We start from the raw sequence: 72089 nt of genomic DNA, 5'->3' as shown, positions 1-72089 counted from the left end.
CCCTGCCTTTTTTGTTTTCCATTTGCTTGGTAGATCTTCCTCCATCCTTTTATTTTGAGCCTATGTGTGTCTCTGTATGTGAGATCGGTTTCCTGAATACAGCACACTGATGGGTCTTGAGTCTTTATCCAATTTTCCAGTCTGTGTCTTTTAATTGGAGCATTTAGTCCATTTACATTTAAAGTTAATATTGTTATGTGTAAATTTGATCCTGTCATTATGATGTTAGCTGGTTATTTTGCTCATTAGTTGATGCAGTCTCTTCCTAGTCTCGATGGTCTTTACATTTTGGCATGATTTTGCAGTGGCTGGTACCGGTTGTGCCTTTCCATGTTTAGCACTTCCTTCAGGAGCTCTTTTAGGGCAGGCCTGGTGGTGACAAAATCTCTCAGCATTTGCTTGTCTGTAAAGTATTTTATTTATCCTTCACTTATGAAGCTTAGTTTGGCTGGATATGAAATTCTGGTTTGAAAATTCTTTTCTTTAAGAATGTTGAATATTGGCCCCCACTCTCTTCTGGCTTGTAGGGTTTCTGCCGAGAGATCCGCTGTTAGTCTGATGGGCTTCCCTTTGAGGGTAACCCGACCTTTCTCTCTGGCTGCCTTTAATATTTTTTCCTTCATTTCAACTTTGGTGAATCTGACAATTATGTGTCTTGGAGTTGCTGTTCTCAAGGAGTATCTTTGTGGCGTTCTCTGTATTTCCTGAATCTGAATGTCGGCCTGCCTTGCTAGATTGGGGAAGTTCTCCTGGATAATATCCTGCAGAGTGTTTTCCAACTTGTTTCCATTCTCCCCATCACTTTCAGGTACACCAATCAGACGTAGATTTGGTCTTTTCACATAGTCCCACATTTCTTGGAGGCTTTGCTCGTTTCTTTTTATTCTTTTTTCTCTAAACTTCCCTTCTCGCTTCATTTCATTCATTTCATCTTCCAGGGCTGACACCCTTTCTTCCATTTGATCACATCAGCTCCTGAGGCTTCTGCATTCTTCACGTAGTTCTCGAGCCTTGGTTTTCAGCTCCATCAGCTCCTTTAAGCACTTCTCTGTATTGGTTATTCTAGTTATACATTCTTCTAAATTTTTTTCAAAGTTTTCAACTTCTTTGCCTTTGGTTTGAATATCCTCCCGTAGCTCGGAGTAATTTGATCGTCTGAAGCCTTCTCTCAGCTTGTCAAAGTCATTCTCCGTCCAGCTTTGTTCCATTGCTGGTGAGGAACTGCGTTCCTTTGGAAGAGGAGAGGTACTCTGCTTTTTAGAGTTTCCAGTTTTTCTGCTCTGTTTTTTCCCCATCTTTGTGGTTTTATCTACTTTTGGTCTTTGATGATGGTGATGTACAGATGGGTTTTTGGTGTGGATGTCCTTTCTGTTTGTTAGTTTTCCTTCTAACAGACAGGACCCTCAGCTGCAGGTCTGTTGGAGTACCCGGCCGTGTGAGGTGTCAGTCTGCCCCTGCTGGGGGGTGCCTCCCAGTTAGGCTGCTCGGGGGTCAGGGGTCAGGGAGCCACTTGAGGAGGCAGTCTGCCCATTCTCAGATCTCCAGCTGCGTGCTGGGAGAACCACTGCTCTCCTCAAAGCTGTCAGACAGGGACATTTAAGTCTGCAGAGGTTACTGCTATCTTTTTGTTTGTCTGTGCCCTGCCCCCAGAGGTGGAGCCTACAGAGGCAGGCAGGCCTCCTTGAGCTGTGGTGGGCTCCACCCAGTTCAAGCTTCCGGGCTGCTTTGTTTACCTAAGTGAGCCTGGGCAATGGCGGGCACCCCTCCCCCAGCCTCGCTGCCGAGTTGCTGTTTGATCTCAGACTGTGGGCGTAGGACCCTCTGAGCCAGGTGCAGGCTATAATCTCCTGGGTCACCGTTTCCTAAGCCCGTTGGAAAAGCACAGTATTCGGGTGGGAGTGGCCCGATTTTCCAGGTGCCGTCTGTCACCCCTGGAAAGGGAACTCCCTGACCCCTTGTGCTTCCCGAGTGAGGCAATGCCTCGCCCCTGCTTCAGCTGGCGCACGGTGCACTCACCCACTGACCTGCGCCCACTGTCTGGCACTCCCTAGTGAGATGAACACGGTACCTCAGATGGAAATGCAGAAATCACCGTCTTCTGCGTCGCTCATGCTGAGAGCTGTAGACCGGAGTTGTTCCTATTCGGCCATCTTGGCTCGGGAGTCAGTACTTCTTAATAGGAGCTTGACTAGAACCTGGTCTCAATATCTGATCCTCCAGATTTGGGGCCCCCAAGTGTTCCCAATTCCCTCATCAACCTCTTCTTTCAGGGCTCTCCAGAATCTGACACTCCAATGACAATCCGTCCCTCTCTATGGAGCCTACAACAGCACACGTCTCAGCACACATCTCAGAGGACAGGTTTCAGGCCACCGGAGGAATTTAGGGAGTGAGAACCGCAGGAGAGATCTTATCCCTCGCTGTTTGAACAAGCACTGGGGGCCAATGGCCATGGCCCAGGAGCCGCAGGGCCTTCATGGACTGAGCCAGTGGAGAGTGGGGCTTGGACTCCTCTGATTGGATGTTTCCATCATCCGAATGATGCGTTAGTTCCAAGTCATGAAGGTGGGTATTTCCAGAAATGAAACAATATAACCTGGAAAAGAACAGACAGAATCAGATACATTAGAAGTAGTTGGAGTAATAACTTCAGTTTCTGAGGAGCTTGGAGAGGTATTGATTCTTGAACTTTATGATGTACTTATGTCATCAAAAACAAATAAATTTTGTGGATGGGTGATGCTAAGATATTTATTTATTCTTTTTATATTATATACATGTTACATATATGTATTTTACATTATATATCTTTTTTATTTTTTTTAGTTTTTTCTTATGACTGGGTCTCACTTTGTCATCTGGGCTGCAGTGCAATGACGCCATCTCGGCTCAGTGTAGACTGGACAACCTGGGTTCAAGCGACTCTCCTACCTCAGCCCCATAAGAAGCTGAGACTGCAGGCGTGTGTCACTGCGCCTGGCTAATTTGTCTGTGTGTGTATTTTTTTATTTTGGTAGAGACGGGTTTCTCCATGTTGCCCTGGCTGATCTCGAATTCCTGAACTCAATTGATTCACCCGCCTTGGACTCCTAAAGTGGTAGGATTACAGGCACTGTGCCGGGCCCTAGATATTTAAATGATGTCCATAATATGGGTCCTGTTGTAAGAAACAACCTGGTTGGTTACGTTTGTCATATTAATACATCTGTTTTCTAGGTTGACGGTTATACTTTGTTACAGAAGCAGTAAAACCATTTCCTTTTAGGTTGTCCTTTCCGTAAACCTCACCATCAGATCACGAAGCCTCCCTAGGTGTCCTTTTTCCTCCTGCACCCACTGAAGTGAACAATCAGATGTCCTCAACTCCCCTTGGATCTTCCACATCAAACCCCATTTCCCCCAACTCCTTCCTAAATTTCATTAGTGTCAGTCAGCTTTGAGCTTCCAGGCTTCAAGTCTACAGCCCGCTTCTGATGCATTTTTGAATGCTGTATGGACAAACACTGGCATTTTGAAGCAGTAGCAATGAGCATGATACAAATTAAGTGATTTGTAGAGAAATTATGTTTTTTTTTCCCTCTGATGTGCAGAGTTCTGCTTTGGAAAGTGTGTATATGCCCACAGAGATCCTTTGGTTTCCAAGAGTTTAAGACAAATTCAAGGCACCACCCAGAGGGATTGACTTGCAGTTGAATTGTGGTAGTTTCTCCTGGTCTGCTTAGGAAAAAAAATGTTTTCCAAGTTGTTTCATGATACTTGTTTAATTTCCCAGAATAAAAATAAGTAATGAATCTTCTCAAGTGGATCATTATCCTAAATCTTCACCCTCACGATCCCAAGGAGAGTCCTGAAGGTATCATGTCCCACCAGAATTCTTGTGATTTATGTCTTAAAAATATAGACATTTATTCCCACTCCTCGATGAAGCATTGTGCCCTTCATGTCTGGGCTACTCAGGGATGCTTCCCCTAGTATCCTCCCTTACCCCCATTCATTTACTTGACGTCACAGGAATCTACCAAAGTTAAAGCACCTTTGTGTTTTGTCTCTCCTGGAGGGTGCTAAGATCCTTCTGATGGACTACAGAAAGGCGTTCATTTTTGAAGACTATCCAACGTTAGTCACATGGTTTCGCTGACAGTGAGGTCCCTTAAAGGTTTGTACATGCTACTGAATGGTGGAGTTTACAAGTTATTATAAAAGTGCAAATGAAACACTTAACAAAATTACCCAAATCTAGGACTTTAAAGCAAATAGTCATACATTTCTGAGTATTGAAATCACATAGTATCTTCTCTTCCTTTTGAGCTGGAAAAGGACAAATATATATATATATATATATAGTATATGCATATATATAATATATACAATAAAATTACTCAAAATTCAAGTAGACTTTAAAAAACATGGGTAGGGATCACCTTATTTCCCTTCATCTGTCACCAGTGTTCTCTTAACATACTGGAAGAGGCTGGACATACCCACATCTACAACTCAGGATTCCTGTGTTCTATTTGTATAGTTGTGCCCCCGCTGCCTCTGCCACATCAAATACGTGAATTCGACTCCTAACCTCTCATCTCTATTCTACTTAAAGATGGTTTCTTTACTGGGGTACTCAAGTTAAATTACATTCATTAGGAGATATCACCACTGATTTCACAGAAATACAAACTACCATCAGAGAATACTATAAACACTTCTATGCAGGTAAACTAGAAAATCTAGAAGAAATGGATAAATTCCTGGACACTTACACCCTCCCAAGTCTAAACCAGGAAGAACTCGAATCCTTGAATAAGCCAATAACAAGTTCTGAAATTGAGGCAGTAATTAATAGCCTACCAACCTAAAAAAGTCCAGGACCAGACGGATTCACAGCCGAATTCTACCAGAGGTACAAAGAGGAGCTTGTACCATTCCTTCTGAAACTATTCCAACAATAGAAAAAGAGGGACTCCTCCCTAACTCATTTTATGAGGCCAGCATCATCCTGATACCAAAACCTGGCAGAGACACAACAACAACAACAAAAAGAAAATTTCAGACCAATATCCCTGATTAACATCGATGCGAACATCCTCAATAAAATACTGACGAACTGAATCCAGCAGCACATCAAAAAGCTTATTTATCACAATCAAGTCAGCTTCACACCTGGGATGCAAGGCTGGTGTAACATACACAAATCAATAAACTCAATCCATCACATAAACAGAACCAATGATAAAAAACACATGGTTATCTCAATAGATGCATAAAAGGCCTTCGACAAAATTCAACACCCCATCATGCTAAAAACTCTCAATAAAGTAGGTATTGATGGAACGTATCTGAAAATAATAAGAGCTAGTTATGTCAAACCCACAGCCAATATCATACTGAAGGGACAAAAACTGGAAGCCTTCCCTTTGAAAACTGGCACAAGACAAGGATGCCCTCTCTCACCACTCCTGTTCAACATAGTAATGGAAGTTCTGGCCAGGGCAATCAGGCAAGAGAAAAATAAAGGGCATTCAATTAGGAAGAGAGAAAGTCAAATGTCTCTGTTTGCAGATGACATGATTGTATATTTAGAAAACCCCATCGTCCCAGCCCCAAATCTCCTTAAGCTAATAAGCAACTTCAGCAAAGTCTCAGGATACAAAATCAATGTGCAAAAATCACAAGCATTCCTATACACCAATAACAGACAAACAGAGAGCCAAATCATGAGTGAACTCCCATTCACAATTGCTTCAAAGATAATAAAATATCTAGGAATCCAACTTACAAGGGATGTGGAGGACCTCTTCAAGGAGAACTACAAACCACTGCTCAAGGAAATAAGAGAGGACACAAATGGAAAAACATTCCATGCTCATGGATAGGAAGAACCAATATCGTGAAAATTGCCATACTGCCCAAAGTAATTTATAGATTCAATGCTGTCCACATCAAGCTACCGTTGACTTTCTTCACAGAATTGGAAAAAACTACTTTAATGTTCATATGGAACCAAAAAAGAGCCCATATAGCCAAGACAATTCTAAACAAAAAGAACAAAGCTGGAGGCATCATGCCTATACTACAAGGCTATGGTAACCAAACAGCATGGTAGTGGTACCAAAACAGATACATAGAACAATGAAACAGAACAGGGGCCTCAGAAATAACACCATACATCTACAACCATCTGATATTTGACAAACCTGACACAAACAAACGATGGGGAAAAGATTCCCTATTTAATAAATAGTGTTGGGAAAACTGGCTAGCCATATGCAGAACACTGAAACTGGGCCCCTTACTTACACCTTATACAAAAAGAGCTTCTGCACAGCAAAAGAAACTACCATCAGAGTGAACAGGAAACCTACAGAATGGGGGAAAATGTTTGCAATCTATCCATCTGACAAAGGGCTAATATCCAGAATCTACAAAGAATTTAAACGAATTTACAAGAAAAAAACAAACAACCCCATCAAAAAGTGGGCACAGAATATGAACAGACACTTCTCAAAAGAAGACATTTATGCAGCCAACAAACATGCAAAAATGCTCATCATCACTTGTCATTACAGAAATGCATATCAAATCCACAATGAGATACCATCTCATGCCAGTTAGAATGGCGATCAGTAAAAAGTCAGGAAACCACAGATGCTGGAGAGGATGTTGAGAAATAGGAACGCTTTTACACTGTTGGTGGGAGTTTAAATTAGTACAACCATTGTGGAAGACACTGTGGCAATTCTTCAACGATCTAGAACTAGAAATACCATTTGACCCAACAATCCCGTTACTGGATATATACCCAAAGGATTATAAATCATTCTACTATAAAGACACATGTACACGTATGTGTATAGCAGTACTATTCACAATAGCAAAGACTTGGAACCAACCCAAAGGTCCATCAGTGATAGACTGGATAAAGAAAATGTGGCACATATACTCCATGGAATACTATGCAGCCATAAAAAAGGATGTGTTCATGTCCTTTGTAGGGACATGGAAGAAGCTGGAAACCATCATTCTCCACAAACTAACACAGGAAGAGAAAACGAAACGCTGCAAGTTCTCACTCATAAGTGGGAGCTGAATAATGAGAACACATGGACAAAGAGAGGGGAACGTCACACACCAGGGCCTGTTGGGGGTTGGGGGGCTAGGGGAGGGATAGCACTAGGAGAAATACCTAATGTAGGTGACAGGCTGATGGGTGCAGCAAACCGCCATGGCACGTGTATCCCTGTGTAACAAAACTGCAAGTTCTGCACAAGTACCCCAGAACTTGAAGTGTAAAAAAAAAAAGATACACACAAACACAGAGAGAGAGAGAGAGAGAGAGAGAAAGAGAGAGAGAGAGAGAGACAGAGACAGAGAGACAGTGTTTTAAAGCCTCTGTTCTCTGTAAAAAATTCTCAGCCAATTAAATTCCTCTCTTCTTGCACCCCTGCTAGGCATATGTGTTCCCTTTGTCGATTTCTCCATTTACTCCTGTCTGTCCCTCCTTTCTCTTGCCAATCCTGATGCCACGTGAGAGGACTAAAAACCTTTTTTTTTTTTTTTTTCCTTTGCAACAGCCTGAGATCCCTTAAGGAAAACAGATAAGGCTCCACACACTCCTCCTTTTGGGGGACAAAACTTTGGTGTTTCCTCACAGAACCCCAAAAGCAGCAAGTGGACAGATTCCTCTGAAGTCTAAAGCTCTACTCTCTTTTAGATGATACCCCTTGACCTCTTCGGCTTTTAGATACACACATGTGTGCATGTAAATTTTATATATTATGCCTACATATATGTATATGCCTATGCATATGTCTATATGTTGGCTACCCATGGTACCAAACGAACTTAAACATTAATGAGTACTCATAAATTAAATAACTAGGCCAAATACTTTTCAAATTCACGAGACCTCAATAAACTATGGTAAATTCAAATACTTGTAAAAGTATTGTTAAATCGAATGAAAAATGTCTGTGAAACTTAGACAGTTTGAGTCTGCTGGTCAGATACTGTCTCTATCAGATGTTTTAAGGTCATTAAACAGTTACTTCTGTAATATTTTTGATACCTACTTGTCTGGGAACTTATGTCTTTAAATTTAAACCTTTAGAGGTCCATGGGGAGACCTGAATCCAGGCATTGCCCTTTGTCCTGGGCTCTACATCTGATACATATGTAAAATTACTTACCTCCTGGGTTATTCAATAATAATCAAGGCTACTGAGAGTTAGCATTATAGTAAACATGCACAATTAAAACTTCTGGGTATAAGAGAAACAATATGTACAAGGCATATTTAAAAAGCAACATGAGTTTTTGGAATTTACAAAAGGTCATAAAAAGAAATGGGAATGTAGGTTTTGTGAAGAAATGTACTGTTGCCTAGTTTAAAAGCTATTAAGAGCTGTTTTAAATTTAAAAATCTAATGAAATAACTAAGAAAAAGTGAAAAAGGAATAAAAACTTATAAAGCATTATTAAAAATCTTACCTTGTGGTCAAACGAACTAAAATTGAATGTATTTATTTAAAAGATTTTAGGAAAATTAGCTTTGGTGTTAAGAATACACTAATGTGAAGGTAAAATTTGTGAATAGGTAGTAAAAGATTTTTGTTTACCTTTTGCATAAACACAAGAAAACAGAAGATTGAGGGAGAGAGAGAGACAGATTCAGTTGACCTTGTGCCATCCTTATCAGTTCTGATGATTGTTTGGGAAACTAAGCCTCGTCTCCATCAAAGAGTAAAAGTTTTTGCTTTTTAAAATCTTTAATTCATCACTTTACATAAACAAATGATCGTTATTTTACTGTGACCTGGGCTCCTGTTGTGAGCAAGAGTTTGAAACCTTTGAAATTAGAAAAACTTCCCCAAATCCATTCAAATTTGGAATTCACTCTTTTGACCTCATAGCAACTTGTTGGATATTATGGGCCCTGGAAGTCTGAGAGAGACATATTAGGCTTATCTGGTCTATTAACATCACACAGGTAACATTGAAAAATATGAAATTGTGCCTAAACTTCTTTGGGTTATATCTGTATAACAGTGTTATGAATACATGTCCCAAAATTGTATGAGATTCCTAAAATTCTAACCTGTCTTGAGATATGTTATCCATAATAATTATGATTATTATGTTAAATTGTTGTATGCCACAGAAATAACCAAATCTCCTTGTCAACTGTGCCTTTCACCATGGCTATTCAAACACGTTTGTCATGAACTGACAATTCTTGTTTTACTTTGATTTTTCTCAAAAAGTAGTTTATAAGCAGTGATGGTCCAAAATTTTCTTCTTTAAAAAATTCATGGTAAGGACGCTGGCAGGCACTTTTTTTGTTTTTTGTTTCTTTGTTTGTTTGTTTTTTGAGACAGAGTCTCACTCTGTTGCCCAGGCTGCAGTGCAGTGGTGTGATCTTGGCTCACTGCAACCTCCGCCTCCTGGGTTCAAGCAATTCTCCTGCCTCAGCCTCCTGAGTAGCTGGGATTGCAGGCGGATGCCATCATGCCCAGCTAATTTTTGTATTTTTAGTGGAGACGGGATTTCACCATGATGGTCAGACTGGTCTCGAACTCCTGACCTCGTGATACACCTGCCTTGGCCTCCCAAAGTGCTGGGTTTACAAGCGTGAGCCAGCATGCCCAGCCACAAGTACTCTTAAATAAAGGTTTTTCATAATTTTAGCGATCATACTATTAGAGTAGGAAAAACCATTTCAGGACTTCAATTGAAAAACAAATGTGGGCATGAGGGTTGCTAACCCAACATCAAGCAGAACAACAAACAGTTAATTACGTGGGACTGAACTGACAGCAAACTAAAGATTTTTTCAAGACCTTTTTGTTTTGTTTTGAAACACTACTGATTCCTTTTATGTTTTCCAGAGTCAAGAAACATTTATTTGTTTTGTTTTGAGCTATATATAGCTAACAAAACATTGGATAAAGTATACTTCTGTGAGCCAAATCTGAAGCATTTCTATTTCTCTCTGCCTCATTCCTCCAAAATTGAGAAACTATTTGTGGGTATTCTTAACTCATGGCAATACAGTTATTTGCATAAGTTGGGTAAGAATTTGTTCTCTTTTGTAATAGGACATAATTTGAAACACTTCTGATTTTACCAAGGCTTTGCTAGAAAGGCATATTTTCAGATATGACCAGACTGCTTTGCAAAATTTAGGTTGACTTTATAGAGCTGATAAAAAAGTACCTTAAAAAGACTGGACTGGTACTTTGGCTAGCAGTTCCTTTACAACATTCCTTTCCTGTGATAAGTCAAGAATGTCACTCTCTGACAGGCCCAGGAACCTCAGGTAATTTGGGGACTTTGAGAAGAGAGGAATTCTCACAATTCATACAGATATCTGCATATACAGATAAATCCTCAGATTGCCCTTATAAACTTGAGAGGCTTCTAAAAGGCCCATCTAAAATTTCTTATAAAAAATATTTCCACAAAGCCCACTTTGTGGAAAAGAGCCTATACAACCAATCACTATTCTTGCTACAGTTTATGCAAATAATCAGGCAAAGTATAATAAGAGTGAAACTTGTTTTGCAAACAATTTGGCCCTACAGTGATTCATCTTTAATAAAAATGGGAAACTGGAGAGAAGAAATTTATGTTTCAAAAAAAATCTATAAAATACCTTTTACTTACCACTGATAATTTATGGTGTTTCCAATTTTTTCTTTCTCTCTTAAAAATTAATAAAGCGTATATATGTGGGCACACACACACACACAAAAAATACCTGTTACTAGATTCTGACTATGTGCACTGTTTTTCAGTTCAGATTCTTTCCCTACCATTTGGAATGATTCCTGAATTCTTTTCTGGCTACAAGTCTCCAAACTAATGATTCAAACTTTTCCCCCATTTTTACTGACTTAAGCATCCCTAAAACTAAAAGTGCTTTTCTCCAAGGCCCTGCAAGCGGAAACTAGAAAATTTGACATACACTTTGAGAGAAATGACTATAGCAAGTTTGATATGAACAGCTTTCAGGCTTGTTGAGGTACAGACTCGTGAAAAGGTTCACTGGAACACCTGATGCAAACTCCACACCAAGAACAATCTGTCCGATTGTCACTATCTGCTCTCACTTTAGCCAAAGATGCTTCAAGCAGAACATCTAATAATCTCAACTGACTGCCCTCTAAACTTGAAAGCTGAGTTTATACTCTGTTCTAACCATTAACTTGTGTTTGTTGTTGTTCCCATAGAAATGCCTCCTACTAAATATCTGATTACTTGAATCATACATAGGACTAACTCGGGTAGAAGCCCCTCTAAAAATTTACTGCCTAAAATGAGAAAGAACAGTAAACTGTCTGACTGGACCGGCCTATTCTTAGCCCTGGGAGACTGGTTCAAGCCTCGTATAAGACAATCCAACAACCCAGTTTCTGCACTGTGAAACTACTCCTTGGGGAAGATTCATACTGAGGAAGTTTGTTGCAGCTCAGAAAACAGTAGCCCAAAATGAAGGCCTCAGAAGTAGCCTCAGAAGCACAAGTTTCTCTCTGACCTTCTTCTGCCCTCCTTTCTCTCATTCCCATTCTCCCCTGAGGCTGGCCATAGAAAGCAGAATCCCTCATCCCCAAGGCAAGTCTTCGAAACCAGAGCCCCTTTCCCACACAGCCAGTTCATAAAAACCGAAAACATTAATCTGATTCTCCACCTCCCAAATCTTTCTGTGTAAAACCCTGGTGGTAAAGAAATTACCTGACCTAGCTCATTTGACTGTCGGTCATGAGACCCCCATTCCAGAGAGGGTCCTGCCCCATACCCAGGAGGAAGGACTGTGCTCAGAGAGGCCAAGCAGAGTCTAAACAGACAGTCCTTGCCGGTTTTCCCTCACTCAGTCTATTAGCATTTGATCATAGCCTTTTTCCCCTATCATGTTTATACACAGCTGTCCATGCTTTTTGAGCCCAGGCATAAAAATAGATAATTTCCCATGTGTCTTCGGCTATTAACACTACAGGCTCCTGGGGATATACGTTAAATAATTAGGTATGCCTTATGTCCTAATCATCTGCCTTTTGCGAGCTCAGTTTTCAATGAAATTATGAAGGCTACTACACTGGCAAATTGGGAAAAGTACTTAGGATTTAATCTGGTTTTTCCTAGATCCTTATAGTAAAGGGGAGAGAAAAGAGACAAATTAGCCAAGGAAGCACTGAGGAAAAGAAAGCCAGGATTGGATGATTCAGAAGGTACTCAAAGGATGCAGATACCTTGCTCTGGGAACAGGTGCAAGGGTGCGCCTAGAAAACCATTAGCTAAAGAGGTGAGGCATGGGGTTCATGGATCCAATCAACCATCTCTGCAGAAGTTAGGAATTGACATATGGGAGATATGGGTATTCAAGAACAATCAGTAAACAACTTTTTGTCTGATGGCTCGGACCCATGTGAATTCCAGGGCAAGCCAAGAAGTATTTGAGAATTTTATACCAGAAAAAATGTTGCCTGACTGGACTGAACAGGGCAAAGATGGGACGAAATGAAAGGACGCTTTTGTTAGAGTTCCTGAACTGTACAGACAAGAGTGGGACTGACTGAGGTACCCAGCTGTGACCATTTCTTCATTTTTAAGAAAGAGAAGGACTCCAAAGTTCGGTCTGAGGTTGGCATGGCTGTCACTGCCCCCCAAGAACCGGGGGCACGGTACTGGGGGACTGGGCCATCTCTCTCTTGGTCCCAGAAATGGAGGTCACCTCTGAGTTCCAGGCATTTGTCCCACCTCCTCGATTTCAGAGGTATGGGCTGAAGCAGCCCAGGCTGGGGGGAAAGCCCCCACCCCTCTGCCCAGGGCTTAGGGTATGAAGCTGTTACCGCATTGGGCCTGAAAGACAGAGCATTGAGCCCAAGTAGAATCTTTTCCACCCGTAGAATTTAACAGAATTTGCCCCACTAGGTTTCAAAGGTGCTTAGGACCCACGAACTCCAGTAGTTTTTCGGATTTCCTGCTTTTGGTATGATAAACCGTATCCCGTACCAGACCCACAACTGTCTTTCAGAAGCAGATAACTTGTCTAGCTTCACAGGTGCAGTGGTGGAGAGAATTTCTGCCTCAGCAGGAGTCATATCTGGAGACTCACCCATTCCAGATATAGAAGACTTTCAGATGAGATGTTGGAGAGTTGATTTCAGAGTGGGTTAAGACTCTGGGAATGTTGTGACGAAATGAGTGCATTTTTTATGTGAGGACATTAATTTGGGCAGGGGAGTGGATGCCGAAGATGTACTATTATGAATGGAATTGTGTCTCCATACAATGCACATGTAGAAGTCCTGGCCCCCAGTGTTTTAGAATGTGACCTTATTTGGAGAGTCTCTACACAGGTCATCTGGTTAAAGTGAAGTTATGAGGGTTGACCCTACCCAACAGGATTGGTCTCCTTATAAAAAGGTGACAATTAGCAACCAGAACTATGAGATAAAAAATAAGTAGTGTTGAAGTCAGCCAGTCTGTGGAATACTTTTGCAGAGATGCCCTGCCCAGAGAGTAGAAATCTGAAAGTCTGGCCACAGTGGCTTGCTAAGCTGCAGTGGGCTATGCCCAGTTCAAACTTCTTGGTGGCTTTGTTTACACTGTGAGGGTGAAACTGCCTACTCAAGCCTCAGCAATAGTGGACACCCCTCCACCCACCAAGCTTGAGCATCCCAGGTCGATCTCAGGGTGTGGCTGTGCTGGCAGTGAGAATTTCAAGCCAGCGGATCTTAGTTTGCTGGGCTTCGTGGGGGTAGAACCTGCTTAGCCACACCACTTGGCTCCCTGGCTTCAGCACCCCTTTCCAGAGGAGTGAATTGTTCTGTCTCGTTGGCGTTCCAGGCGCCACTGCGGTATGGCAAACAAACAAACAAACCAACAAACAAAAACAACAACAACAAACAAACAAAAACAACTCCTGCAGCTAGTTCGGTGTCTGCCCAAATGACCGCCCAGTTTTGTGTTTGAAACCCAGGGCCCTGGTGGGGTAGGCACCGGGGGAAACTCCTGGTGTGTGGGTTGCAAAAACCATGGGAAAGCACGGTATCTGGGCCAGAGTACATGGTTCTTCAGGCTCAGTCCCTCACAGCTTCCCCTGGGTAGGGGAGAAAATTCCCAAACCCCTTGCACTTCCCGGGTGAGGTGGTGCCCCACCCTGCTTCGGCTTGCCCTCTGTGGGCTGCACCCACTTTCCAACCAGTCCCAATGGCATGAACAGGGTACCTCAGTTGGAAATGCAGAAATCGCCGCCTTCTACGTCGGTCTTCCTGGGAGCTGCAGACTGCAGCTGTTCCTATTCAGTCATCACGCCAGCAAATCAACATGTGGGTGTATCTTAAGTAGTAATATATATTGAGTTGATTTTTCACTATCGAGCTCTTTAAAAATCCTTTGAAATTTCTTCTCATTAGATTTTAACCAGGGCAAACAGCTGATATTTCCGGCTTTTGACCTTTGTTGTTTGCTTTGTTATCTGTAAAATAAAGTTACCTTTTCAGTTAAGTTTATCCAAGATTGTGACTTAAGCAATGATGCAGAAGGTGTCTCCAAAGAGGGGAAAAGTAGTTTCACAAGATCCAGAACTGACCCAAACCCCAGAGACAGCTCAAAGAGAAAAGGAAGTTTTGCTAGGCATTAACAGGATGCAGCCCACATGTTTGTCTCATCAAATTTTCTGGGGTCTTAGATTCTCAGCTATCTATACACAATAACCAAAGGGACTCATGTGCCCTTGTCACAGATGGAAAAAGACAGGAAATAAAAAGCAATCCAACGAAGGGAAAAAGATCAATATGAAATAGGTACTTCCCCAAAGTCACACAAATATTAAACCAAGAGGGGCTGGTTTCCTGTCCAGGAATGCAAACCATGGTATCGAGGTGAAAGCACAGCATTGGAATTAAAAGACCACAGGGTGGAGACGCCTTTGTTGTTATCCTCACAGGGGCAGTTTGAGCAGACACAGGAGTTTAACTTTCTTTAGGTTGGACTTTTTGCTCTCTTTTTGTCAAGCAAAGTTTTAAGGATAGTGGTCATACCATTATGTGTCTTTTTATAGACTTTACGTTTCTATCAATTGGTTAGAATAAGAAAGACTTGGAACCAACCCAAATGTCCAACAATGACAGACTGGATTAAGAAAATGTGGCACATGTACACCATGGAATACTATGCAGCCATAAAAAATGATGAGTTCACGTCCTTTGTAGGGACATGGATGAAATTGGAAATCATCATTCTCAGTAAACTATCGCAAGAACAAAAAACCAAACACCGCATATTCTCACTCATAGGTGGGAATTGAACAATGAGAACACATGGACACAGGAAGGGGAACATCACACTTTGGGGACTGTTGTGGGGTGGGGGGAGGGGGGAGGGATAGCATTGGGTGATATACTTAATGCTAGATGACGAGTTGGTGGGTGCAGTGCACCCGCATGACACATGTATACATATGTAACTTACCTGCACGTTGCACACATGTACCATAGAGCCTAAAGTATAATAATAATAATAATAATAATAATAATAATAAAAAGAAAAAAAATGAAAAAAAAAAGAAATCTCTAAAATCCCGTTAATAAAATTGAGGAGGCTAATTTAAAGGATCGATCTTTTGGCCATTGACAAATAGGATTCTCAACAGTGTACTGAATTTCAATACTGACTGGATACAGTAGCCTCTTCAGAGAAGAAGTAATCCTGAAGATTCCCCATTTTCAGAGATAGCCTATGACAGCAAATGACTCTTGAGACGGCAGTTTGCCAGCACTTGCTAGCTAGACCAGTGGTCCCCAACCTTTCTGGCACCAGGGACCGGTTTCATGGAAGACAATTTTTCCATGGACATTGGGGCATTTGGGGGATGGTTTTGGGATGATTCAAGGCCATTACATTTATTGTGCACTTTATTACTATTATTATTACATTGTAATATATAATGAAATAATTATACAACTCATCATAATGTAGAATCAGTGGGAGGCCTGAGCTTGTTTTACTGCAACTAGATGTTCTCACCTGGGGGTGATGGGAAAGGGTGACATATCATCAGGCATTAGATTCCCATAAGGTGTGTGCAACCCAACCTAAGATCCCTCGTATGTGCAGTTCACCAGAGGCTTCACGCTTTTATGAGACACTAATGCTGCTGATCTGTCAGGAGGTAGAGCTCAGGTGGTAATTCCAGTAGTGGGTAGTGGTTGTAAATACAGATGAAGCTTCCCTTGCTTGCTGGTGCTCACCTCCCGCTGTATGGTCTGGTTCCTAACAGACCAAGGCCCTATACCATTCCCTGGATTATGGGTTGGTGATCCCTGCCCTATGCAATAAAGTTAGAGATGAAAAAGCCCTTTCTGGACGGGACTTCTTGTGACAAACCCTGCTGAGAGCTTGGCACATTCGGAACAAAACAAAATCTCTCCACTTCCCAGCAAAGAGATTTCCTACACCAGATGCCTGCTGTGACTCAAAAATCACTTCCCCTGTATGGTGGAGAGCAAGAGAGAGTGTTTCCTCTTGCTCACAAATCAAGCTCTCAAGAACACAGATCAAGATGAGAGGGAACTTTCTCCTTGTAACCCTCTCTATGAACAACACAGAAAGACAAAGACAAAGGAATGCACCATTTCTGGCGGGAAAGAGATCAAACAATATGAATATTCATACCACAAAGTGGTGTAAAGTATACCAGAGTCAGTATATCCAGACTTGTCACACACAGATTTTTGCCTCCCAGGCATGAAACCTTGTAGAGAAGGCAAACAGAGAGATTTGTTTTCTACCATCTGCCCAACTGGGTTGCACCAAGAGAGAACCTGGGTGCCTGACTGGTAAGAAATTCTCACCCTTTACCAGCTTGTCAGTTTCCTGCATTCCCTTAACTGCGGGTTCCAGAAGAGCAGACTGGCTTTGGTGACCCTGCTCTCAATTCCAAACTGTCTGAAGGTTTGCTGAGAAATCCACTGGCGAAAGGCAGATTCACAGGAGAAAAGGAATACAAATTTAACATATATACATGGCAGCCTTTGGAATAAGGTCAGAAAGATACAGAGGAAATTGCCTATTTGTTTGCTCAGGTTCAACGAAGTATGGGCAGCTCTGTGGAAATATGAGGGGATGAAAAGGCTATGATCTAATGCCAATAGGCTGAGTGGGGAAACCTGGCAGGGCCTGTCTGTCTAGACTGTGCTTGGCCTCTCTGAGCACACGTTTCTTTCTCCTGGGTATGGGGCAGGATCCTCTCTGTAATGGCCGTCTTGTGACCTGCAGTCAAACAAGGTAGGTCAGATTATCTCCATATGGCCAGTTTTACACAAGAAAAGTTGGGAAAAAAATTGAATACCACTTTTAGGTTTTGCGACTATCTTTAGAAAAAAGGGCTTCTTGGGGAAGAGGGATTCTGGCCTGTACAGTATGCTCCAGGGACAGAATGGGACTGAGAGACAGGAGGACTGAGAAGGTCACAGAAAATCTGTTACATCTGAGACTACTTCTGAGGCTGTCATTTTGGGGTATTGTGCTCTGAGCTCCAACACTAGAAGTCAGCTGCATGTGCAAGTTCATCACTTACAGTTTCTACCTTCCTCAAAAACACTGAGAACACAATACAGGCCAATTCTTGGCCGCTGTAAATCCAGGATCACTTTTCCTCAAGCTTCCAATAACATCTTCTGAGTTTCTGTCTGATAACTCACCACAAGCACCTTTAACACTCATAGTTCTAGCAACATATCAATGATCATAACATATGTATTCTCTAAGTCAGAGATCCTTTCTCTACAGCAAATAATTCTTTCTAAACCTTCATTTGAATTGCATTTGGCCTCCGTATTTCCCCAGGCTGTCTCCTTAAGGCACTCTAGGCTCATTGTGTCATGCATGTCAAAACGTTTCCATCCTCAATCCTTAACCTAGTTCCAAAGCCGCTTCCACTCTTTCAGGTGTTGGTTATTGAATCGCCCCACTGCATGGCAATGGAATCCCTATTAGTCTTGTCTGTTATCCTGTAAATATACTGAACACCTGGTGGCTTAAACAGCAGGAATTTATTGTTCACAGTTATGGAAGATGGAAGTCCAAATGAAAGTGTCAGCTGGGTTGGTTCCTTTTGAGTAGACAGAGGGAAAGATCTCTTCCAGGGATCTCTTCTTAGTTTGTAGATGGCCCACTTCTCCCTACGGCACTTCACATTTTCTTCCCTGTAGGTATGTCTCCGTTCTGAATTTCCCCTTTAGATAGGCACAATGCAGGATAGCCATTTTGGGTTAGAGACCATCTTTTTTTTTTCATAACAATAATAACTAATGTTTATTAAGTACTTACATGCCAAACACATTTCATACATGATCTTTTGGATGAATGATTATTCTACTTCATGAAAACCATTAAACTGCAGTAAACCAGGACTGACAGTTTTGAAATTTAGTTCATTCCCTAAGAGCTTAAATATTTCATTTCAAAGAGAAGACTTCAAATCAGAATCTCAAACTCATATTTAATTTCAGGGCAATGCTTTTTTACTATGCCAGTAAGGTCAAATTATTTAACCCTTTGGGCATTGGTTCTTTTTTTATTATTATTATACTTTAAGTTTTAGGGTACATGTGCACAATGTGCAGGTTAGTTACATATGTGTACATGTGCCATGCTGGTGTACTGCACCCAGTAACTCATCATTTACCATTAGGTATATCTCCTAAAGCTATACCTCCCCCCTCCCCCCACCCCACAACAGTCCCCAGAATGTGATGTTCCCCTTCCTGTGTCCATGTGTTCTCATTGTTCAATTCCCACCTATGAGTGAGAATATGCAGTGTTTAGTTTTTTGTTCTTGCGATAGTTTACTGAGAATGATGATTTCCAATTTCATCCATGTCCCTACAAAGGACATGAACTCATCATTTTTTATGGCTGCATAGTATTCCATGGTGTATATGTGCCACATTTTCTTAATCCAGTCTATCATTGTTGGACATTTGGGTTGGTTCCAAGTATTTGCCATTGTGAATAGTGCTGCAATAAACATAACGTGTGCATGTGTCTTTATAGCAGCATGATTTATAGTCCTTTGGGTATATACCCAGTAATGGGATGGCTGGGTCAAATGGTATTTCTAGTTCTAGATCCCTGAGGAATCGCCACACTGACTTCCACAAGGGTTGAACTAGTTTACAGTCCCACCAACAGTGTAAAAGTGTTCCTATTTCTCCACATTCTCTCCAGCACCTGTTGTTTCCTGACTTTTTAATGATCTCCATTCTAACTGGTGTGAGATGGTATCTCATTGTGGTTTTGATTTGCATTTCTCTGATAGCCAGTGATGGTGAGCATTTTTTCATGTGTTTTTTGGCTGCATAAATGTCTTCTTTTGAGAAGTGTCTGTTCATGTCCTTCGCCCACTACAAAATGGGAGAAAATTTTCACAACCTACTCATCTGATAAAGGGCTAATATCCAGAATCTACAATGAGACCATCTTAATGAATGTAATTTCACTTGAGTACCCCGGTAAAGAAACAATCTTTAAGTGGAATAGAGATGAGAGGTTAGGAGACCAATTCATGTATTTGGTGGGGCAGGGGCAACAGGGAACACACAGAACACATAGGACATAAGAATCCTGAGTTGTAGGTGTGAATATCTCCTGCCTTTTCCAGTATGTTAAGAGAACACTGGTGACTGATGAAGGGAAATAAGGTGATCCCTCCCCATGTTTTTACAAGTCTACATGAATGTTGAGTAATTTTATTATATATATTATGTATTTGCATATATCATGAGGCTGAAGATTTAGGATAAAGAGCCACCTCAGAATAATCATTACTTATTTTTATTCTGGGAAATTAAGCAAGTATCATGAAACAACTTGGAAAAACATTTTTTTTCCTAAGCAGACCAGGAGAAACTACCACAATTCAACTGCAAGTCAATCCCTCTAGGTGGTGCCTTGAATTTGTCTTAAACTATTGGAAACCAAAGGATCTCTGCGGGCATGTGCACACTTTCCAAAGCAGAACTCTGCACATCAGAGGGGAAGAAAAAACATAATTTCTCTACAAATCACTTAATTTGTATCATGCGCATTGCTACTGCTTCAAAATGCCAGTGTTTGTCCATACAGCATTCAAAAATGCATCAGAAGCGGGCTGTAGACTTGAAGCCTGGAAGCTCAAAGCTGACTGACACTAATGAAATTTAGGAAGGAGTTGGGGGAAATGGGGTTTGATGTGGAAGATCCAAGGGGAGTTGAGGACATCTGATTGTTCACTTCAGTGGGTGCAGGAGGAAAAAGGACACCTAGGGAGGCTTCGTGATCTGATGGTGAGGTTTACGGAAAGGACAACCTAAAAGGAAATGGTTTTACTGCTTCTGTAACAAAGTATAACCGTCAACCTAGAAAACAGATGTATTAATATGACAAACGTAACCAACCAGGTTGTTTCTTACAACAGGACCCATATTATGGACATCATTTAAATATCTAGGGCCCGGCACAGTGCCTGTAATCCTACCACTTTAGGAGTCCAAGGCGGGTGAATCAATTGAGTTCAGGAATTCGAGATCAGCCAGGGCAACATGGAGAAACCCGTCTCTACCAAAAATAAAAAAATACACACACACACACACACACACACACAAATTAGCCAGGCGCAGTGACACACGCCTGCAGTCTCAGCTTCTTATGGGGCTGAGGTAGGAGAGTCGCTTGAACCCAGGTTGTCCAGTCTACACTGAGCCGAGATGGCGTCATTGCACTGCAGCCCAGGTGACAAAGTGAGACCCAGTCATAAGAAAAAACTAAAAAAATATAAAAAAGATATATAATGTAAAATACATATATGTAACATATATATAATATATAAAAAGAATAAATAAATATCTTAGCATCACCCATCCACAAAATTTATTTGTTTTTGATGACATAAGTACATCATAAAATTCAAGAATCAATACCTCTCCAAGCTCCTCAGAAACTGAAGTTATTATTACTCCAACTACTTCTAATGTATCTGATTCTGTCTGTTCTTTTCCAGGTTATATTGTTTCATTTCTGGAAATACCCACCTTCATGACTTGGAACTAACGCATCGTTTGGATGATGGAAACATCCAATCAGAGGAGTCCAAGCCCCACTCTCCACTGGCTCAGTCCATGAAGGCCCTGCAGCTCCTGGGCCATGGCCATTGGCCCACAGTGCTTATTCAAACAGCGAGGGATAAGATCGCTCCTGCAGTTCTCACTCCCTAAATTCCTCCGGTGGCCTGAAACCTGTCCTCTGAGATGTGTGCTGAGACGTGTGCTGTCGTAGGCTCCATAGAGAGGGACGGATTGTCATTGGAGTGTCAGATTCTGGAGAGCCCTGAAAGAAGAGGTTGATGAGGGAATTGGGAACACTTGGGGGCCCCAAATCTGGAGGATCAGATATTGAGACCAGGTTCTAGTCAAGCTCTTATTAAGAAGTACTGACTCCCCATATTCTTCTTACTGTTATTCTGTGTGTCTTTTTATGTATGGCCAGGGCCACAGAAGGGAGAAAGAGTGTCTATAATGGTTATAAACTTCATGTCACTTAAGGGCAATCACTACAGCATGGAGAGGGAGGATCCACTAAATGGGAGATGTCACCCTGCTAGTGATAGGTCCAATGTAAAACCATTCGAGAGCCTACCCCTTCGACCCAGAGAGTAAAGGACCTCTTCTTATGCACATGCTCTGTGTGTGCCACCCAGCAGCATCTCAAGAAGCGTGTGCCGAATAGGCTGCATCTCAGAAAGGCTGCTCATTCCTGAATGCTCCTCGTATTGGCCCATTGGTTGCGTCTGCTTGCCCCTCCCTCTGGGCTTCCGACAGGCCCGTGATGGCTTTGACACATGGAGAATGGCGGACGTTAGCCTGTCCCAGAGGTAACCTTTCAGAGGACTGGAGTGGCCTCTGCCTGGCTGGCTGAGAGCTCTGAGCTGCCACCTAAGAAGCCCACCTCTCCTGCTGGAGACACCACAGTGATATGCTCTGAGGGGCCTTGGAGAGGTGCAGAGGCCCGGCTGAGCTCAGCCCTCCAGCCAGCCCCTCCAAGGCACCAGGCATGCTGGTACAAGGTGTCTGGGACCTTCGCCAATGACCTTCGGCATTGGGTGAATAAATAGCACTGAATGCGGCTCCTCTGGCTTCTACTTGTAAGGGGCACTTAAGCACAGTGGCACCTGTCTCCTCATTGCGTCATAGGTCACACGTGTGATCTTGTGGCCTGGTTCTCTCCCAAGGATCTGTGGGAATGAAATGCCCACCGTGGACTCCCAAGGGATTCAACATCTTCTAGGCTAACAGACCTTTTCCAAGGAGGCTTGCTTGACCCGGGCTTGTTCTACAGTTCACCTTGAGGATGGCCAGTGGGTGGGTCATCTGCTACTATTTTTGGGGATCCTGGAGCCACTGTGGAATTCCCTGGGACAGCTGCCTTGAGGTTTAGCTTGAACCATCCCCTCTCCATTTCTCCCCCTGTCCTGGAGGGACTATATCCCCTTACCTGAGCTCGAGGACCCACTGAGTCCTATGTCTTTGTTGCCTACAGCTTTCTCTCAAGCAGGCCTGCCTCTGCCGGGTAAAAGTACAAGGCAGGCACTGCTCTACTGGGCTCTACATCTTTCCCTCCTGCCCACCACCCATTCACAGGCATTCACTAGAACTTAATCTAGCATAGGACTAGATGCCTGTCAGGGCCACTTACTCATGATGCGACCTTGGTAGCGGTTGACCCAAACTGTCTGATATAACCCAAGGGAGAATCAATGCCTGCACGTCCTGGAAGAGAGCTAGGAGGGGAATGAGTGAGGACTACACTTATGTGCATTACCTACATAGCCGAGTGCCTGCCACATGGTACCCTAAGGTGCCCAATGAAAAATGGTTACGATGGCGTTTATTGTAGTGCTGGATGCTGGAAGGCGAGGAAGGATGAGATGTGGCCCCCATGGTCTGTGACATTGCAAGTGAGGGGACAACTAGCACAGGCATGATCCCCAATGACTATCAAGAGAAGGCAACATGTGATCAAGGCCGCCATGCCTGCATGCTGTGGGTTCAGAAGGGAGGAAGAGGAAGAGGAAGAGGCAGGGAACTCACCACAGGCCTGCACCAGACACCGCACCTAGCACGCTACATCGACTCTCTCTTTCCTTCCTCATCACAATCCGTCTGTGGGGATGTTGCAAACAGTATGCCCGTGTCACGGTTGGAGATCCTGTGACTCAAGGAGGAAGCAGTCTCTCTAGGCTGGGAGGGTCAGGACATCTTCATAGGGGAGGCAGGATTTGAGCCAAGACCTGAAAAGTGAATAGGATTCAGATAGTGAGATGGTGGGCGGGGGCAAGGAGGTGGTATGGGAAGCCAGCTTCCTTGGCCGTGAGGGGGAATAGCTTGCCACAAAGCCCCGAGTGGGTAGTGCCCCAAGCCAGGAGCACTTTAAAGTTGCTCCCCAGCAACTTTCTGTCAGGACTCAGAGCACAGTTATCTCTACTGCTTCACTAACATGTGGCTCAGGGGGGAGAAATCATCCTCCCTTATCTCACTGTCAGCCCGAAGCAAACAGATGTGGCCCAGGTAGCCAGGAGAGTGTGCTCATACAGCCGTCCGGCACTGGATCCCACCCCCACCACCTGCGATTTCTGGAGGGCACGAATCTCGAAATTGGGACCAGGTACAGCCGATATTCATTGGTTGCTGACTATGTATCTGGCACCCCGTCTGCATCATCACCCTGGATCTTCACAACCACCTTCTAGACCCCTATTCCACAGAGGAGGAAACTGAGGCTCAGAGAGGTCAAGCCACTTGCCCAACACGGTACAGCCTCTAAGAGGCACAGCTGGGGTCTGAGCCCATGTCTCCTCTGACCCCCAATCCCATGCCCTCAATGACTCTTGCTGTCGAGTCCAGTCCCACTAGCTCACGTGAGTCCTAAGACCCAAACAGACGCTCTAATGGTGTTGTGTCTCTTTCCCATGTTAATGTAGCCTAGCCACACCAGTTGTCTCCAGGAAACAAAAGCACAGGAACGTCAAAGAGAAGAAATCATGAAAAACATGCTATTAAAAGTAAATCGCTCTCATTGCCCACCAAACTTTGTGTTCCAAACCCCAATGGATGTTCTTATTCTATCCCCAGATTTTTCCACAGAAAAATCTGTACGTGTGGCCACACGTACAGGTTTTGCCTATTGTCCCACCCAATGATTCGTAGTGCCCCATTCACTCCGAAAGCTGCCCCCACATTTATTAGACAAGAACTTACGTGCTCACTTACCTATGAAAAAGGCAAAGAAGCCTCACACATCAGGTCTTTGGCAACCCTGACACACAATGCTGAGCGAGGATCCGCAGCTCTCCCAAGAGAGAGTGGGCTCCTGGAGGAAGAAATAAGGAATAACCAGATGACGAATACGATTTAGAGAGGATTCCTAGTACAACGCAGCTTGTTTGGAACTGGAGAGGTCGCAGAACAGGAGTGGAACCGAATGCGTGGAATGCAGAGCTCGCCCTAGTTGAGAGTGGGAAGGGTTGAGCACTTGCTCTGTGGCATACCAAAAGGGGAAATTCAGACACAGAGACACGCATCCAGGGAAGAAAATGTGAAGTGGCATGCGCAGAAGTGGACCATTTACAAGCCAAGGAAAGATCCCTGGAAGAGATCCTTCCCTCTTACTACTCAGAAGGAACCAACCCAGCTGGCGCTTTGATTTGGACTTCTAGCCTGCCTAAATGTAAACAACAAATTTCTGCTGTTTATGCCGCCATGTTTGTGGTACTTTGTCAGAATAGCCCTATCAAACTACTGGAGATTCTGTTGCCAAGCAGTGGGATGATGTGATAACGAACATCTGGAAGATTGGAAGAGGCCTTGGAACTGGGTAACGCATACAGGCTGGAAGCGTTGTGACATGCATGACACAAGAAGCCTAGAGTGCCTTTAGGAAACGGCGGGGGGAAATATGAACACCAAATGACATTGAAACGAGGGTTAAGAAAGAATTCTTTGCTGTAGAGAAAGGATCTCTGACTTAGAGAATACATATATCATGATCACCAAAATGTTGCTAGAACTATGTGTGTTAAAGGTGCCTGTGGTGTGTTTTCAGACGGAGACTAGGAAGAGGTTATTGGAAGCATGAGGAAAGGCGATCCTAGTTTTATAGTGGCAAAGGTTTGGGCTGTATTGTCTTCATAGTGTCTTTGAGGAAAGTAGAATTTGTAAGTGATGAACTTGCACATGTAGCTGATTTCTAGTGTTGGAGCTTAGGGCACAATATCCCAAAATGAGGGCTTCAGAAGTAGTCTCAGATGAAAAAGATTTTCTCTGACATTCTTGGTCCTCTGGTCTCTCAGTCCCATTCAGCCCCGGGGGCTAAACTTAGAGACCAGAATCCCTCTTCCCGAAGGTGGGTCCTGGAAACCAGAAGCTCTTTTTTCTAAAGATAGTCACAAAACCTAGAAACGGTATTGTAATGTTTTCCACATTTTCATGTAAAAACTGTCCATGAAGAAATGATCGAACCTATCTTGTTTGGAGTCACAAGACCCCCATTCCAGAGAGGGTCCTGCCCCATATCCGGGAGGAAGGACTGTGTGCTCAGATAGGCCAAGCAGAGTCTAGACGGACAGGCCTTGCTGGGTTCCCCCACTCCATCTGTTAGCATTAGATCATAGCCTTTTTGTGCCATCGTACTTCTACACAGCTGTCCATACTCCTTTGAGCCCAGGCATAAAAATGGATAATTTCCCATGTATCTTTGGCTATTAACACTAAAGCCTCTGGGGATACACTTCGAATAAGTTGGTATGGCTTATGTCCTATGGCTCTGCGTTTTGTGACTTGAGCTTTCAGCGAAACTTAAGAGGACCAGGGGGAACCTTGGCCACTACACTGACAAACTGAGAAAAGTATTTAGGATTTAATCTGGTTACTCCTAGATGTGTACAGTAAATGGGAGAGAAGTGAGAGAAATTAGCCAAGGAAGCACTGAGGAGAAGGAAGCCAGCACTGGATGATTCAGAAGGTACTCAAAGTATGAAGATACCTTGCTCTGGAAACAAGTGCAAGGGTGTGCCTGGAAAACCACTGGCCTAAGAGGAGAGGCATGTGCCTCACGGATCCAATCAACCATCTCTGCAGAAGTTAGGAATTGAGATATGGGAGATATGGGTATTCAAGGAAGATCTGTAGACAACTTCTTGTCTGATGGCCTGGACTCATGTGAATTCCATGGGAAGCCAACAAGTTTTTGAGAATTTTGTACGAGAAAAACGTTGCCAGACTGGACTGAACGAGACAAAGATGTGACGAAATGAAAGGAGGCTGTTAGAGTTCCTGGACTGTACTGGCGAGAAAGGGACTGACTGAGGTACCCAGCTGTGACCATTTCTTCATTTTCGAGACAGGGAAGAAGGACTCCAAAGTTGGGTCAGAGGTTGGCATGGCCGTCACTGCCCCCAAGAACCAGGGGCACGGTACTAGGGGACTGGGCCATCTCTCTCGGTCCTAGAAACGGAGGTCACCTCCTGAGTTCCAGGCATTTGTCCCACCTCCTCGGTTTCAGAGAGATAGGCTGCAGCAGCCCAGGCTGGGGGGAGAGCCCCCACCCCGCTGCCCAGGGCTTAGGGTGTGAAGCTGTTACCCCACTGGGCCTGAAGGACAGAGCACTGAGCCCAGGCAGAATCTTTTCCATCCTCAGAATGTAACGGAATTTGCCCCCATTAGGTTTCAAAAGTGCTTAGAGCCCACGTACTCCAGTAGTTTTTCGGGTTTCCTGCTTTAGGTAGGATAAGCCCTATCCAGTACCAGTCCCACAACTGTCTTTCAGAAGCAGATAACTTGTCTAGCTTCACAGGTGCAGTAGTGGAGAGAATTCCCACCTCAGCATGAGTCATACCTGGAGACTCAGCCGTTCCAGATATAGAAGATTATCAGGTGAGATATTAGAGAATTGATGTTGGAGTGAGTTAAGTCTTTGGGGATGTTGTGATGAAATGAATGTATTTCCTATGTGAGGACGTTAATTTGTGCCATGGAGTGGATGCAGAAGGTGTACTAGTGTGGACGGAGTTGTGTCTCCCTACAATTCAGAGGTAGAAGTCTTGGCCCCCAGTGTTTTAGAATGTGACCTTATTTGGAGAGAGTCTCTAGTCAGGTCATGTGGTTAAAGTGAAGATATGAGGGTTGACCCTACCCAACAGGATTGGTCTCCTTACAAAAAGGTGACAATAGGTATCCAGAACTGTGAGATGAAAAATACATAGTGTTTAAGTCAGCCAGTCTCTGGAATATTTTTGCAGCGGCCCTAGAAAACTCATATAATAAAATACACCTCCATCCATCAGCAGCATTAAAAGCATACAACCCATCGAAGAACCAAAGAAGCACACCCATGTAATCACAGGTTTCCCCTTCCACACCCATTGAACATCCCTGGACAACTAACTCTTCCTAGTTCAGACTGGGAAACCTGATCACACACTGGGCTGTGGCTCCTCGGATGCAGGTGCCTCACTGGCTGACAAGGATCCGAGTGGAGCTTGTGCTGCTCCATCAGACAGCATTCCATCATCCCCACGATGCATAGAGGCCAGGTATGAAGGTCTCCAAAAACAAAAGATTCTAGTCTGAAGAAGAGCAGAACCAGATAAATCTAAGCAAGTGGGATTCCATTTTTAGGGAGCCTAGAATAGGTATTGTTCCTTAAAAATTTTTATGTCGTTTTCTCTGTACTGTCTTTGGGTCCTTGCTCATGTTTACGAATGAACTCCATGGTACAGGGAATGCTGATGAAAAGATTGATCGGACTATGTTTGTCCTATTCATCCTACTTTCCATACACTGATACTTCTTATTTGTTGTTTAAGCCATAAAGCTATTTCCCTTACTTTGTGTTTTCAGTAAGCCACAGCTTGACATCACGATTGCTCACTAGGTTCCCCTTCTCCTCAATCACCCCCCCTGAAATGCTAGAGCAGATGTGTGAGCTTCCTCTGCCCATCTTCACATCAAAGCAGCCTTTTTCTCTTTCTTCCTATAACTCACCGGCATCAGTCCCCTTGAACTCTCACTCCTCACTCCCCACAGCCCAATCAGAGTTCATTGTTAACCCTGTTTTACTAATGCTCCTCATTCATTTCTGAATTTACAAATGGAAAACACACACTCCAGGGTAAAATATCCCAATGGATACGGTTTCTGAAAAAGACATGTCAAATTACCCAGTAGACATGCAAGGATAATTTTAGAAATTTATTTGTATGTCCCATTTGACAGAAAGATTGGCGCTTTAAAGCAAAAACAATTAGCATAATGAGAAATAAGTCACTGAGTGAGATGTGGTGTTTTAGACCAGGTACACAGCTCCGTCTCTGGAAAGGAACAGGGTTCTGCCAAGCGTCTTTGGTTTTCAAAGTGTTGCTCCGGACATGTAGGGTCACCTGGCGGCACCGTCCAGAGCGATTTAGTTGTGGCTGATTTCGTGGGGGGCGTTTCTTGGTCTCCTCGTGCAGTGAGCATTTCTCTTCAACTATTTTCATGACATTTTTCTAATATTCTGCAAAAACAGAAAGTAGCAAATCCCAATGAGGGGACTTCTTGGCTCTACATCCTTTCTCTATGGAGCCCAAGTGGAGCTCTGGAGGTGACCTGCCCACGCTGCCCAAATACACTACTCAGGGAAGCTCTGGCTACTATCCTGCCATGCCCCCATTTCCCTCTTGACCAAACGGTCCTCTGACAAAGGTGGAATAATCTATCTGGCTATGTGTTGGGCCATCTGGGGTGGTTCTTTCCCACTTCTGATGGGCTCAAGAAAATTTTGATTTTTGTCATTTACCCAGCTTTCGTTTCATGGTTTGACTGAGAGTGCCACCCTTTACTGGTTTCCACATATGAAGGAGAAGGGTTGTTTATGAGATGTTTCAAAATTCACGGGAAACATTTGAGAAAAATGGCCACATATTGAGCTTCAAGGCACAATACAATAAATTCCTGTGGGTGGCAATCCCAGAGTATGTTCTCTGGTCCACATACTCGGGCGGCTGGAGATCCTCTGGAAAGAAAAGCAATGGGAAAGTCAGCAGCTGCTCTGAAATTCAACAATACACTCATAGGAAAAAGTGCTAAAAATACAAGGACTTGGGACCCAGAAGAAAGCACAATGAAAGCTAACCTATATTAACATTAACATGAATATTAATATGCAAATCTCTTGAGGAAATAAGCACTATCTGACTTCTCCTAAAGGCTGACCATCCTCTGCATAACTTGATGCTAGGGGCAAGGAACATATACCACCCCTAGCACTGGATTCATATCCTTAAATGACCATGATTACAAACACTGAAAACAAAAACATCAGGTAAAGAATCACAACCCTGTCCCCCCAAACACCAGACTGTATATCAGTGCAAGGCTGTTGTGGGCTCAGCCTGGTTCACTGCCCCTACATTGGGACAATGACTGTTGCTCATAGACTGCAAGTCACTCATTGGCTACACCACTGAACACTAGGGCATGAGCCATTTCCGTGGGCACTTCCTAAGCCTACTGACACAAACCTGGAAGTAACGAAGGTTTCTGTTTAAAAAGAAACGAAAAGATTATCGTCATGGCAAAAAAAGAATGAACTGCAATAGTGATCTCAGAGTCAAGGAAGCTGGAAAATGAATGGATTCTTGGAAATTTTATTTAGCTGTATGTACTCTGTAACTGGGTCTCATTTGCTTATTTACATGGATTCGTGATGGGAGAGGTGTTGAAAACGTTTAGGAGGGTTACCTTGCTTCTTGTATCAGCGTATTCACTTTCTCTGTTGCTGTATGGCATACAGTGAAGTTCTGGAAAATTCCACCATCCAGTCACAGGAGAATGAGAGAGAAAAAGGTAAAGATCAGTGCAGTAATAATATCACCATATAGATAACCTAGAAACATAACTAACAAAAATGACCATTTAGGAAACTGAGGAAATGAAACACGATCACGGAAACACCCACTACTTTTCCTTGGAGCAAACTGCACTACAGCTATATTGGAGCTGACAATGTTTAGTACTGCGGGGAAAATGCTTGAAACATCGCAGGATGCCACACGCCACATGCCCCCCAAGTCGGAAGGGCACCACCCACCCCAGCCTCCGGTGGTGTCCCCCCCTTGGCGAGCCACTGGTCTTTCAGGCCACATTCAGTGGCTCTGAAAAGACCCTTTGGGTTCCCGTGGTGCTCGGGTGCTCCCGAGGGAGCGCACTTGCTCCTGGTGTACCTGAGGACAGCCTTTGTGCCTTCGGACTCGGCGAGCTTGCCCATCTGCCCCGGCAGCAGCAGGCGCGCAGCCATCCGGGTCTCCCAGGCGGTGATGGTCTGGCGCTTGGTGGAGCGGGCCAGGCGACCAGCCTCGGTGGCGATGCGGTCCAATATGTCATGAACCAAAGAATCCATGACACTCACGGCTTCCCGGGAAAGGCTGAGGCCCTGATGAACCTGCTTCAGCACCCGGCGGAAATAGGTGGCGAAGCTGTCCCCGCAGCAGTTGGAGTGGCACCTGCGGGGCCCACGGCGCCCTCGCTTCCTCTGCTTGCTCTGCTTCTGGGCCGTCGTGGAGTTGGCCTCTTTGGGCTCCTGGGTGATCAGCTGTTCCTCAGAGGTCGTCTCAGAGGAAGGTCCAGCCATGGCGGAGGCAGCGGCCATTAGATGGCACGACCAGACAATGGCGGTTGTGGACCCGGGAAGCCGGGGCACTTGGGTACGCAGCATGGCTCCACGTCTCGGGCCAGCTTCACGTCTGATTGGATGAAGTGTCACGCAGGGAGCCTCTCAGCAAACCTACCTGCGTTGAAGGTGACTGGATGGTCCCGTTGCGTGGCATCTCGTCAACCAATCACAGTGGGCGTCTGTGGGCCTAAGCGCCCCTTGTGGCCTAGCTCGGAGAAAGTTACACAGATAGATGCCTCACGGGGCAAAAGCGCATCCGCCCTTCTCAGCTGATCCATGCCACACTGTGAGCACTTTGAAGGGTGTCACTGAAAACCCCCAAAGTTTAGCAATTTCAGCTCATGATCCCTGAAGAGAGACAGACCTCCTGAGCCCTAGTCCATTATGCCAGGAGAATGACTGTGGCCACGTGTGGAACAATTCTCACCCATCTCAGAAGCTACTGTTATCCTGGGCTAAGCCACCCTGGCTTGAGCAGGAACTCCCTGACATGGCCGCCGAGGGCGCCTGGGCATCAAAGGACCTAGTGGTCTGGCTCCGGGCTTCAGTTCTGATCAACATCTTCCGTGAATCAGGAGAACGAGAAATGGCCATACCCCAGCCTCCAAGCAGACAATAGAAACAGAAAGGCGCTTTTATTAAAAACATATGACAACACTCAACATTGACCAGGTTTAAAAAAATGATTAAAAAAAAGGAAAACAAAACAACCACCACAAATCACAACTCAAAAGCTGGAAATGGCTAATAAGTTTAAGAGATATTGGGTTAAAAAATGTCAACTTAAATCTCCTAGGAAGCCCCTGAGGGAGAGAAAGTGATTCCAAAAACGGAAATTATGTTCAAGTTAGAAAGAGAGCTTTCAAGAGTCTCTGATAATATACGCAAAGGCATTCCTTAAATGCATTTAAGTAACATTAAGTTGCAGGAATTGAACAAGAAAGATTCTTAAGAAATGCTGAAGAAATAAAGGTCATCGATGAACTGTCATTTCAAAGGTCAGGCTTTCAAGTGTATTTCCTGTCATGTCTTTAGCAAACAACTTATTCTGCTCCTAATAAATCGGTTCATGATTAAGAAGGACAAAAAGGCTCATTTTTGTTGTTAGATAAGATCGTATGTGGTAAGCTCCGTGACGGAACTCTAGTACACCGTTTCTGAACAGTCCCCTTTACAAATGATGATTTTATAAATCTACTTAAACGTTTAGCAAGCCAATCCTTCTCGTAGTTTGGTACAAGGCACAAGAGACCTGTCCACGACAGTCTCTGTATTCATATCAGTAAGTCAGCATGATGTTTTTCTTAAAAAAAAAAAAAAAAAAAAAAAAGCAAACAAAAACCAGGGAAAGAGCCACATCGTTTTTCTTCACAATCTGCAAGGTTAAACCTCCCAGGGAGGCTCTCACTGGTTCATTTCCGGGTCACCTCCCCACACTTTCAGCCATGGCTTGTGGTGCCTCAAGGGCTGGAAAGCCTTTATTGCCTGAGCCAGTGGTGGCTATGGCATGAGCTGCTCTCATAGGATGTTCCCATCATCTACGTGATGCAAAATTGTAATATATAATCCTTATTTTGTTTCTCTAATTCTTTTTTTTTTTTTTATTTTTGAGACAACAATCTGTCGCCCAGGCTGGAGTGCATTGGTGCGATCTCAGCTCACTGCCACCTCCACCTGCCGGGTTCAAGGGGTTCTCCTGCCTCGGGCTCCCCAGTAGCTAAGACTACAGGGATGCGCCACCACACCCGGCTAATTTTTGTACTTTCAGTGGAGACGGGGTTTTATCATGTTGGCCACACTGGCCCTGAACTCCTGGCCTAAAGTGATCCATCCACCTCAGCCTCCCTAAGTGCTGGGATTACAGGCATCAGCCACTGCGCCCTGCCTGTTTCCTTAATTTTTAATACAGTCATAATCTTTATTGCATCAGGGTGTTTTCCATTTTATTTTGAGTTCGGGGGTACATGTACAGAATGTACAGGTATTTTAGAGAGGTAAACGTGTGTCATGGGGCTTTGCTGTGCCGATTATTTCATCACCCAGGCGTTAAGCCTAGTAACCATTAGGTATTTTTCCTGATCCTCTCCCTCCTCCCACTCTCCACCCTCCGATAGGCCCCAGTGTGTGTTGTTCCTCTCTATCTGTCCATGTGTTCTCATCATTTAGCTCCCACTTATAAGTGAGAACATGCACTATTTGGTTTGCTGCTTGTATTAGTCTGTTCTCACGCTGCTATGAAGGAATAGCCGAGACTGGGTTATTTATAAAGGAGGGAGATTTAATTGACTCACAGTTCCACAGGGCTGGCGAGGCCTCGCAAAACTTACAATTATGGTGGAAGGAAATGCAAGCACGTCCTTCTTCACGTGGTGGCAGGAAGGAGAAGAAGTGCAGAGCGAAGGGGTAAGCCCCTTCTAAAACCAGCAGATCCTGTGAGAACTCACTCACTATCATGAGAACAGCATGGCGGACAGCACCCCCACGATTCAGTCACCTCCATGTGGTCCCACCCTTGACACAGGGAGAGTATGGGAATTACAATTCAAGGTGAGATTTGGGTGGGGGACACAGAGCCAAACCATATCACTGTTCTTACAGTAGTTTGCTAAGGATAATGGCCTCCAGCTCCATCCAAGTCCCTGCAAAGGACATGATGTCGTTCTATTTTATAGAGGCATAGTATTCCACGGTGTATATGTACCACAGTTTCCTTATCCAGCCTATCACTGATGGGCATTTGGGTTGATTTCATGTCCTTGCTATCGTGAACAGTGCTGCAATGAACATACGCATGCACACGTCTGTATAATAGAACGATTTCTATTTCTTTGCGTATATGCCCAGTAATGGCATTGCTGGGTCGAATGGTATTTCAGACTTCAGGTCTTTCGGGTATTGCCACACTGTCTTCCACAATGGTTGAACTAATTTACACTCCCCCGAAGACAGCGTGTAAGCATCCCTTTCTCTCCACAAACTTGCCAGCATGTGTTATTTTTGGACTTCATCATAGTAGCCACTCTGACTGATGTGAGACGGTATCTCATTGTGGTTTTGATTTGCATTTCTCTAATATCAGTGATGTTGACTTTTTGTTATTTGCTTGTTGGCCCTATGTAGGTCTTCCTTTGAGAAGTGTCTGTTCATGTCCTTTGCCCATTTTTTAATGGGGTTGTTGGTTTATTTCTTGTAAATGTGGTTAAGTTCCTTACAGATGCTGGATATTAGACCTTTGTCAGATGCATCGTTTGCAAAAATGTTCTCCCATTCGGTAGGTTGTGTGTTGACTGTGTTGAGAGTTTCTTTTGCTGTGCAGAAGCTCTTTAATTTAGTTAGATACCATTTGTCAATTTTTGCTTTTGTTGGAATTTCTTTCGGCATCTTAGTCATGAAATCTTTGCCTGGTACTGGTGTTCATGTCCCGAATGGTGTAGCCTAAGTTGTCTTCTAGGGATTTTATAGTTTTGGATTTTACTTTCAGGTTTTTAATTCATCTCATGTTAATTTTTGTATATGGTGTAAGGAAGGGGGTCCAGGTTCAATCTTCAGCATATGGCTAGCCAGCACCTCCAGCACTATTTATTCCATAGGGAATCCTCTCCACATTGCTTGCTTTTTTTCAGGTTTGTCAAAGATCATATAGTTGTAGGCGTGCAGTCTTAATTTCTGGGTTTGTCTTAAAATAATAATAATAACAACAACAATAATAATAATTTCTGCATTCTCTATTCTGTTCCATTGGTCTGTGTGTCTGTTCTTGTACCTGTACTGTAGCCCTGGAGTATAGTTTGAAGTCGGGTAGCATGATGCCTCCAGCTTTCTTCCTTATGCTTAAGATTGCCTTGGTCTATTCGGGCTCTTTTGTTGGTTTCATGTGAATTTTAGGATATTATTTCCAGTTCTGGGGAGAATGTCAACGGTAGTTTACTGGGAATAACATTGAATCTGTAAAGTGCTTTGGGAAGTATGGTCATTTTAATGATACTGATTCTTGCTATGCATAAGTATGGAACGTTTTTTCCATTTGTTTGTGTCACCTCTGATTTCTTTGAGTAGTGGTTTGTAGTTCTCCTTGTAGAGATCTTTCACTTTCTTGGCTAGCTGTCTTCCTAGGCATTTTATTCTTTTTGTGGCAAGTGTGAATGGGAGTTCATTCGTGATTTGGCTCTCGGGTTCATTGTTGTGGATGTACAAGAGTGCTTGTGATTTTTGCACGATGATTTTGTATCCTGAGGATTTGCTGAAGTTGTTTATTAGCTGGAGAAGCTTTGGGGCTGAGACGATGGGGCTTTCTAGATATAGGATCATGTCGTCTGAAAACAGGGACATGATTTTGACTTCCTCTCTTCCTATTTGAATGCTCTTTATTCCTTTCTCTTGCCTGGTTGCCCAGGCTGGAACTTCCAAGACTATGTTGAATCGCAGTGGTGAGAGGGCATCCTTGTCTTGGGCCAGTTTCCAAGGGGAGTGCTTCCAGCTCTTGCCCATTCAGTCTGATGTTGGCTGTGGGTCTGTCATAGATGCCTCTTATTATTTTGAGGTGCGTTCCTTCAGTACATAGTTTACTGAGAGTTTTTAACATGACGGGGTGTTGAATTTTATCAAAAGCCTTTTCTGAAGCTATTGAGATAAACATGTGGTTTTTCTCTTTCGTGCTGTTTATGTGGTGAATCACAACTGTTGCTTTGCATATGTTGAACCGACCTTGCATCACGGGGGTCCTGGGGGTGAAGCCCACGTGATCGTGGCGGATATGCTTTTTGGTGTGCTGCTGGATTCGGTTTGCAAGTAGTTTGTTGAGGATGTTTGCATCGATGTTCATCAAGGATATCAGCCTGAAGGGTTTTCTTTTTCTGTTGTCGTATTTCTCCTGCGTCAGTTTTATACAATCATCATTTTACTCCTCTTGTTAATTTATTCTATTACCCTTCCTTCTTGGCACCTCCAGTCATCTTCTTGTGATCACTTTACATCTCTTTAAATGACATTCTTCAGAAATTTCTTTAACAAAGTTTTTGTTGGTATCGGCACTAAGAGTTTTCCATTTCTCTCAAATATCATCATTTCTGACTTTGGTCCTGGAAGAAATGGACTCTGAAATAAAGTTTAGTGTGTGGGAAACTTATTCAGGGTCAATAGCTGAGGAAGGGTCTGGAGGCAGGCAGGAGTGGGCATAGGGAGAAGTTCATCTCGAGTGCAAGGCCAGTGGAATCCTATTCTGATCCCAGGGTGAGATCTGAAGATAAAGGGGCCCATCAGGGTATTCGCCATTGTGCCAAAATACCAGACCGTTCGACTTCTCCTGGATCAGGCAGTGTGTATGGGCAAGGCAGCTAAGAGTAGCTATGGTAATACTGGAAAGGACTAATGGCTCAGGACTGGCACCTGCTTGCATTCCCAACACCCGAAACAGCAAATCCGTCCTTAAAGGGGACGCTGGCTCGTCCACGCCTACCACAGCCTCATTCTCAAATAATACTTTAGCTGGCAATGACATTCTGTGTTAACACACATCTCCTCTGATTTTGGCTTTTATTTATTGATATAAGGAGGTTGGCTGTCAAACTGTTTGTTATTCCTTTATAGGCCTTGTAGTTGTCTTTTTTTCTTTTCTCAGCTATTGTGATTTCTGTTTTTACTTTTCTTAAGCTTTAGAAGGGTGGGTACAGGTGTGCTCCCTGAAGGTAGGATGTCATGTCTTCCTTCAATTCTGTAAAATTACCAGCTATTTTCCCTTTGATTAGAATTCTTCCCAACTTGCCCGGTATTACTTATAAGGTATACTTTGTGCTTTTTAGTCAAACCCTTAAGGTTTATCAGTTCTCCTCACTCCTTTCTCACATGTTATGTCCCTATGAAATTTTCACAATTACTTTACATCTATCTTCTCATTCTCCAATTCTCGGTCCAACTGTGCCTAATCTGCTATTTAAAATTTCTTTAATTTTGTGTTATAGCCGTTCAACTTTCATACTTTGGCAAAGCTCCATGACATAGGCCTGGGCAATGACTTTTTGGATATGACCCTGAAAGCCCAGCAACAGAAGCAAAAAGTAGACAAATGTGATGGTGTCAAATTAAAGACGTTTTTACAGAAAAAGAATAAATAATAGAGTGAGGAGACAACCTGTTACCCAATGTAATGCCTACACGACCTAGATAAATTTCTACCCTGCCTTAACTCTGCTTGTCTTTAGGAAACAGGATGCCTGACATCAGAATTTCCCCATCGTGACCAAGCTGGCTGAGACTGATGGGATGCAATGCGGCAGCTCAATTGATCTTAGAGAAACCTGGAACTTCGTTATAATCTAATTCCTATACGAACTGACACACCCACCAGCGCCATGACTGTGGACAATCACCGTGACAACGACTGAAAGAAACCACGAATGGGCAATAAAGTAGGTGGCATTCTGTTTTCGAGAATTTCTGCACTTATTCAGACAAAAGACATGAGTATTCCTCCCCTTGCTTTCAATGCCCAATCCCTTCGTTAAAGATCCCCTATATCTGTGACGTTCCGCCTCTCCCAAGGTGAGAAGTTGATTTCTGAGCCAATCTCCTGCTTGTAAAGTCCATGGCCAGGGAATAAAGCCTGCACTGCCTGACACTCACTTGCAATTTCTCATATTGGCTTCACAACACCGACCAGGGAAAGAAAGATACCACCTCTCGGGGGACCCTTTTTTTCGGTAACAAGCCCACAGAACTCGAGAAAATACTGCCAAATGTACAACTAATAAGAGGTTAATATCCAAAATATAGAAGGAATATGAACAATGCAATAGCAAGAAAACAAATAATTCAATTTTAAAATCGGCAAAGGACCTCAATAGACATTTCTGAAAAGAAGCAGCACAAACGGCCAGTGGTACATTAAAAATGCTCAGCATCATTAGTCACGAGGGCAATGTAATTTTTTTTTTTTTTTTTTTGTGAGGCCGAGTCTCTCTCTGTTTCCCAGGCTAGAGTGCAGTGGCACGATCTCAGCTCACTGCAACCTCTGCCGCCTGGCTTCAAGCAATTCTCCTGCCTCGGCCTCCTAAGTAGCTGGGATTACAGGTGCCCGCCACCATGTCTGTCCAATTTTTGTATTCTCAGTTGAGACAGGGTTTCACCATCTTGGCCAGGCTGCTCTTGAACTTCTGACCTCATGATCCACCCGAATCGGCCCCCCAAAGTGCTGGGATTACAGGTGTGAGCTGCTGTGCCTGGCCTGGCAATGTAAATTTAATCCACAGTGAGATGTCACCTCACACACCTGTTTGAATAGCTTTTACCAGAAAAGATGAAAGTCGTAACAGTGTTGTCGAGAATGCAGAGAAAAGGGCACTCTTGTACACGCTTGGTGGAAATGTGAAGTAACAGAGCCATTACGGAAAACAGTGTGGAAATTCCTCAAAAAACGGAATTATACAAATGCCATATGGTCCGGAAATCCCACATACCCGCTCTGGGTCTATAGTCAAAGGGAGTGAAATCAGTACCATGAAGAGACTTCCGCACTCCCATGTTCACGGCAGCATTATACACCACAGTGAAGATGTGGAATCTAACTAAGAGTTCATCATTGGGTACATGGGTAATGGAAACATGGTATGTAGATACAACAGAATACTCCTCAACCTTGACAAAAGCAACATACGTCATTTGGCACACTGCAGATAAAGCCGGGGGACGTTATGCTAAGTTATGAAATAAGCCAGGCACAGAAAGAAAAATACCAAATGTCTTACTTATAGGTAGAATCTTAAAAAGCTGAACTCATAGAAGTAGAGAGTAGAATGACAGCTCCCCAGGGTCTGGGACGTGGGTGGGGAGGGGTGGGAGGAAGAAAATGGGGAGTTGCCGGTCAAAGGTGGCCACGTTCTAGATACACAGGATGAGTACCTTTTGAGATCTATTGCACAGCAGGATGGCTACAGTCAGTAGTAATGGATTGTGTAAATCAGGACAACCAAGAAAGTAAATTTCATATCTCTCAGCATAAAAGTGATAGGTAAATGAGGGGATGGACATCAGCTTGGTGTAGTCTTACCACATTGAATACATATTTCAAAATATCACATTTTACCCCATAAATGCATACAGTTAAGATTTGTGCATTAAAAATAACATTAATAGAAATATAAAAAGACTGAGCATATCAAGTGTTTGCAGAAATGTGGAACAACTGGAATTCTCATGCATTGATAGTGCTCATGGAGAATGGTACAGCCCTTCAGAAACTATATATCAGCTCCTTGGAAATTAAATGGGCACTTACCGTGTGACCTGGCAATCCTATTCCTGCATATTGACTCAAGAGTAATGACAGTGTATAAAAAGAAAACGAGACATTTGCAAATTAAAACAATTCATTGAGTGTAATAGCAAGAGGCAACCCTTTCTGTCAGACATCCCACTCTGTTGAAGTTTGGTTAGGCGAAACACTTGTTTATGCAATTTCATCTGAATTCACGCTCAAATGGAGACTGAGTAAGGTGAAGCAAATCAATGATGCATTTCCTTACAGTTTGAGGTATTTTCTGTGAGGTACATTAACCTAAAGAAGCATTACTTCGACCAACTTCTGACAGGCTGACAAACTCAAAGGATAATACCATGTCGGGTGGACCAGGCACCGGAGTGACGTTTGGGAGATCAACCTGGGTGCTGGTGTCAGATCTAACACAGTAGCTGTGGAACTCTGGGTAAGGAAGGCCCTTGATGTATTTGTGAAAGGATACCGAGTTCCTGGAAGTGATAGAATTCACTCTGCCAGTCCGAGGATTATAGCAAGCACAGTAATTATGTACCTTATTCCTCCTTAACACAAAATTCCCTCTGGTGCATGACAAAGTACCTCAACAAGCATCTGGTCCACCAGATAGTCCTTGCCTAACATCAATCCCCCAAGCACATGTTGTTCACAAGTGCCTCTGTGTAGATCTTGGGAGCAGAGTTAGTTAAATGATGGACATATTTCAGGATTTCAGAAGAATCATGGAAGCAGCAGCAAGCCCATGAGGTGCAGGACCGGCCTGTCACACACATCAGATAGATGCTGCATGGCAGGGACTGGATTGATGACGCGAGTGAAGAGGAGTCAAGGTGCTTTTGTGCTCCACTAATGCCCTGTTCAGGTGCCGGCCCATTTGGCCTGTGACCCCAGGTGTTTGACCACAGTCCTTCATAATAAGGTGAAAGAATATATGCCACTTTTTCAAGCTTTGTACTCCCGACCACGCATTTGTTCCCCGCTTACCCAGGAGTGAGGGCCACAATCAAAGAGGAGAAAGGCTGTGATGGGTCAAGAATGAGGACCAACCCCATTGTACCGGCCACTACACTGGGGTGGGATTCTTATCCTGCCAAATAAATGTGGTGGTTTTTTTGTTGTTGTTATTGTTGTTTTTTTTTTTTTTTCTGTCAGGCCCATGTGCTTGGAGGTGAAAAAGACATTTTATTACCTGAACATTCAAGTAGCTTGGGGACAAAATTGCGGATGGGAAAAGAGAGAATCATTTTTATCTCTCGATTTCCATTTGATTCCCTTTGTCCTCTTATTGATGGAGTAGGCAGGAGACATTTCCACTCATACCTATTAATTCATATCTTTCAACCACCAAGACTGTGACCAAACGATCAGAAAAAGAAACTTGTCCGAAAATTAATTCAAGATGGATTAAAGACTTAAATGTTAGACCTAAAACCATAAAAACCCTAGAAGTAAACCTAGGCAATACCGTTGAGCACATAGGCATGGGCAAGGACTTCATGACTAAAACACCAAAAGCAATGGCAACAAAAGCCAAAATTGACAAATGGGATCTAATTAAACTAAAGAGCTTCTGCGCAGCAAAAGAAAATACCATCAGAGCGAACAGGCAGCCTACAGAATGGGAGAAAATTTTTGCAATCTACCCATCTGACAAAGGGCTAATATCCAGAATCTACAAAGAACTTAAACACATTTACAAGAAAGAAATCAAACAACCCCATCAAAAAGTGGGCAAAGTATGTGAACAGACACTTCTGAAAAGAAGACATTTATGCAGCCAACAGACACATGAAAAAATGCTCATCATCACTGGCCATCAGAGAAATGCAAATCAAAACCACAATGAGATACCATCTCACACCAGTTAGAATGGAGATCATTAAAAAGTCAGGAAACAACAGGTGCTGGAGAGGATGTGGAGAAATACGAACACTTTTACACTGTTGGTGGGACTGTAAACTAGTTCAACCATTGTAGAAGATAGTGTGGTGATTCCTCAAGGATCTAGAACTAGAAATACCATTTGACCCAGCGATTCCATTACTGGGTATATACCCAAAGGATAATAAATCATGCTACTATAAAGACACATGCACACGTATGTTTATTGCGGCACTATTCACAATAGCAAAGACTTGGAACCAACCCAAATGTCCGTCAATGACAAACTGGATTAAGAAAACGTGGCACATATACACCATGGAATACTATGCAGCCATTAAAAAGGATGAGTTTATGTCCTTTGTAGGGACATGGATTAAGCTGGAAACCATCATTCTGAGCAAACTGTCGCAAGGACAGAAAACCGAACACGGCATGTTCTCACTAATAGGTGGGAATTGAACAATGAGAACACTTGGACACAGGGTGGGGAACATCACACACCGGGGCCTGGCATGGGGTGGGGGAATGGGGGAGGGATAGCATTAGGAGAAATACCTAATGTAAATGACGGGTTAATGAGTACAGCACACCAACATGGCACGTGTGTACATATGTAACAAACCTGCACGTTGTGCACATGTACCCTAGAACTTAAAGTACAATAAAAAAAAAAGAAAGAAAGGAAGAAAGAAAGAAAAAGAAGCTCACGACAAGAATGCAAACACAAATTTCCTCCTACGTCTTCAAGGACGAACACCCAGAAAGACAGTTTTTTTGGCTGGGTCCCTTAGCACCTGGGGAACCAATGGCTGTGGCTCAGTGGCTGCGTCCCTCCAGTGATACAGTGTAGAGTGGGATTTCAGCTCCTCTCATTGGACGCTCCCATCTTCTCAGTGATGCACAGTTGAAGGTCATGAAGTTTTATTTTTATTTTTTCACAAAAGATTATAACTTGGAAAACAGTTGACCCAGATGAATCCAAATGAGTTGGAATAGTATCTTTAGCTGGGACATTTGAAAGGGGCATATTTTATTTAAAAAAAATTTTGATCTCGGTATTTCTATAATATGTTTGACTCCTCAGTCATGTATTTCAATGGGAATTCCTTGGTACGGGTCATGTTGACAAAACTTAATGAGGGTATCCTTGATCTGCTACTACTATTTTTCTTGGTATGATGCTTATCATTTGTTATTTACATGATGCACGCCAATTCCTTTAGCTCCTTCTTTCAGTAAAACACACCATTAGATCACCGATGCTCACTTATTGCCCTTTACCCGCTTTCAGCCACAGAGATGAATGATTAGATGTATTCATTTTACATTCCAGTCTTCAACATCAAGACCCATTTCTCCTCTCCCTTGCCTATAATTTGTCTATGTCAGTCACCCTTACACTCCCAGTCAGCATTACACAGCCGGATTATGGTGCATTTTTAACATTATTTCAGTAACGCTCCTGTATACTTTCTGAATTTACAAATGCAACACACAACAAGAAAGTCCTAATCATTCAATGTATACAAAAATGACTATTCACGAGACTAAGTGCTTAAGAACAGTATGCAAGAATTAACATTCTTTGGTGGAACAGTTTTATGTCCTATGGAAAACTTCTGGCAAGTTCATGCAGCACCAATGAGCCTGATAGAAATAAAGTGACTGAAGAGGAATACAGTGTTTTTCAAACAACTCCGCAGTTATTTTTTATCCCCGCAAAGGCAAACAGCTCTGAAAAGAGGCTTCAGCTTCCATAATTTTGTTAGGGATGTGTAAGACAGTCTCAAAGCACCACACAGGGACATTTATTGCAGTTAATTTTGTGATAGATTTTTTTCAGTCACTTTTGGAAGCAAACTTTTTTATTCTTTTTGAAATACTTTTACGAGATTTTGTTAAAATTCAAAAATAAGTACTAATCCTGATAAGGTGGGTCAATGGCCCAAAATCCTTAGTTTGTCTACTTGAAGGAGAGCTGTGGAGGTATTTTGGCCCAGCACAGTTAGTCAGCATTGGGCCTAAAATGAAAAACAGATTTCTCCATGACCTCCTTGATCAGCCATCAGCCCCCTCTTTCCACTTGCACTATTCAGGGAAGCTCTCTGTAGCATCTTGCGTTGCCCAAGATTGCGTTCTTTCTCTTGAGCACTTGCGTTTCTGCCACAGGTGAAATCCTCTGTGGTTGGTCTCTCCTGCGAGGGTTTTATCAAGTTATCATGGGCTGCAGAAGGATTTTGTTTTTGTAGATTATCCAGGGTTCGTTTTATCATTTGCTTGAATTGACATCCTAATCAGGTGTCGGCATCCTACTCCAAAGGGGAATTTACGACATATTTTGAAAGTACTAATAACAGCAATACAGTAGAAAAATACGGGGCTTTAAAGCAACTCCACATACATTTCCAAGGATTGAAATCCCAGAATATGTTCTCTCTCCACAGAAGTGAGTGCTAGATATAAATAATCTTTTTAAAAAGTAACTGGAAAGTCACAACTGTTTTGAACCTCAGCAATATAGATATAGAAAAACAAACACACACCCATTGGGCCAAGAAGTCAACACGATGTAAGTTATATTGTATTAACATTCACATTAATATTAACATTGACATCCCAGGAGGAGAAAGGAGGGATCATCTTAGTCCTGTTAGTGCCTCATCTTTTTCTTAGTTATTGCAAGGAGCAAGGGACATGCCCCACTACCAGCTACAGATTTATATCTCCAAATCACCACATTTGAAAGCAAGTGAGCAAAAATTCCCAGAGCAAGCAAAAATCATTCTCTGCCCCTCTTCCATGTAATAGGGCAACACCAAGGAACGCACATAGTGTTTCAGTCCCAGTCATCTTCCACACTTGTGCCAATGGCTGTGGCTCATGGGCTGCAGGTTCCTCTGTGGTGAAATGAGTGGAGACTGGGGCTTGGCATTCTCTTTGGACACTCCCATCATCCAGTGATGCACAATTGCAACTGATAAAAGTTTGTGTTTTTAAAAAACAGGAGTTTATGGACAAGAAAGGAATAGAATTGGATAAATCTGAAGCAATCAGAACAGTAATTTCAGTGCTCAAGGACCTGGAATAGTGAGATGCTTCCTGAAAATTCTACTTGGCTATGTCTATTTCCTGTACTCTGTGTCCTAATTTGTGTATTGAAAAGAATTCTGTATATGAGATGTGTTCGAAAAACAGGATTAAATAGGTAAGATGTTTATATCAAGAATTTCATTTTATATGTTGCCAAATCAAACGTAACAGACACGTGGACTATTCCACCAAATTCTCTAGGGAGAATAAGAGTGAAAATATTAAGGGACTTTGCTACAAAATTAATGTTGATCTGACTAATCCTTATAAAGGGAGACCTGTGAATCGAACTGACAGATATGACCATGTAACGAGGTGACTACCCGCAAAATTATCAAATGAAATCAATTATTTCCCGTGGAACAAACTGCACCACAGATACAGATTGAAGCAGAGTTGACAATGTTTAGTTCTTGGGGAAAGAATGTGTGAAAAATCGGTGGGATGCCACAGGTCACGTGCCCCTTAAATCGCAAGGATGCCACCCTTGCGCACGTGATGCATAATTATAATAGGTAGTTCTTTCTTGTTTCATTGATTGTTCAATGTCTTCATAGTCTTCGCCGCATCCGTTTCATAAGTCATTGTTTTTCATTCACCCTTATTTGTCAGTGTATTGCATTACTATTCCCTGTTGGCACCTCCAGTCGTGCTCTTTTGGTCAGTTTACATCTCTCTAAATGACATTCTTCAGAAATTTCTTTAACAAGGTTTCTGTTGGTGTCAACACTAAGAGTTTTCAATTTCTCTCCCGGATCATTGTTTCTGGGTTAGGTTCTGCAGGAAGCTGACACCGTGATGGAGTTTAGTGTGCAGGACACTTATCCTGGATCAGCAGCTGAGGAAGGGACAGGAAGGAGGCAGGAGTGGGCAGAGGAAGAAGTTCATGCTTACTTCAGGCCAAACAAAAGCCTCTTGTGATACCTACAGAAGCTCTGAAGGTAAAATGGCCCATCAGAGTTATTCAGCTTTGGGAATAGTTAGCTAGATCTTTATACCCCTTCCTGGATTTGTCCTTGCGTGTGGTCCACCTCGGGAAGGGCATGAGCTAGAGCAAGGCAGCTCAGGTAGTGTCCTCAGGGACAAGTGGCTGTTGACTGGCACCTGCCTGCACTCCCAGCCTCACAAACATCAAATCCATCCTTGACAGGGATTCTCGGTGGTTCTCCTGCATGTCTATCACGGCCTCCTTATTATTTCATGATACTTTAGCTAGGAATGCAACTCTAGGTTGACAGTATTTTCTCTCAGACTTTGCTTTTGGCTTCCATTCATTGATAGACAGAGGTCTGCTGACAAACTCTTCATTATTCCCCGGAAGGCAATGCGTTTTTTCTCAGCTATTGTGATCTCTATGTTTTCACTTTTCTGTAGCTTTAGTACGATGTGTACAAGTGTGTTTCCTGAATTGGCAAATCATGTGTTTCCTTTATTCTGGAAAATTACCAGCCATTTCTCTCTGAATATTATTTTCGCAAAATTCACTCTTATTTCCATTTCTGTAATGCCCATATGATGTTCATCCTACCTTCTTTGACCACACATTTAGTCTCCTTGCCTCTCTTTAATCTTTTCTTCCTTCGTTCTCTATATGCGGTATCGTGTATAATTATTTTTATCTACCTTGTGATTCACTAAATCTCTATTCCGTTATCTCTAAACTGGTGTTTAAAATGCTTTCATCTTTTCTTCCAGGGGTTACTACGTTGGTTTCTTTTCTTTTCTTTTTATTTCACTTTAAGATCTGGGATACACATGCTGTACATGCAGGTTTGTTACATAGGTACACATGTGCCATGGTGATTTGCTGCACCTCTCAACCCGTCATCTAGGTTTTAAGCTCCGCATGCGTTAGGTATTTGTCCTGATGCTCTCCCTCCCCTTGTCCCCCAGCCCTGACAGGCCCCAGTGTGTGATGTTACCCTCCCTGTGTCCATGTGTTCTCATTGTTCACCTCCCACTGATGAGTGAGAACGTACAGTGTTTGGTTTTCTCTTCCTGTGTTAGTTTGTGGAGAATGATGGCTTCCAGCTTCATCCATGTCCCTGCCTAGGACACGAACTCATTCTTTTTTTTATGGCTGCATAGTATTCCATGGTGTATATGTGCCACCTTTTCTTTGTCCAGTCTATCATTGATGGGCATTTGGGTTGGTTCCAAGTCTGTGCTATTGTACATAATGCTGCAATAAACATACGTGTGCTTGTGTCTTTATAATAGAATAATTTATATGCCTTTGTGTGTATACCCAGTAATGGGATTGCTGGGCCAAATGGTATTTCCGGTTCTAGATCCATGAGGACTCCCCACACTGTCTTCCACAATGGTTGCACTAATTTACACTCCCACCAAGAGTGTAAAAGCGTTCCTATTTCTCCACAGCCTCGCCAGCATATGTAGTTTCTTGACTTTTTACTGATCGCCATTCTCAGTGGCACGAGATGGTATCTCATTGTGGTTTTGATTTGCATTTCTCTAATGACCAGTGATGATGAGCTTTTTTTCATATGTTTGTTGGCCGCATGAATGTCTTCTTCTGAGAAGTATCTGCTCATATCCTTTGCCCACATTTGATGGGGTTGTTGGTTTTTTCTTGTAAATTTCTTTAAGTTTCTTTTAGATTCTGGATATCAGACCTTTGTCAGATGGACAGATTGCAAAAATTTTCTCCCATTCCATATGTTGCCTGTTCACTCTGATGATATTTTCTTTTTCTGAGCAGAAGCTTAAATGTGTAGAAATTTGTTTGATTCTTCCCTTGGTAATATTCTACCTGTTTGATCTTGGGCAAGTGACACTCTTATGTGGTTCAGTTTCTTTATCCATAAACATGGAGATAATAACACTACTTCACAGAGATCTTGTGAAAGGTAGTTGAAGTGTTCCCTGTAAAGCACTTAGAAGAATGCCTGGCACAGTCGCCATTCAGTCAGTGGTGCCTCTTTTTGTTACTATAGCAAAGCCTGGTTTAATTGACACCAACCCATATGAGTGTCAGCTATATAGGTGGTAATGAAAGGGAGTGCAATTAACTGGCAAGGTCGGAAGTAGGGTAAGTTCATTCAGTCTTCTGGTTAGCACGTGCCACCTGGACTCTGCCAATGTTCAAGGGATTGTTATTTTCCGTGATAATAATTTTAATTAAGCCCTCAGCTTTGCCATTGAACTGAATATGTTGTTGTCCCCAGTCATATCAAATGATGAAGAAACATCTCTTAAGATCCAGGAAAAACTACTGACTTAACAGTGTAGTCACTAATCAAATGCGAAGGTATTGATTAATGGAATCATGAAAATGTCTCATATATAACTGGATATTTTACATGTGGGAGCAACACTCAGATCTCTGCAGCAATGTTTTGGTGCAGAAAGCTTGTATTAGGGGATTTCCAGACAAATAAAACCAATAGGATATTTATCCATCTATCTGTCCAGAGAGATTTATTTTAAGAAACTGATTCATGTGATTATGGAGGCTGGCAAGTCCTAAATCTGCAGGGTGGGCTGGCAGCCTACAGTCCCAGGTACAAGCTGACCTGACAGTTTAAAGACCATGAGGCTGAAGACCCATGGGAGAGCCGATGTTGCAGTTCAAGTGTGAAGGCTGTCTGTTGCAGAATTTACTCTTGCTTGGGGGAAGTCAGTCTTTTTGTTCTATTCAGGCCAATATGGAGGGCGGTCTGTTGTACTCAGATCCGTTGATTTCAATGTTAATCTTACCGAAAAGGACATTCACACAAACATTGAGAATAAAATTTGACCACATATCTAGGTACTGTAACCCAACCAAGTCGAGTTACCTAGATCTCTATCTTTGCTTATTTGGGAAAAAAATCTCCCCCTGGTTGGAATGACAAGACAAGACAAGACAAGACAAGACATGAAATTGGCCATCACAGAGCTAAATGTCGATCATCGGGTGATGACTGTATAACCCTAACCTGAAAATTTTCCCCACTCCCTGCTTCCCACCCTTTCTCTCACCAAACTGCAACAGACTAAACATATGCTCCCCAACTTACAATGGAGTTAAGTCCAGTTACACCTATCATAAAGGTAAATAATTTTAAGTTGAACCATGCTAAGTTGGAGTCCATCTGCATTGGACACAATTGTGCAACATGGAATGGCTATGCGTATGTTTCAGACAGCTATTGAAACACGCAATTGAGCTCAGGCATGGTTGAATTTGCTAACTGCTGCTTGAAGAAACTCCCGTGGCTGCACGAGAAAATCAGGTTCCTTGTATACCTTTGCAGGAAGGCTAACTTGATGCTTTTGCTTTTACACCTCTGAATTTATCATGTCGCCTTCAGGGAAAGATCAAACTACGTAAAGACTTGTTTTAAAGGGGAGGCTCACCTCAGACTGTCTACCTAGGTATTCATGCATTGAAGGTGCCATCACTGCAGTGTGAGAGAGGATGGCAGGAGACAATGTTCAAGTGCTTGGGTTCTGGACTCAGACTGACGTGGATTTGAATTTCTGCTCTTCCATTTATCAGCTGTGTGATCATCGGACACGTTTCTTAGTTACTGTGTTTCTTGTCTGCCAAAAAGTTGAGGCTAAAATATCTACACCATAAAGAGTTATTGGGAGGAGTCAATGTGATATGCAGATCATGGAGGAAACAAAATCTGACATTCTCATGGGTTTAACACGGGGACTCAGACAGCTTTGTAGAGAAATAATTCCTTTTAAGTGCAGAACAGGAAAGGGGACTGTACCCAAGAGGTCCCGATGGGTCGTGTGGACTAGCCACAGAATTCAGCAATGGTCTCATAGGTTGTCATGGGCCAGTCTCTTATCTAACATAGGTTCATTTATTTATCTGTTCATTCAACAAAGATCTGAGAGCTACTACACTCACAACTTCCTGCATGATCTAGTTACATTGGGAAGTACAGATTTGTAAATTTGGACATGTTTCAGAGTGAAAGGGGATGCTGTTAAGAATTACTAAGGGACAACGGGCGAAATCAGGACACATGCTCACTATACTAGGGAAAATGTCTGGCATAAGGAAAAAGAGGAAATAGCCACCCTCTACACCTTCTTCTGTGCCTCCACTCACTTCCACACTCCTTCCCCCTTATTCCAGAGTGACAGTCTAATGAAAGACGAAGACTATTATATTGCATCAAGAATCAGGGCCAATCATATTTTGGAGAAAGCTTTGTACTGAAGTAAGTGTTTTTATTGTCTCAAATTACTATAGTGGGTTAATTTTGTCAGACACATGTGCCTGAAAGTGAAAAAGCCCCACAACAATCAAATTGAAAAAAAAAAAAAAAAAAGGAGAGTCGTCCTAGTTTTCTTAATTGGTCACTATCATTTTATTAAACTTGTGGACAAATGTAAACCTAAAACAGCCAGTCTTTCAGGATGGATCCCAGTGACTGAGCCTAAATCTAAACTAGAGCCAAGCTACCAAGTGCAGACTAGAGCTCACACACGTACTAGGAATTCCCCCAAAACCCATACCTCTATCTAACTCTGCAACTTTCTGAGGTCACCTGAACTAACCAGCCAGAGCTCACCTGCCCCTGCCAATCAGGGCTCAGTCGTGTTGACCAATCAGAGACCAACTGAGTCAACCAATCAGAACTAATTTTGAATCCTTTATTTGCGTGAATGGACTGTACTGGGAACCTTAACGGGAATTTTCTCTATAAAAGCCATATCCTCTTTTAGTTCTCTGGAACTGCGCCTTTGTTTTACACTGAAGTCTGCCCCTCCCTGGTGTGCAAGCTGTTCACAGGAATAGTCTCTTTCCTCCAAATTCCTTTTCAGAGAACTTTCCTTCATAATATGATGCCAGAGGTAGGAGACATGCTTACTCACAGGTTTGGATTCAAATCCTTAATTCACCACAATTACAATAAAACGAAAAATCAAACAAAGAAATAAAAAGTAGACCAAAACCTCAAACTAATTTTCTCCTCAATTTACAAGGCTGAACAGCTAGGAGGGCATTTATTGGTTCAGGACTGGTCACCTGCTCGCATTCTGAGCCAATGGCTCAGGCCCAGGGCTGAAGACACTTCATTAGTTGAGCCAGTGGAGAGTGGGGTTTGGGTGCTCTCATTGGATACTTCCATCGTAAGTGATGCATACTTACAGGACATTAAGCTTCGCATTAAAAAGGATTGTAGACTGGGAAATAATAGAATTAGACAAATGTGAATGAGTTAGAGTCCTTACTTTATTTTCTCGGAAGCTTGAAAAGGGTGCTGTTTGTTGAATTTTTGATTTAGCTATTTCTGCACTGTGGATTTTTGTTAGGTGTTTAAATGAATTGTATACTAGAGGTAACATTGAAAAAAGATTGTATGAGGTCTGCTTGTTCCATTAGTAGTGTTTGCCCCGTTTGATGCTTCTGAGTTGTTATGTATAGCCGTAAACTGTTTCCCTTTGTGTGTGTGTGTGTGTGTGTGTGTGTGTGTGTGTGTGTGTGTAATGTGATTTAATTTATATTTCAGGTATGAATTTTGTAACCACGTTTATAAATGTTCTCAGATTTTTGTAGTGTGCATCCTTCAATGGACATCAACATCATGTTTTATTTTCTTGAAATAAGTTTTCTCTGCCAGGCACAATAGCTCATGCCTGTAATCCCAGCAGCTTGGGAGGCCAAGGCAGGAGAATCACTGGAGTCCAGGAGTTGGAGACCAGCCTGAGGAAACATAATGAAACCATGTTTCACACACACACACAAACACACACACACACACACACTCACACACACACACACACACACACAAAATACAAAACTTAGCCAGGTGTGGTGGCACGCGCCTCTGGTCCCAGCTACTTGGGAGGCTGAAGAGGGAGCATCACTTGAAACCAGGAGGCAGAGGTTGCAGTGATCTGAGACTGCACCATTGCACTGCAGCCTGTGGGACAGAGCAAGACTCTGTGTACCTTTGTCTGAGGTAGGCAACCGGGCCACTTAGGCAGGCAGACGCCCTCTGTGATTGGCTGACATGATGCCAAGCAACAGGATCATCCAATCACCTTCAATGGAGGGAAGATTGTTGACAGGCTCCCTTGGTGACACTTCATCCAATCAGATGTCGAGTTGGACTGTGACATAGGGCCATGCGACCATACCAAAGTGCCCCCGCCTTCCCTGGTCCCCAACAGTCACTCTCTGTTCTTGCCATCTAATGGCCGCTGCCTCCACCATGGCTGAGGCTTCCTCTGAGACAACCTCAGGGGAAAACCAGAGCATCCAGGAGCCCAAAGAGGCCAACTCCACGACGGTCCAGAAGCAGAAGAGGCGAGGACGCCGAGGCTCCCGCAGGCGCCACGCCAACTGCCGCGGGGACAGCTTCGCCCCCTATTTCCCCCGGGTGCTGAAGCAGGTTCACCAGGGCCTCAGCCTTTCCCAGGAGGCCGTGAGTGTCATGGATTCTATGGTCCATGACATATTGGACCGCATCGCCACTGAGGCTGGTCAGCTGGCCCGTTACACCAAGCGCGTGACCATCACCTCCCGGGACATCCAGATGGCCGTGCGCCTGCTGCTGCCGGGGAAGATGGGCAAGCTCGCCGAGGCCCAGGGCACGAATGCCGCCCTCAGGTACACCAAAAGCAAGTGAGCTGTCTCAGGAGCGCCTGAGCACCTGGGAAACCCAAAGGCTCTATTCAGAACCACCGCACGTGGCCCTATAGGCCAGTGGCCCGCCAAGGGGGGGACCCCACCGGAGGTTGGGGTGGGTGGCACCGTTCCAGCTTGGGGGGCGTGTGCCGTGTGGCCTCCTGCGGTTTTTCAAGCATTTTTCCCGCAGTGTAAAACACTGTCAACTCCAATATATCTGGAGTGCAATATGCTCCAAGGAAAAGTAGGGGGTTTTTCCGTGATCGTGTTTCATTTCCTCAGTTTCCTAAATGGCCGTTTTTATTAGTTATCTTTCTAGGTTATCTTTATGATGATGTTATCAACGTACTGATGTTTACCTTTTTCACTCTCATTCTCCTACGACTGGATGGTGGAATTTTCCAGAACTTCTTTTTTTTTTTTTTTTTTTTTGTTTTTTATGAGTATCTTTATTAAGATATACTTTACACCATATAATAGATATATTTAATGTAAACAATTTAAAACTTTTTTTTTTCTTTTTTTTTTCTTTTTTTTTTCTTTTATTGTAATTATTATTATTATTATTATTATTATACTTTAGGTTTTATGGTACATGTGCCCAATGTGCAGTAAGTTACATATGTATACATGTGCCATGCTGGTGCACTGCACCCACCAACTCGTCATCTAGCATTAGGTATATCTCCCAATGTTATCCCTCCCCCCTCCCCCCAACCCACAACAGTCCCTGAAGTGTGATGTTCCCCTTCCTGTGTCCATGTGTTCTCATTGTTCAATTCCCACCTATGAGTGAGAATATGCGGTGTTTGGTTTTTTGTTCTTGCGATAGTTTACTGAGAATGATGATTTCCAATTTCATCCATGTCCCTACAAAGGACATGAACTCATCATTTCTTATGGCTGCATAGTATTCCATGGTGTAGATGTGCCACATTTTCTTAATCCAGTCTATCATTGTTGGACATTTGGGTTGGTTCCAAGTCTTTGCTATTGTGAATAATGCCACAATAAACATACGTGTGCATGTGTCTTTATAGCAGCATGATTTATAGTCCTTTGGGTATATACCCAGTAATGGGATGGCTGGGTCGAATGGAATTTCTAGTTCTAGATCCCTGAGGAATCGCCACACTGACTTCCACAAGGGTTGAACTAGTTTACAGTCCCACCAACAGTGTAAAAGTGTTCCTATTTCTCCACATCCTCTCCAGCACCTGTTGTTTCCTGACTTTTTAATGATCGCCATTCTAACTGGTGTGAGATGGTATCTCATTGTGGTTTTGATTTGCATTTCTCTGATGGCCAGTGATGGTGAGCATTTTTTCATGTGTCTTTTGGCTGCATAAATGTCTTCTTTTGAGAAGTGTCTGTTCATGTCCTTCGCCCACTTTTTGATGGGGTTGTTTGTTTTTTTCTTGTAAATTTGTTGGAGTTCATTGTAGATTCTGGATATTAGCCCTTTGTCAGATGAGTAGGTTGCGAAAATTTTCTCCCATTTTGTAGGTTGCCTGTTCACACTGATGGTAGTTTCCTTTGCTGTGCAGAAGCTCTTTAGTTTAATTAGATCCCATTTGTCAATTTTGGCTTTTGTTGCCATTGCTTTTGGTGTTTTAGACATGAAGTCCTTGCCCATGCCTATGTCCTGAATGGTATTGCCTAGGTTTTCTTCTAGGGTTTTTATGGTTTTAGGTCTAACATTTAAGTCTTTAATCCATCTTGAATTGATTTTTGTATAAGGTGTAAGGAAGGGATCCAGTTTCAGCTTTCTACATATGGCTAGCCAGTTTTCCCAGCACCATTTATTAAATAGGGAATCCTTTCCCCATTTCTTGTTTTTCTCAGGTTTGTCAAAGATCAGATGGTTGTAGATATGTGGCATTATTTCTGAGGGCTGTGTTCTGTTCCATTGGTCTATATCTCTGTTTTGGTACCAGTACCATGCTGTTTTGGTTACTGTAGCCTTGTAGTATAGTTTGAAGTCAGGTAGCGTGATGCCTCCAGCTTTGTTCTTTTGGCTTAGAATTGACTTGGTGATGCGGGCTCTTTTTTGGTTCCATATGAACTTTAAAGTAGTTTTTTCCAATTCTGTGAAGAAAGTCATTGGTAGCTTGATGGGGATGGCATTGAATCTGTAAATTACCTTGGGAAGGATGGCCATTTTCATGATATTGATTCTTCCTACCCATGAGCATGGAATGTTCTTCCATTTGTTTGTATCCTCTTTTATTTCCTTGAGCAGTGGTTTGTAGTTCTCCTTGAAGAGGTCTTTGACATCCCTTGTAAGTTGGATTCCTAGGTATTTTATTCTGTTTGAAGCAATTGTGAATGGGAGTTCACTCATGATTTGGCTCTCTGTTTGTCTGTTATTGATGTATAAGAATGCTTGTGATTTTTGCACATTGATTTTGTATCCTGAGACTTTGCTGAAGTTGCTTATCAGCTTAAGGAGATTTTGGGCTGAGACAATGGGGTTTTCTAGATATACTATCATGTCATCTGCAAACAGGGACAATTTGACTTCCTCTTTTCCTAATTGAATACCCTTTATTTCCTTCTCCTGCCTAATTGCCCTGGCCAGAACTTCCAACACTATGTTGAATAGAAGTGGCGAGAGAGGGCATCCCTGTCTTGTGCCAGTTTTCAAAGGGAATGCTTTCAGTTTTTGCCCATTCAGTATGATATTGGCTGTGGGTTTGTCATAAATAGCTCTTATTATTTTGAGATACGTCCCATCAATTCCTAATTTATTGAGAGTTTTTAGCATGAAGGGTTGTTGAATTTTGTCAAAGGCCTTTTCTGCATCTATTGAGATAATCATGTGGTTTTTGTCTTTGGTTCTGTTTATATGCTGGATTACATTTATTGATTTGCGTATATTGAACCAGCCTTGCATCCCAGGGATGAAGCCCACTTGATCATGGTGGATAAGCTTTTTGATGTGCTGCTGGATTCGGTTTGCCAGTATTTTATTGAGGATTTTTGCATCAATGTTCATCAAGGATATTGGTCTAAAATTCTCTTTTTTTGTTGTGTCTCTGCCAGGCTTTGGTATCAGGATGATGCTGGCCTCATAAAATGAGTTAGGGAGGATTCCCTCTTTTTCTATTGATTGGAATAGTTTCAGAAGGAATGGTACCAGCTCCTCCTTGTACCTCTGGTAGAATTCGGCTGTGAACCCATCTGGTCCTGGACTTTTTTTGGTTGGTAAGCTATTGATTATTGCCATAATTTCAGCTCCTGTTATTGGTCTATTCAGAGATTGAACTTCTTCTTGGTTTAGTCTTGGGAGGGTGTATGTGTTGAGGAATTTATCCATTTCTTCTAGATTTTCTTTTTTTTTTGGAGACGGAGTCTCGCTCTGTCACCCAGGCTGGAGTGCAGTGGCGCGATCTTGGCTCACTGCAAGCTCCGCCTCCCGGGTTCACACCATTCTCCTGCCTCAGCCTCCTGAGTAGCTGGGACTACAGGCGCCCACCACTTCGCCCGGCTAATTTTTTGTATTTTTAGTAGAGACGGGGTTTCACCGCATTAGCCAGGATGGTCTCGATATCCTGACCTTGTGATCCGCTCGCCTCGGCCTCCCAAAGTGCTGGGATTACAGGCGTGAGCCACCGCGCCCGGCCTAGATTTTCTAGTTTATTTGCATAGAGGTGTTTGTAATATTCTCTGATGGTAGTTTGTATTTCTGTGGGATCGGTGGTGATATCCCCTTTATCATTTTTTATTGCATCTATTTGATTCTTCTCTCTTTTTTTCTTTATTAATCTTGCTAGCGGTCTATCAATTTTGTTGATCCTTTCAAAAAACCAGCTCCTGGATTCATTTATTTTTTGAAGGGTTTTTTGTGTCTCTATTTCCTTCAGTTCTGCTCTGATTTTAGTTATTTCTTGCCTTCTGCTAGCTTTTGAATGTGTTTGCTCTTGCTTTTCTAGTTCTTTTAATTGTGATGTTAGGGTGTCAATTTTGGATCTTTCCTGCTTTCTCTTGTGGGCATTTAGTGCTATAAATTTCCCTCTACACACTGCTTTGAATGCATCCCAGAGATTCTGGTATGTTGTGTCTTGGTTCTCGTTGGTTTCAAAGAACATCTTTATTTCTGCCTTCATTTCGTTATGTACCCAGTAGTCATTCAGGAGCAGGTTGTTCAGTTTCCATGTAGTTGAGCGGTTTTGAGTGAGATTCTTAATCCTGAGTTCTAGCTTGATTGCACTGTGATCTGAGAGACAGTTTGTTACAATTTCTGTTCTTTTACATTTATTGAGGAGAGCTTTACTTCCAAGGATATGGTCAATTTTGGAATAGGTGTGGTGTGGTGCTGAAAAAAATGTATATTCTGTTGATTTGGGGTGGAGAGTTCTGTAGATGTCTATTAGGTCTGCTTGGTGCAGAGCTGAGTTCAATTCCTGGGTATCCTTGTTGACTTTCTGTCTCGTTGATCTGTCTAATGTTGACAGTGGGGTGTTAAAGTCTCCCATTATTAATGTGTGGGAGTCTAAGTCTCTTTGTAGGTCACTCAGGACTTGCTTTATGAATCTGGGTGCTCCTGTATTGGGTGCATATATATTTAGGATAGTTAGCTCTTCTTGTTGAATTAATCCCTTTACCATTATGTAATGGCCTTCTTTGTCTCTTTTGATCTTTGTTGGTTTAAAGTCTGTTTTATCAGAGACTAGGATTGCAACCCCTGCCTTTTTTTGTTTTCCATTTGCTTGGTAGATCTTCCTCCATCCTTTTATTTTGAGCCTATGTGTGTCTCTGCACGTGAGATGGGTTTCCTGAATACAGCACACTGATGGGTCTTGAGTCTTTATCCAATTTGCCAGTCTGTGTCTTTTAATTGGAGCATTTAGTCCATTTACATTTAAAGTTAATATTGTTATGTGTGAATTTGATCCTGTCATTATGATGTTAGCTAGATGTTTTGCTCGTTAGTTGATGCAGTCTCTTCCTAGTCTCAATGGTCTTTACATTTCGGTATGATTTTGCAGTGGCTGGTACCGGTTGTGCCTTTCCATGTTTAGCGCTTCCTTCAAGAGCTCTTTTAGGGCAGGCCTGGTGGTGACAAAATCTCTCAGCATTTGCTTGTCTGTAAAGTATTTTATTTCTCCTTCACTTATGAAGCTTAGTTTGGCAGGATATGAAATTCTAGGTTGAAAATTCTTTTCTTTAAGAATGTTGAATATTGGCCCCCACTCTCTTCTGGCTTGTAGGGTTTCTGCCGAGAGATCCGCTGTTAGTCTGATGGGCTTCCCTTTGATGGTAACCCGTCCTTTCTCTCTGGCTGCCCTTAACATTTTTTCCTTCATTTCAACTTTGGTGAATCTGACAATTATGTGTCTTGGAGTTGCTCTTCTCGAAGAGTATCTTTGTGGCGTTCTCTGTATTTCCTGAATCTGAATGTTGGCCTGCCTTGCTAGATTGGGGAAGTTCTCCTGGATAATATCCTGCAGAGTGTTTTCCAACTTGTTTCCATTCTCCCCATCACTTTCAGGTACACCAATCAGACGTAGATTTGGTCTTTTCACATAGTCCCACATTTCTTGGAGGCTTTGCTCGTTTCTTTTTATTCTTTTTTCTCTAAACTTCCCTTCTCGCTTCATTTCATTCATTTCATCTTCCAGGGCTGATACCCTTTCTTCCATTTGATCGCATCGGCTCCTGAGGCTTCTGCATTCTTCGCGTAGTTCTCGAGCCTTGGTTTTCAGCTCCATCAGCTCCTTTAAGCACTTCTCTGTATTGGTTATTCTAGTTATACATTCTTCTAAATTTTTTTCAAAGTTTTCAACTTCTTTGCCTTTGGATTGAATATCCTCCCGTAGCTCGGAGTAATTTGATCGTCTGAAGCCTTCTTCTCTCAGCTCGTCAAAGTCATTCTCCGTCCAGCTTTGTTCCATTGCTGGTGAGGAACTGCGTTCCTTTGGAGGAGGAGAGGTACTCTGGTTTTTAGAGTTTCCAGTTTTTCTGCTCTGTTTTTTCCCCATCTTTGTGGTTTTATCTACTTTTGGTCTTTGATGATGGTGATGTACAGATGGGTTTTTGGTGTGGATGTCCTTTCTGTTAGTTTTCCTTCTAACAGACAGAACCCTCAGCTGCAGGTCTGTTGGAGTACCTGGCCGGCCGTGTGAGGTGTCAGTCTGCCCCTGCTGGGGGGTGCCTCCCAGTTAGGCTGCTCGGGGGTCAGGGGTCAGGGACCCACTTGAGGAGGCAGTCAGCCCGTTCTCAGATCTCCAGCTGCGTGCTGGGAGAACCACTGCTCTCCTCACAGCTGTCAGACAGGGACATTTAAGTCTGCAGAGGTTACTGCTGTCTTTTTGTTTGTCTGTGCCCTGCCCCCAGAGGTGGAGCCTACAGAGGCAGGCAGGCAGGCCTCCTTGAGCTGTGGTGGGCTCCACCCAGTTCAAGCTTCCAGGCTGCTTTGTTTACCTAAGCGAGCCTGGGCAATGGCGGGCGCCCCTCCCCCAGCCTCGCTGCCGACTTGCTGCTTGATCTCAGACTGCTGTGCTAGCAATCAGCGAGACTCCGTGGGCGTAGGACCCTCTGAGCCAGGTGCAGGCTATACTCTCCTGGGGCACCGTTTCCTAAGCCCGTCGGAAAAGCACAGTATTCGGGTGGGAGTGGCCCGATTTTCCAGGTGCCGTCTGTCACCTCTGGAAGGGGAACTCCCTGACCCCTTGCGCTTCCCGAGTGAGGCAATGCCTCGCCCCTGCTTCGGCTGGCGCACGGTGCGCTCACCCACTGACCTGCGCCCACTGTCTGGCACTCCCTAGTGAGATGAACACGGTACCTCAGATGGAAATGCAGAAATCACCCGTCTTCTGCGTCGCTCGCGCTGGGAGCTGTAGACTGGAGCTGTTCCTATTCGGCCATCTTGGCTCCTCCCCCCTCCAGAACTTCATTATGTGCGATATGGCAACAGAGAAAGTGAATATGCTGATACAAGAAGCAAGGTAACCCTCCTAAATGTGTTCACCATCTCTCTCCTCATGAATCCATGTAAATAAGCAAACGAGGCCCAGTTACAGTATATATATACAGCTAAATAAAATTTTCAAGAATCCATTCGTTTTCCAGCTTCCCCGACTCTGAGATCACTATTGCAATTCATTCTCTTTTTGTACTGACAATAATTTTTTCATCTCTTTTTGAACAGAAACCTTTCTTACTTCCAGGTGTGTGTCAGTAGGGTTACGGAGTGTCCACGGAAACAGCTCATGCCCTAGTGTACAGTGGTACAGCCAATGGGTGACCTGAAGTCTATGAGCAACAGTCATTGACCCAATGTGGGGGGAGTGACCCAAGCTGAACCCACAGCAGCCTTCCTGTTATATTCAACCTGGTGTTTAAAGGAACGGCAGTGTGATTTTTTACCTGATATTTTTGTTTGCATTGTTTGTAATCATGATCTTTTAGGGATATGAATCCAAAGCTAAGATCAGAATATGTACCTTGTCCCTAACATCAAGTTATACAGAGCACTGGCAGCCATTAGTAGAAGTCAGTTAACGCTTATTTCCTCAAAAGATTAGCATATTGATATTCATGTTAACATTAATATAGGCTACCTTTCATTGTGCTCTCTTCTGGGTCCCAAGTCTTGGCATTTTAAGCATTTTTTTCTATAAGTGTATTGCTGAATTTCAGAGCAGGTGCCCACTTTCCCATTGCTTTCCTTTTCAATTGATTTCCAGTCCCTGAGGACGTGATCAAGAGAACATACTCTGGGACTGCAACCCACAGGAATTTATTATGTTGTGCCTTGAAGCTCAATATGTGGCCATTTTTGTTAAATGTTTCCCATGAATGTTGAAACATCTCATAAACAACCCTTCCCCTTCATATGTAGAAACCGGTAAAGGATGGCACTCTCAGTCAAACCATGAAACAAAAGCTGGATAAATGACAAAAATCAAAATTTTCTTGAGCCCGCCAGAAGTGGGAAAGAACCACCCCAGAGGGCCCAACACATAGCCACATAGATTATTCCACCATTTAAAGAGGACCCCTTGGTCAAGAGGGAAACGGGGTCAGGGCAAGATACTAGCCAGAGCTTCCCTGAGTAGTGCAGATGGGAAGAGGGGAAGGTCACCTCCAGAGCTCCACTTGGGATCCATAGAGAAAGGATGTAGAACCAAGAAGTCCACTCATTGGAATTTGTTACTTTCTGTTTTTCCAGATTATTAGAAAAATATTATGAAAATAGTTGAGAGAAATGTTATGAAAATAGTTGAAGTTGTGCTTATTGCACGAGGAGACCAAGAAAAACCCCACAAAATCAGCTGCAAGTAAATCCTTCTGGATGGTGCCACCAAATGTTCCTACAAGTCCAGAACAACACTTGCCAAACCAAAGGCCCTTGGCAGAACCCTGCCTCTTTCCAGAGACAGAGCTGTGTACCTGGTCTGAAACACCACATCTCACTCAGTGACTTATTTCTTGTTATGCTAATTGTTTTGCTGTAAAGTGCCCATGTTACTGTGAATTAAGACATACAAATAAATTTCTGAAGTTACCCTTGCATATGTGTGTTATTAGACAAGTCCTTTTGAGAAACCAAATCCATTGAGATATTTCACCCTGGAATGTGTGTTTTCCCTTTGTAAATTCAGAAATCAAAGAGGGCCATTAGTAAAACAGAGTTAACGATGAAATCTGATTTGGTTGTGGGGAGTGAAGAGTGAGGGGGCAAGGGGACTGATGCCGGTGAATTATAGGAAGAAAGGGGAAAGGGGTGGACTGACGTGAAGATCGGAAGAGGAAGCTCACACATTTGATATGGTATTTCTTTGGGTGATTGAGCAGAAGCGGAACCTATTAGGCAATCATGATGTCATGCTGTGACTTAAAGAAACACAAACTACGGGAAAGACCTTTACTGCTTAAACAACAAATAAGAAGTATCAATGTAGGGAAAACAGCATGAATGGGATAAAGGGAGTCCAGTCAAACATTTGATCAGCCTTCCCTGTAACCTGGAGTTCATTTGAAAATATAAGCAAGGACACAAACACCGCACAGAGAAAACTACATCAAAAAGTCTAAGGAACAATACCTATTCTAGGTTCCTTCGTAATGAAATCTCACTTGTTTAGATTTATCTGATTCTGCTCCTCTTCAGGCTAGAATCTTTTGTTTAAGAAAATCTTCACGACTGGCCTCAGTGCATCATGGGGATGATGGAATGCTGTCCAATGGAGCAGCACAAGCTCCACCCAGATCCGTGGCAGCCAGTGAGGCAACTGCAGCCAAGGGGCCACAGCCCAACGTGTGATCAGGTTTCCAGGTCTGAAATAGGAAGAGTTAGTTGCCCAGGGATGTTCAATGGGAGTTGAAGGGGAAACCTGTGATTACATGGGTGTGCTTCTTTGGCTCTTCGATGGGTTGTATGCTTTCAATGCTGTTGATGGAGGTGTATTCTATTAGTTTTCTAGGGCCGCTGAAAAATATTCCAGAGACTGGCTGACTTAAACACTATGTATTTTTTATGTCACAGTTCTGGATAACAATTGTCACCATTTTGTAAGGAGACCAATCCTGTTGGATAGGGTCAACGCTCATAACTTCACTTTAACCAGATGACCTGACTAAAGACTCTCTCCAAATAAGGTCACATTCTAAAACACTGGGGGCCAGGACTTCTACCTCTGAATTGTAGGGAGACACAACTCCATCCGTACTAGTACACCTTCTGCATCCACTGCGCGGCACAAATTAACATCCTCACATAGAAAATACATTCATTTCATCACAACATCCCCAAAGACTTAACTCACTCCAACGTCAATTCTCTAATATCTCACCTGATAATCTTCTATATCTGGAATGGGTGAGTCTCCAGGTATGACTCATACTGAGGTGGGAATTCTCTCCACTACTGCACCTGTGAAGCTAGACAAGTTATCTGCTTCTGAAAGACAGTCGTGGGACTGATACCAGATAGGGCTTATCACACCAAAAGCAGGAAATCCGAAAAACTACTGAAGTACGTGGGCCCTAAGCACTTTTGAAACCTAATGGGGGCAAATTCCATTACATTCTAAGGATGGAAAAGATTCTGCTTGGGCTCACTGCTCTGTCCTTCAGGCCCAATGGGGTAACAGCTTCACACCCTAAGCCCTGGGCAGAGGAGTGGAGGCTGTCCCCCCAGCCTGGGCTGCTGCAGCCCATCCCTCTGAAACTGAGGAGGTGGGACAAATGCCTGGAACTCAGGAGGTGACCTCCATTTCTAGGACCAAGAGAGAGATGGCCCCGTCCCCTAGTAACCTGCCCCTGGTTCTTGGGGACAGTGACAGCCATGCCAACTTCTGACCCAACTTTGGAGTCCTTCTTCCCAGTCTCAAAAATGAAGAAATTGTCACAGTTACATACCTCAGTCAGTCCCTTTCTTGTCAGTACAGTCCAGGAACTCTAACAGCCTCCTTGAATTTCGTCCCATCTTTGTCCCGTTCAGATCAGTCTGGCAACGTTTTTCTGGTATAAAATTCTCAAAAGATTGTTGGCTTCCCACGGAATTCACATGCGTCCAGGCCATCAGACAAGAAGTTGTCTAAAGATCTTTCGTGAATACCAATATCTTCCATATTTCAATTCCTAACTTCTGCAGAGATGGTTGATTGGATCTGTGAGACACATACCTCCCCTCTTTAGCTAAGGGTCTTCCAGGCACACCCTTGCACCTGTTTCCAGAGCAAGGTATCTGCATCTTTTGAGTACCTTCTGAGTCATCGAATGCTGACTTCCTTTTACTCAGTTCTTCCTTTGCTAATTTCTCTCTCTTCTCTCCCATTCACTATACAGATCTAGGAGAAACCAAATTAAATCCTAAATACTTTTTGCAGTTTGTCAGTGTAAGGGCCAAGATTCCCCCCTGGTCCTCTTAAGTTTCACTGAAAACTCAAGTCACAAAAGGCAGATCCATAGGACATAAGGCATACCAACTTATTCGAAGTGTATCCCCAGAGGCTTTAGTGTTAATAGCCAAAGATACATGGGAAATTATCCATTTTTATGCCTGGGCTCAAAGGAGTATGGACATCTGTGTAGAAATACGATGGCACAAAAAGGCTATGATCTAATGCTAACAGATGGAGTGGGGGAACCCTGGCAAGGCCTGTCCATGTAGACTCTGCTTGGCCTATCTGAGCACACAGTCCTTCCTCCCGGATATGGGGCAGGACCCTCTCTGGAATGGGGGTCTTGTGACTCCAAACAAGATAGGTTCGATCATTTCTTCATGGACAGTTTTTACATGAAAATGTGGAAAGCATTACAATACCGTTTCTAGGTTTTGTGACTATCTTTAGAAAAAAGAGCTTCTGGTTTCCAGGACCCACCTTCGGGAAGAGGGATTCTGGTCTCTAAGTTTAGCCCCCGGGGCTGAATGGGACTGAGAGACCGGAGGACCAAAAATGTCAGAGAAAATCTTTTTCATCTGAGACTACTTCTGAAGCCCTCATTTTGGGATATTGTGCCCTAAGCTCCAACACTAGAAATCAGCTACATGTGCAAGTTCATCACTTACAATTTCTACTTTCCTCAAAGACACTATGAAGACAATACAGCCCAAACCTTTGCCACTGTAAAACTAGGATCGCCTTTCCTCATGCTTCCAATAACCTCTTCCTAGTCTCCGTCTGAAAACACACCACAGGCACCTTTAACACACATAGTTCTAGCAACATTTCGGTGATCATGATATATGTATTCTCTAAGTCAGAGATCCTTTCTCTACAGCAAAGAATTCTTTCTTAACCCTCGTTTCAATGTCATTTGGTGTTCATATTTCCCTCCGCCATTTCCTAAAGTCACTCTAGGCTTCTTGTGTCATGCATGTCAAAACACTTCCAGCCTGTATGCATTACCTAGTTCCAAGGCCTCTTCCAATCTTTGCAGGTTCCTTATCGCATCATCCCACTGCTTGGCAGCAGAGTCTCCAGTAGTTTGCTAGGGCTATTCTGAAAAAGTACCACAAATCTGGTGGCATAAACAGCAGAAATTTATTGTTCACGGTTCGGCAGGTTGGAAGTCCAAATCAAAGTGCCAGCTGTGTTGGTTCCTTCTGAGTAGTAAGAGGGAAGGACCTCTTCCAGGGATCTTTCCTTGGCTTGTAAGTGGCCCATTTCTCCCCATGCCACTTCACGTTTTCTTCCCTGGACGCATGTCTCTGTGTCTGAATTTCCCCTTATGGTATGCAGAATGCATTCTAGTCATTTTGGTTAGAGCGCACCTTAATGAATGTAATTTAACTTGAGTACCCCAGTTAAGGACCTACCTTCAAGTAGGAGAGAGATGAGGGGTCAGGAGTCTAATATATGTATTGCAGACTGAGGGATCTTAGGCTGCAGACTCCTTATGGAAATCTAATGACTGATGATCTGTCACTGTTCCCCATCACCCCCATATCGGACCGTCTAGTTGCAGGAAAACAAGCTCAGGGTTACTACTGATTCTACAATACGGTGAGTCATAAAATTACTTCATTACACATTAAAATATAATAATAATAGAAATAAAGTGCACAATAAGTGTAATGCACTTCAGTCGTCCCAAAACCATCACCCCCAATGCCGTTCCGTGGAAAAAAAATGTCTTCCCTGAAACCGGTCACTGGTGTCAAAAAGGTTGGGGACCGCTGGTCTACCTAGCATGTGCTGGCAAACTGCTGTCCCCCGAGTCATTTGTTATCTTAGCCTATGTCTGGGAACAGGAGGAAACTTTGGGATTACTTCTTCTCTGAAGAGGGTATGGCATCCAGTCACTATTGAACTTCAGTACACTATTGAGAATTCTAATTGTCAATAACCAATAGATTGATCCTCTAAATTAACCCGCTAAATTATATTAAAAGGATTTTAGAGATTTCTCATTCTAACCAATTGATTAAAAGCTTAAATATATAAAAGGACGTATCATGGTGTGACAGCTAGCCTTAAAACTTGGCTTGACAAAAGTGAAGAGCAAAAAATCTGACCAAAACAAAGATAACCTCCTATGTCTGCTCAAACTGCCCCATGTAGGAATAACAACAAAGGCCACTCCACCTTGTGAAATCTATTTTCCTCCTCTTTGGAGACACCTCATGCATCCTTGGTTGTGTCATAATCTTGGTGAAACTTACCTGAAAAGGTACCTTTACTTTAACGAAAACAAAACAAACAAGAAAAGGTCAAAATCCAGAAATATCAGCTGCTTGTCTTCTGCTGCTTGTGGGCCATAGTGGCCTCAGCCGCTGTGGGATCTTTCATGCTCAGGCATTCGTTGGAGGTTGTCTCAGAGGAAGGCTCAGCCATCTCTGAGGCAACTGCCAGTGGATGTGTGGAACAGACAATGACGGCTGACCACCAGCGGGATGGCCTTTTGTAGTCACCCCATGGCTTACGTCACGGGCCAGCAACTCCACATCTGACTCAATGAAGTGCCACGCAGGGAGCCTATCAGCAAGCCTCCTGGCCTTGGAGGTGATTCGATGGTCCCGTTGCTTGGCAATCACTGTGGGTGTCTGTCGACCCGCTCCCCAACACTCACCTGCCACAGAGCAAGTGCTCAACCCTGCCAACTCTCAACTAGAGCGAGCTCTGTGTTCCACGCATTCTTCCACTCCTGTTCTCTGACTACTCCAGTTCCAAACAAGTTGGGTTGTACTAGGATCCTCTCTAAATCATGTTCCTCATCTGTTTATTCCTTATTTCTTCCTCCAGGAACCCACTCTCTCGGAAGAGCTGCGGATCCTCGCTCAACATGGTGTGTCAGGGTTGCCAAAGACCTGATGTGTGAGGCTTCTTTGCCTTTTCATAGGTAGGGTGAGCACGTAATTTCCTGTCGAATATATGTGAGGGCAGCGTTTGGAGGGAATGGGGAACTATGAATCATTGGGCTGGCACAATAGGCAAAATCAGGATGTGTGGCCACCCTTCTGGGGAAAGATCTTGCGATAGAATAAGAACGTCCTTTGTGATTTGGAACAAAAAGGTTCGTGGGCTATGAGACTGATTTACTTTTAATAGCATCTTTTTCATGATTTCTTCTCTTTGACATTCTGGTGCTTTTGTTTTCTGGAGACAACTGGTGTGGCCAGGCTGCATTAACATGGGAAAGAGACACAACTTCGTGAGATCATCTGTTTGGGTCTTAGGACTCATGTGAGCTAGTGCGACCGGACTCGACAGAAAGAGTGATTGAGGGCATCGGTTTGGGAGTCAGAGGAGACCTGGACTGAGACCCCAGCTGTATCTCTTACTAGCTGTACTGTGATTGGCAAGTGGCTTGACTTCTCTGAGCCTCAGTTTCCTCCTCTGTGGAACAGGGGTCTAGAAGGTGGTTGTGAAGATCCAGGGTGATGATGCAGATGGGGTGCCAGATACATAGTCAGCAACCAATGAATGCCGGCTGTACCTGGTCCCAATTCCGAGATTTGTGCCCTCAGGCAATCGCAGGTGGTGGGGGTGGGATCCAGTGCCAGACAGCTGAATGAACACGCTCTCCTGGCTACCTGGGCCCCATCTGTTTGCTTCGAGCTGACAGTGAGATAAGGGACAATGACTTTCCCATCCTGAGCCACATGTTAGTGAAGCGGTAGAGATAATGCTGCTCTGAGTCCTGACGGGAAGTTGCTGGGGAGCAACTTTACAGTGCTCCTGGCTTGGGGCACTACCCACTCGGGCTTTGTGGCAAGCTATTCCCACTCACTGCCACAGAACCTGGCTTCCCATACCACCTCCTTGCCCCCGCCCACCGTCTCACTATCTGAATTTTATTCACTTTTCATGCCTTAGTTCAAATCCTGCCTCCCCTATGAAGACGTCCTGACCCTCCCAGCCTAGAGCGACTGCTCATTTCATGAGTCTCCGGATCTCCAACTGTGACATGGGCATATTGTTTGCAACATCCCCACAGACGGATTGTGATGAGGAAGGAAAGAGAGAGTCGATGTAGCATGCTAAGTGCAGTGTCTGGTGCAGGCCTGTGGTGAGTTCCCTGCCTACACTTCTTCCTCCCCTCTGAACCCCCAGCATGCAGGCATGGCGGCCTTGATCACATGCTGCCTTCTCTTGATAGTCATTGGGGATCATTCCTGTGCTAGTTGTCCCCTCAGTTGCAATGTCACAGATCATGGGGGCCACGTCTCATCCTTTCTCACCTTCCAGCATCCAGCACTACAATAAAAGCCATCATAATCATTTTTCATTGGGCACCTTAGGGTAACATGTGGCAGGCACTCAGCTATGTATGTAATGCACATAAGTGTAGCCCTCACTCTTTCCCCTCCTAGCTCTCTTCCAGGATGTGCAGGCATTGATTCTCCTTTGAATTATATTAGACAGATTGTGTCAACCGCTACCAAGGTCACTTCATGAGTAAGTGGCCTTAACAGACATAAAGTCCTATGCTAGATTAAGTTTCTAGTGAGTGCCTGCGAATGGGTGGTTGGCAGGAAGGACGGACGGAGAGCCCAGAATACAAGTGCCTGCCCCATGACTTTTACCCGGCAGAGGCAGGGATTCGAGTGCTTCCTGCTTTAGACTTGGGAGGGTATATGTGTCCAGGAATTTATCCATTTCTTCTAGATTTTCTAGTTTACCTGCATAGAAGTGTTTATAGTATTCTGTGATGGTAGTTTGTATTTCTGTGAAATCAGTGGTGATATCTCCTAATAAATGTAATTTAACTTGAGTATCCCAGTAAAGAAACCATCTTTAAGTAGAATAGAGATGAGAGGTTAGGAGTCGAACTCACGTATTTGGTGTGGCAGAGGCAGCGGGGAGCACAACTGAACAAATAGAACATAGGAATCCTGAGTTGTAGATGTGGATATCTCCAGCCTCTTTCAGTATGTTAAGAGAACACTGGTGACTGATGAAGGGAAATAAGGTGATCCTTACCCATGTTTTTTAAAGTCTACTTGAATGTTGAGTAATTGTATTGTATATATAATATATATGCATATACATATATATATATATATTTGTCCTTTTCCAGCTCAAAAGGGAGAGAAGATACTCTGTGATTTCAATCCTCAGAAATGTATGACTATTTCCTTTAAAGTCCTAGATTTGGCTAATTTTGTTGTGTTCCATTTGCACTTTTATGATAACTTGTAAACTCCACCATTCAGTAGCAGGTACAAACCTATAAGAGTCATCACTTTCAGCGAAACCATGTGACCAACGTTGGATAGTGTCCAAAAATGAACGCTTTTCTGTAGCCCATCAGAAGGAGCTTACAACCCTCCAGGAGAGACAAAACACAAAGTTTCTTTAACTTTGGTAGACCACTGTGACCTCAAGTAAATGAATGGGGGTAAGGGAGGATACTAGGGGAAGCATCTCTGAGTAGCCCAGGCAAGAAGGGCACAATGCTGGATTGAGAAGTGGGAACAAATGTCTGTATTTTCAAGGCCTAAATCACAAGAATTCTGGTGGGAAATGATACCTTCAGGACTCTTCTTTGGATCGTGAGGGTGAAAATTTAGGATAAAGAGCCACCTCAGAAAATTCATTACTTATTTTTATTCTGGAGAAGTAAACGAACATCATGAAAAGATTTGGAAAAACATCTTTTTCCTAAGCAGACTAGGAGAAACTACCACAATTCAACTGCAAGCCAATCCCTCTGGGCGGTGCCTTGAGTTTGTCTTAAACTATTGGAAACCAAAGGATCTCTGTGGGCATGTGCACACTTTCCAAAACAGAACTCTACGCATCAGAGGAAAAAAATATATAATTTCTCTACAAATCACTTAATTTCTATCATGCTCATTGCTACTGCTTCAAAATACCAGTGTGTGTCCATACGACATTCAAAAATGCATCAGAAGCGGGCTGTAGACTTGAAGCCCAGAAGCTGAAAGCTGACTGACACTAATGAAATTTAGGAAGGAGATGGGAGAAATGAGGTTTGATGCTGAAGATCCAAGGGGAGGTGAGGACATCTGATTGTTCACTTCAGTGGGTGCAGGAGGAAAAAGGACGCCTAGGGAGCCTTCGTGATCTGATGGTGAGGTTTACGGAAAGGACAACCTAAAAGGAAGTGGCTTTACTGCTTCTGTAACAAAGTATAACCGTCAACCTAGAAAACAGATGTATTAATATGACAAACGTAACCAACCAGGTTGTTTCTTACAACAGGACCCATATTATGGAAGTCATTTAAATATCTAGGGCCCAGCGCAGTGCCTGTAATCCTACCACTTCAGGAGTCCAAGGCGGGTGAATCAATTGAGTTCAGGAATTTGAGATCAGCCAGGGCAACATAGAGAAACCTGTCTCTACCAAAAATACAAAAATACACACACACACACACACACACACACACACACACACACACACATATTAGCCAGGCGCAGTGACACACGCCTGCAGTCTCAGCTTCTTATGGGGCTGAGATAGGAGAATCGCTTGAACCCAGATTGTCCAGGCTATACTGAGCCGAGATGGCGTCATTGCACTGCAGCCCGGGTGACAAAGTGAGACCCAATCATAAGAAAAAACTAAAAAAAAATAAAAATAGATATATAACGGAAAACACATATATGTAACATATATATAATATATAAAAAGAATAAATAAATATCTTAGCATCACCCATCCACAAAATTTATTTGTTTTTGATGACATAAGTACATCATAAAGTTTAAGAATCAATACCTCTCCAAGCTCCTTAGAAACTGAAGTTATTACTCCAACTACTTCTAATGTATCTGATTCTGCCTGTTCTTTTCCAGGTTATGTTGTTTTATTTCTGGAAATACCCACCTTCATGACTTGGAACTAACGCATTGTTGGGATGACGGAAGCGTCCAATCAGAGGAGTCCAAGCCCCACTTTCCACTGGCTCAGTCCATGGCCATTGGCTCACAGTGCTTGTTCAAACAGTGTGGGATAAGGTCGCTCCTGTAGTCACTCCCTAAATTCCTCCGGTGGCCTGACACCTGTCCTCTCTAGGACGCTGAGGTGTGTGGTGTCATAGGATCCATAGAGAGGGATGGATTGTCATTGGCGTGCCACATTCTAGGGGAGCCCTGAAAGAGGAGGTTGATGAGGGAATTCAGAACACTCGGGGGCCCCTAATCTGGAGGATCAGATATTGAGACCAGGTTCTAGTCAAGCTACTATTAACAAGTACTGACTCCCCATATTCTCCTTACTGTTGTTCTGTGTGTCTGTTTATGTATGGCCAGGACCCCAGAAGGGAGAAAGAGCATCTATAATGGTTAGAAACCCCATGCCACTTAAGGGCAATCACTGCGGCATGGAGAAGGAGGATCCACTAAGTGGGAGAGGTCACCCTACAGTGATAGGTCCAACGTAAAACCATTCGAGAGCCTACCGCTTTGACCCAGAGAGTAAAGCACCTCTTCTTTTATGCACATGCTCCATGTGTACCACCCAGCAGCATCTCAAGAATTGTGTGCTGAATAGGTCGCATCTCAGAAAGGCTGCTCATTCCTGAATGCTCTTCCCATTGGCCCATTGGTCACATCTGTTTGCCCCTCCCTCTGGGCTCCCAACAAGCCTGTGATGGCTTTGACACATGGAGAATGGGGGACGTTAGCCTGTCCCAGAGGTAACCTTTCAGAGGATTAGGGTGGCCTCTGCCTGGCTATCTGAGCACTCTGAGCTGCCACATAAGAAGCCCGCCTCTCCTGCTGGAGACACCACAGTGATATGCTCTGAGGGGCCTTGGAGAGGTGCAGAGGCCCAGCTGAGCTCAGCCCTCCAGCCAGCCCCTCCAAGGCACCAGGCATGCCAGTACAAGGTGTCTGGGACCTTCGCCAATGACCTTAGGCATCGGGTGAATAAATAGCACTGAGTGCGGCTCCTCTGGCTTCTACTTGCAAGAGACACTTAAGTACAGTGGAGCCTGTCTCCTCATTGCATCATAGGTCACATGGGTGATCTTGTGGCCTGATTCTCACCCACGGATCTGTGGGAGCGAAATGCCCACCGTGGACTCCCAAGGGATTCAACATCTTCTAGGCTAACAAATGTCTTCCAAGGAGGCTTGCTTGACCCGGGCTTGTTCTACAGTTCATCTCGAGGATGGCCTGTGGGTGGGTCATCAGCTACTATTTTGGGGGATCCTGGAGCCACTGTGGAATTCCCTGGGACAGTTGCCTTGAGGTTTAGCTTGACTCATCCCCTCTCCATTTCTCCCCCTGTCCTGGAGCGACTATATCCCCTTTCCTAAGCTCGAGGACCTGCTGACTCCTATGTCTTTATTGCGTACAGCTTTCTCTCAAGCAGGCCTGCCTCTGCCAGGTAAAAGCACGGGGCAGGCACTCGTATTCTAGGCTCTACATCTGCTCCTCCTGCCAACCACCCTTTCTCTGGCATTCGTTAGAAACTTAATCTAGCATAGTACTTGATGCCTGTCAGGGCCACTTACTCATGATGCGACCTTGGTAGCGGTTGACCCAATCTGTCTGATATAACTCAAAGGAGAATCAATGCCTGCACATCCTGGAAGAGAGCTAGGAGGGGAATGAGTGAGGACTACACTTATGTGCATTACCTGCATAGCCGAGTGCCTGCCACATGGTACCCTAAGATGCCCAATGAAAAATGGTTACGATGGTGTTTATTGTAGTGCTGGATGCTGGAAGGTGAGGAAGGATGAGATGTGGTCCCATGGTCTGTGACATTGCAACTGAGAGGACAACTAGCACAGGAATGATCCCCAATGACTATCAAGAGAAGGCAACATGTGATCAAGGCCGCCATGCCTGCATGCCGGGGGTTCAGAGGGGAGGAAGAGGAAGAGGCAGGGAACTCACCACAGGCCTGCACCAGACACCGCACCTAGCACGCTACATGGACTCTCTCTTTCCTTCCTCATCACAATCCGTCTGTGGGGATGTGGCAAACAGTACGCCCATGTCACAGTTGGAGATCCTGTGATTCAAGGAGGGAGTAGTGGCTCTAGGCTGGGAGGGTCAGCACATCTTCATAGGGGAGGCAGGATTTGAGCGAAGACCTGAAAAGTGAATAGGATTCAGATAGTGAGACGGTGGGCGGGGGCAAGGAGGTGGTATGGGAAGCCAGGTTCCTTGGCTGTGAGGTGGAATAGCTTGCCACAAAGCCCCGAGTGGGTAGTGCCCCAAGCCAGGAGCACTGTAAAGTTGCTCCCCAGCAACTTCCCGTCAGGACTCAGAGCAGCATTATCTCCACCGCTTCACTAACATGTGGCTCAGAAGGGAAAAGTCATCCTCCCTTATCTCACTGTCAGCTTGAAGCAAACAGATGGGGCCCAGGTAGCCAGGAGAGCGTGTTCATTCAGCTGTCTGGCACTGGATCCCACCCCCACCACCTGTGATTGCCCGAGGACACGAATCTCGGTATTGGAACCATGTACAGCTGACATTCATTGGTTGCAGACGATGTATCTGGCACTCCATCTGCATCATCACCCTGGATCTTGACAACCACCTTCTAGACCTGTATTCCACAGAGGAGGAAACTGAGATTCAGAGAAGTCAAGCCACTTGTTCAAGGCAATACAGCCAGTAAG

The 72089-nt window shown here is 43.6% G+C and overlaps 2 protein-coding genes across 4 annotated transcripts; one reads left to right on the top strand and one right to left on the bottom strand.

Annotated features, from left to right (window-relative positions):
• Window positions 1–28265: 28265 nt before the first annotated feature.
• Window positions 28266–30883, bottom strand: LOC129024731 (histone H2B type W-T). Of its 2 annotated transcripts, XR_008497124.1 has the most exons (4): window positions 30293–30883; window positions 29811–29869; window positions 28867–29082; window positions 28266–28584 (listed from the first exon to the last, which is right to left on the bottom strand). XR_008497124.1 is itself a non-coding variant. In XM_054471922.1 (3 exons), exons 1-2 carry the CDS (start codon window positions 30781–30783, stop codon window positions 29833–29835), a joined length of 528 nt encoding a protein of 175 aa, XP_054327897.1. In that variant the 5' UTR covers window positions 30784–30831; the 3' UTR covers window positions 28266–28584; window positions 29811–29832. The 2 variants fall into 2 exon arrangements, 1 of the variants encoding a protein (XP_054327897.1); XM_054471922.1 differs by lacking the exon at window positions 28867–29082 and having other exon boundaries at window positions 30293–30831.
• LOC129024729 (histone H2B type F-M-like) lies at window positions 30820–59856 on the top strand. 2 transcript variants are annotated; one of them, XM_054471921.2, is made up of 4 exons: window positions 30820–30960; window positions 36699–36794; window positions 51079–51566; window positions 58476–58512. In XM_054471921.2, the coding sequence occupies exons 1-4, from the start codon at window positions 30820–30822 to the stop codon at window positions 58510–58512; spliced, it is 762 nt and encodes a 253-aa protein (XP_054327896.1). The 2 variants fall into 2 exon arrangements, with proteins under 2 accessions (XP_054327896.1, XP_063516038.1); XM_063659968.1 differs by lacking the exons at window positions 30820–30960; window positions 36699–36794 and adding an exon at window positions 59761–59856 and having other exon boundaries at window positions 51136–51566; window positions 58355–58534.
• Window positions 59857–72089: the final 12233 nt, after the last annotated feature.

This window comes from Pongo pygmaeus, chromosome X, assembly GCF_028885625.2.
Source record: "Pongo pygmaeus isolate AG05252 chromosome X, NHGRI_mPonPyg2-v2.0_pri, whole genome shotgun sequence".
Taxonomy (NCBI): Eukaryota; Metazoa; Chordata; class Mammalia; order Primates; family Hominidae; genus Pongo; species Pongo pygmaeus.
Note: the sequence above shows the minus strand (reverse complement) of the source record. Positions and strands in the feature narration are given on the sequence as shown.

Coding starts and splice junctions, on each gene's coding strand:
- LOC129024731 (XM_054471922.1), bottom strand. CDS start 30,783: ATGCTGCGTACCCAAGTGCCCCGGCTTCCCGGGTCCACAACCGCCATT. Junction 29,870..30,292: donor GGCACAAAGGCTGTCCTCAG/GTACACCAGGAG, acceptor GGAATTTTCCAG/AACTTCACTGTATGCCATAC.
- LOC129024729 (XM_054471921.2), top strand. CDS start 30,820: ATGAAGTGTCACGCAGGGAGCCTCTCAGCAAACCTACCTGCGTTGAAG. Junction 36,795..51,078: donor CCCAGCAACAGAAGCAAAAA/GTAGACAAATGT, acceptor ACTGTGACATAG/GGCCATGCGACCATACCAAA. Junction 51,567..58,475: donor GGCACGAATGCCGCCCTCAG/GTACACCAAAAG, acceptor TCCCCCCTCCAG/AACTTCATTATGTGCGATAT.